The sequence below is a fragment of the Alligator mississippiensis genome, chromosome 6 (assembly GCF_030867095.1).
Source record: "Alligator mississippiensis isolate rAllMis1 chromosome 6, rAllMis1, whole genome shotgun sequence".
NCBI lineage: Eukaryota > Metazoa > Chordata > Crocodylia > Alligatoridae > Alligator > Alligator mississippiensis.
Window position 1 is genome coordinate 61,058,950 of NC_081829.1, and position 72,089 is coordinate 61,131,038.

At 43.6% G+C, this 72,089-nt stretch overlaps 1 long non-coding RNA gene across 1 annotated transcript; it reads right to left on the bottom strand.

The window, feature by feature from the left end:
• Positions 1-35,019: 35,019 nt before the first annotated feature.
• On the bottom strand, positions 35,020-41,317 carry LOC132251264 (uncharacterized). The gene is made up of 3 exons (XR_009463220.1): positions 41,227-41,317; positions 36,519-36,798; positions 35,020-36,147 (listed from the first exon to the last, which is right to left on the bottom strand). It is a non-coding gene; the product is annotated as an uncharacterized LOC132251264 (long non-coding RNA).
• Between the last annotated feature and the right edge of the window lie 30,772 nt (positions 41,318-72,089).

Below are 72,089 nucleotides of genomic sequence, written 5' to 3' on the forward strand. Positions count from 1 at the left end.
GCACGAGCAGAGGCGGTATATTCGTCTTTGGTGATCTCTCCCTGTTTCCACTTTTTATGTGCTCCCCTTTTCGCCCTTAGGCTGCCCTGGATTTCTGTGGTCAGCCAGGGAAGCCTCCTGGCCCCTTTCCCTCTTTTGCCTTGCTCGGGGATCGTCTTGCTTTGTTCCCGAAGGATCGTTTCCTTAAGGCACAGCCATCCTTCTTGGGCTCCCATCACTTCAAAACTCCTACTCTGCAGTGCATCCTTGACTAATCGCCTGAGTTCATTGAGATCAGCTTTCCTAAAGTCTAGCACTTTCACCCTACTAGTTACCTTGCCCACTCGACATCTTATGTTGAATTCTATTATTAGGTGATCACTGTCCCCCAGATGGCTACCGATCTGGAGGTTCCCTACCATGTCATCCCCCATTGCCAATACCAGATCCAGTATGGCATTCCCCCTAGTGGGACCGTGTACCTCCTGAGTCAGGTGGAGGTCCTGTACACAGGTTAGAAACCTGCGTGAGCGGTGGGACTTTGCTGTCTGTGACTCCCAGCAGATGTCTGGGTAGTTTAGGTCCCCCATGACTACCGCTTCTTTAGCTTTTATGGTCTCCGAGAGTTTCCTCAGGAGCCCCGAATCTCTTTCTTCCCCTTGATGTGGGGGTCTGTAGCAGTCCCCTACCACCAAATCCCTTTCTCCTTGCCCCCCATGTAGCCTAACCCACAATCCTTCTAGTTCCTCATCCTTGGATTCTGTCTTGATGAGGGTTTATGTATATTGCTCACTGACATAGAGTGCAACCCCTCCCCCTTTCTTCCCCACCCTGTCCTTTCTGTACAATCTATAGCCCTCAATATGTACTGCCCAGTCGTGGGATGAATCCCACCAGGTCTCTGTTAGCCCCACTAAGTCATAGGTGTTTAGTGCAAGTAGGAGCGCTAGTTCATCCTGCTTGTTTCCCATGCTCCTAGCATTAGTATATAGGCACTTGAGCCCTGCGACTGGTGCCTTTGCTGCCCCCCCGCTCCGAGTCCCAAGGGGCCCATTGTTTCTTACCTTCTCATTTCTTACCTGTGCCATAGTGCTGGCCTCCCCATGGCTTTCAGGTTCCCAATGCTCTCTTTCTTCAGGCTGGGCTGTCCTTTTGGGTGCCACATCGTTTGGTGGTCCACAGCTTCCCCCGCCCTCATATTCCCCTCCCCCCGACGAGCCTAGTTTAAAGTCCGCTGGAGGAGATCTGCCAACCTAGAAGAAAACACACACTTACCTTTGGGGGAGAGGTGAAGCCCATCTCAGCTGAGCATGTCCCTCGTTGTAATGTGCAGGTCGTTGTCCAGGAAGCCGAAGCCTGTCTCGAGACACCACTGCCGAAGCCGCCAGTTGGTTTCTCGGATGCAGTTGTCATGCCGTCTTCCGCGTCCGTTCACTGGTAGGATGGAAGAGAATATCACCTGTGCACCGAACTCCTTCAGCACGCCTCCCAGAGTACTGTAGTCCGCCATCAGGTGATCAGGGGTTCTCCTGGCCGCATCATTAGTACCCACATGGACTAGGATCGGTGGGCTTGATCCTGGCCTGGATTACCTCCATCACATCCCGAATCTTTGCTCCAGGGAGGCAGTATACCTCTCGTGCTGAGGGGTCCTGGCGACAGATGGGCCCTTCCGTACCTCTCAGGATGGAGTCGCCTATGACGAGCACTTGTCGCCTCCTCCTCTGGATCTGCGTGGATCTCTTGACCTTTCGGAGTGTGAAGAATGTGGTGTTTCTTCCTGCCCAAGGGTTTCCTCCTCCCCTTCCATCTCCTGCAGGGTCGCCAGGGCCTTGTACCTGTTCACCAGTCGGACTGGAGAACACTCACCTCAGACATCTGGAGCAGCCGGGGTGGAGATTACACATACCTCTCCCTCACAGGGCACTCGTACAACCAGTCAGGCCATTGGTGGACTCTCCTTCAAACGGAGGTGACGGATGAGTCCCACTCAGCAACTGAGATCATGGAGGCAATGAACCACTTGGTGCAAGAGTGGCTCACCTGGCCATGAGTTAAGTTCACCCATGGGTTCATGGTCACAAACAATGGGACCAATATGGTCAAGGCAGTCCATGATGCCAACTTTGTTGGCATCCTCTGTGTGGCAAACAAGTTCTGCTTTGTAGTCAGGGAGGGGGATAGGGCTGCTAGTGACAGCACCAGCAGCACCAGCAAGCTTATTTCTAAATGCAGGAAGGTAGCAGGCTACTTCCACTGGAGCATAAAACGGGGCAAGATGTATGGGACAAACAGGCAGAGCTGAACATCCTGCAGCACAAAATCATGCAGAATGTGGAGACTCAGTGGAACTCCACATACCTGATGCTTGAGAGGCTGGATGAGCATCAGAAGGCCATTCATGAAATGGTCTTGCTCAGGCAGATTGGGATCAGTGGTCCCCTTAATAGAGCTGAGTGGGATACCATCTCCCAGTTCTTGGTGGCCCTCAAGTCCTTCCTTAAGGCCACCAAGACCCTTAGCACTGGTGATGCCCTCCTTAGCCAGATGATCCCTGTAGTGAGGGAACTTCAGAGCCAAATGGAGAGCTTCCAGGGGATCAATATTCCTGGCTAGGGCAAGCTGCTGTCACCAGACATCCAGGAACTGGTGAGGTGGCTGAAGGAGGGCATCAGGAAGTGGCTTGATCCCTTGTGGTCCAGCATGGTCCATGTACTGGCCACCATGTATGACCCAAGGGTGAAGGGCAGCATATACAGCAGCCAAACCCTGGATCAGTGGATGGAGATGCTGGTGAAGAGAGAGTCAGAGATGAAGAATGGTGGAGGTGGGAGGATGTGAAAGAGGGGATCCATTATCCCATGCTCACACACCATCCACCAGCCAGTCTCCTTCTCTATCACAGGGGCTGCCAATGTGGGCCAAAGGCATGGTTTCCACTGTGGGGTCCAGAGGCACCAGGCTCCACTATCATGCTGGTAGCACTCAGGCCTTGGTGGCTGCCTATCTCACCGAGGATGTGCAGCTGGTTCTGTGTGACCCCTTGGCCCACTGGGCAAGCCACAGCCAGATGTGGCTGGATCTGGCCACGGTTGCCTGGGAACACCTGTCCTGTCTACTAACCAGTGCTCTGAGTGAGAGGTTGTTGATCATTGCTGGGGATATAGTGATACTAGCACCACACCTGCTTAGATCCTGGTTTGGTGGAGCAGCTGGTGTTCCTCAAGGTGAACCTCCCACTGCTGGGGTGCCCCAAACTCCAGGTGCAGATGGAGTGAATGCCAGCCTCCTCACTCCATCTGCACTTATTTCCTTTTTAAATTTTTTAAAAACCATTTAATATCCTGCTCTCAGAGCTGGAAGGGGCACTCACTGCATCACCAGCCAGCAGGGGAAGAACATGTCCCTGCTGAGCTTCTGTGCCAGGACAAACTTGGAAGTATGTGCTGGGGCTATGGGAAAGGAGGAGCCCCCAGGTCCTGAGCATGACCACTAAAACTGCATTCTGCCAGGGTCAGGAAGGCCTGGTAGAACTTCTGGTAGTGCAGCAGCCCCAGGAAGTGCCAAGACCAAGGATCCCCCTGGTGAAAGGTGGGTAGGAAGAGCCATAACCTTCAGCTACCACACATGCACAGAGTCCTGGCTGGGGAAAGCCCAGACCTGTCACATCTGTGACAGGCCTGAGGCTTGCTGGTTGCAGTAGAGTTGTGAGGCTCCAGGTGAGTTCAGCTTAGCTGCCTGAGTATGCTAGCTTTTGGGTTGAAAAACCCTTTGTCAGGCTGAGGAAGCACTTGCAGTTGGTGTGTGCTGTTCATAGGCCTACTTTTTAGAACTGGGCCTATGAACTTGACTTCATTAGCCTCCTAGGTACAGAAACTCATTGACTCAATATAGACATTGGAGTTATGACATACTACCACCTGCCGGAAATCTGACTCCCCAGGTACCTCTGCACTTTTACCTGCACTGCTACATCCCACTTCCCCCCCACAACCCCAGCCTGTCCCTCACCCCCTGATGCCTCCATTTCCATTTTTACTGACTAGCTTTCTTGCCTGCATTGCATGCCAGTCTCTGTCTTCTTTACTCTTCCTTCCATCCAGGAACATCACACACACCCCCCAACTGCAGGTGTTTCCTTAGCCTGATAAAGGGTTTTTCAACCCTTAAACTTGCTAAGATATATTTCTTTAACTATTCATTTGGTCTGCTAAAACATACCAGATTAGAGTGACCCATAGGAAAGAACCTTGTCTGCCAGTGCCATGTCCTTAGATCAATACTCCTAGCATCTGACCAGAAGGACGCAGGACCCTGGGCACATCTACGCCCCAAGGTTGGGGCTGGCAGGGAGTGTTCTCTTGTAGCTTCTGGAGAAGAAGCTCCTGCAGGAGAGGAAAGAAGGGCTCTGTCACAGTTTGGCTTCCTGAGATGCTGCTGGTGATACTGTGCTGCTTACCAAGTTATTTTATTACCTATTGCTGTTTAAAGTGGTGTAATGGACTGAGGCTCCTGGGGGAGGAGGAGACCTCATTGGGGCATACTACCATGTTGTATAGAGGTCCCAGTGTCAGTGAGGGCACGCCTTAACACACACACAGTATCACCCATGTCCCAAATTTTGCCTGTCAGCAGCTTGATGTGCAATTTCCCAGAAACCCCTATACCTGTCTCCTTGAAACAGGGCAGATGTCATGGACTCATAAGGGGCTATCATCCCTAAAATTTCCATCCAAATCAGGCAAGAAATGACACAGTTATAGGCCATTTCATGCTTCCCCATTATAGCCTATGGGCAAAACATTGAAACAGTGTCAAAACAGTGTAAGAGTTTCAATGAAATGGAACAGTGGTTTTGAAATGAAACAAAACTCAAAATGAAACACTGTCCCATCAAAACATAGAAACAGAACTCAAAATGGAATAATCAGTTTTGCACAGCCCTACTGTACGGGTAAATAAATTTCAACAGGTAAATGTCATTATAGATCTCATCAAAGCCCTTTTTTAGAGTCAAATTTGACATAGTTATCGATTGAGCAGAGCATTACTTGGGCTCCTTGGGAAGACAGATTCACTTAATGAAACTTCTCCCCCTCCCCCTACTGGGCCAGCTGAAGGCCTAAGTCTCACTTGGACATTCTAAAAGGTATTTAATTGCTGTCACTATCAGCCTCTGCACAGAGAAGATTTTCAAAGTATAAGGACTCAGAGCCAGGAGCACCAATATATTGATCTAAAAAGAATAAAATAATCAGATAGAGACAAGTGTGAAACTTGTTTGCTGCAAACTGACTGAACTGAAGAGAGACATTCTTAAAAATGTGCAACTGAAGTACAGGTAGGTGGGAAATGAATTTTCCATCCCATAAAAACTGGCAAGATGCAAAAGTTTCCCTGTTTGAGATTAGGGGAAAAAACAAGGCAGACAAGGTTCCTTGGGTGAATTTGATATCTTTTATTAGGCCAACCCAAATGGTTGGAGAATAGTTATTAAGCAAGCTTTCGGGTTCAAAAACCCTTTGTCAGGTTAAGGAAGCTTCAGCAGTTGGTGTGTGCTCTTCCTGGATGGAATGAAAAGTAAAGAAGCCAGAGGCTGGGCTGGGGAGTCAGTTGCCAGGCAGATTGTAATGTATCAAAAATCCAATGTCTGTGTTTAGTCCATGATCTCTAGTATCCAGCAGGTTGATGAAATGGAGCTCATAGGCTCGTCTCTGGGATGTGTTGTGTAAGTTTCCCTTGAGGATCAGGACTGAGAGACTGGAGAGAGAGTGGCCTTCCTGTGAGAAATGTGCCCCCACCAGTAATTGAGTGTTTCTGTCTTTGATGGATTTCCGGTGTGCGTTCATTCTGGTGCGCAGTTGTTGTCTGGTCTCTCCTACATATCTTCCATCAGGGCATTTGGTGCATTGGATGACATATATTACATTTCTGGAGGTGCAGCTGTAAGATCCTGGGATGCTGATCAGCCCAGAACAACCAAATTGTCAGAAGCCACAGAAGTAGGCAGACTAAATGTCCCTCAGCTAGCCCTGGTTACCTGAGCGGGCCTAGCTATCAGTGGTCTAACTGGCACCAGTTGCCTTTTGGCAGCACTTTCAGTACATAGCAGGCTACTCAACAGGAGAGATGTCTCTGTGTAGCCATGGATTTCTGACTCGGTGTTTTTAGTTTTCTGGTTCCTACCTTTGATTCCTATTTCCCAGTCCTTTGTTCCTGCCTTTTTGTTCCTGGGTTCTCTTCCTCTGGGCTGCACTTATTGCCTTCTTAGATTCATCTTTGTTTCTGCTCACTCCTTGTTCCACACTCCATCCTGGACCCCTTGTGTTCCAGATTCCAGTTCAGTCCTCTGCCATCTAACAGCCAGCTCCTGCGTCCTGCCTTAGCTTAGTGATCATTCACATTCCTGGTCCACACAGCTAGAGCTTCCTGCTCATGAACCTCTGGTTAGTGACTCCAGTCTGAATTCCTACCTCCTGTTCCTGACTCTCACATGTCTAAGGGGTCTACCCAGGGACATTGCCAGTATCCCAATACCTTACAGGTACTGGCCTTCTGATCTGCCTTCTGCTGATCCCTTGACCCTTGCTTCTCTGAACTTGTTTGTTCCTGATTCCCTGAGCTGTAGCCTCCAATGCCTTTGACATACCCCTGACATAAGCACCCCTATGATCTTATTTAAGGACAACCCCTATGATGTGGAAGACCTAGATTCAAGTTTCTGTTCTGCCTGAATCAAACTAAGGACTTGAAACTTCCTTCCCCAAACCACAAGCACTCTTACAGGGCTGACTTTCTTTGAGTCTGTTGAATGATTTTATGCCAATTCCACATTAGCAGGCACTTGAACCTTAGACCTCCTCATTCTATGCAAGTACCCTACACCAAATAGTAGATAGATCTATAAGTTTGTAATGGTCTCCGTTTTTTTTACCAGAAATGCTATTGTTGTTGAAACTGGTAAATACATTTCTGTGGAAACCCCTGGTGTTGATGAATTTGTATTTGCCAATGAGAAACTATTTTGTTAGAAAACTTCTTTAGTAAAGCTAGTTGGAAATTAAGGGAATATAAGAAAATTTACAATAATTTCTCCTTTTCTGTTTTAGATATACATCTGTTCCTGTCCATCCCAACATAGATCTTCCACATATGGCATATGTATCAACTTTAGGGCAATCTGAATTCCTGAATGTACAAATGTTTACAGGGCTTAGGTCCTTATCTAAGGTCAGTTCTCGTCAGATGAGAACTAACTTGAGATCTGCATGGGTGAACCTGACCCAATGAATGCTTGTGTATGTACTTGATAAAACCCCAGGGTTTGGACAGTCCAGCCACTCTCCACAGCCCAGGACTATGCTGTTCTTACTGCCTCCCAACTTTCACCATGCTATTTTTACTCCCATTCTGACTAGCCACCTCCTCATCCTGGATTCACCAGCCTGCCCTGCCCTCCCCCAACATACTTGCCTTCAGCTATCCACACCTCTCTCTGTTAAGTTGCAAATGTTTGCACATGGTGATCTCGATTCAGGTTGAGGTGGCTTAAACTAAGCTGCCTACACCTGAGCTGGGTCCTGTGTATGCTTGTTATTAGATGTAACTGTTTCTGGGTGCCTGTACATATGTGGGAATGCTTTCTGACATGCTGCAAATACAGCAAGATGGAACAGACTTGATTAAATCAAGTCTGCTAATTAGCACACTCCAGCAGTCTCCATGTCTCGTGTACTCAGTGTCCACATACTTCAAAATGTTGGCAGGGTCAGTTTAACTAAAGCTTGTTGAATGAGTGTTAGTTAAAATGTGACCCCACCATTATTTTGAAGCTTAGGACACTGAATACAGGAGATGCTATGGGCTCTTTAGTTAGAGAGGCTCTTGGGGATGCCCCCACCCCCAGAGCATGTGTAAAGGTACCCTGTATTCCTTTCTTTTCTGGATATTAATACCATATATACTATTCTGATATAATAGAAAGTTAGGGTTAGAAGGGACTTCAGGAGGTCATCTAGCCCAATCCCCTGCTCAAGGCAGGATCTTCCCCAAGTACATCATTGCAGACAGGGTTTTGTTGAGCTGGTCCTTAAAAACCTCCAAGGATGGAGATTCCACCACCTTTCTAGGTAACCTGGTCCAGTGCTTCATCACTGTCCTACTTAGAAACTTTTTCCTAGTATCCAACCTAAACCTCCCTTGCTGCAACTTAAGACCATTGCTCCTTCTTCTGCCATCTGCCACCACTGAGAACAGTATAGCTCATCCTCTTTGGAACCCTCCTTCAGGTAGTTAAAGGGTGCTATCAAATCCCCCCTCAGTCTTCTCTTCTGCAGACTAAATAAGCTCAGTTCCCTCAGCCTCTCCACAGAAGTCATGTGCCTTGGCTCCCTAACCATTTTTGTTGCCCTCTGCTGGAATCTCTCCAATTTGTCCTCATCCTTTATTAGTGGGGGGCCCAAAACTGGACACAGTACTCCAGATGTGGCCTTACCAGTGCAGAATAGATGGGCATAATTATGTCACTGTAACAGGCTGGCCTTTTAGGGTTGGGTCTCAGTGCCGGCTGGATGCCTGTTCAGAGTTAAACCTCTGCCTCCCTTTCCTGCCACGCCTTCATGAAAAATAAAGTGATTGCTATTTCTAAGGCAAGAGGCTGCCCATTGGTTGCCCTTCTGATGCCAAGGGCCTTGGTACATGCTGACCTCCCCTTACACATCCCATGCCTTGCAGATATTTCTGGCCTCCTTTCTTGTGTACACACTGGGCCTTCTGTATCTGGCCTAGCACCGGGCCTCCAACCTGGGGCACACACCAGCCCTTCACGTATGTGGCCTAGCATCCAGCCTCCAGTTAGGTGGCACCACTGGGCCTTCACCCCAGGCTGGAGTAAGTTTGCTTTGTCACATGCAGTAATCAAGCATTCTCTTATCCACTAATTCTGTTTCCTCATTTAGGTCCACTCATCTTTTCCACCCTCAACTGGGCCATTTACATATGAGCAACTTCACTGGGCTGCTCTACACACCTGGCCCCTCACTGGGCTTTCTGCCCCCTCCACTAGGGCTGCACTCAGCCCCACTCCTGGCTGTTTCACTATTGCTCAGCCCTCACTGGGCCTACTGCCTGCTTCCTTGGGCCACTTCTCTTGCTCATCCCCCTTCTTTGGGCTGCTGGGGTCTTTCACCCAGTGGGGCTCAGGTGGCTACCACCATGCCTGGCCCCCTTCACTGGGGTCTTTCACCCTATGGGCTCAGGTGGCTGCTGCCATGCCTGGCCTCTACACTCAGGCAGCTCCTTTACAACCTGGGCCTGCCTGGCCTACTCTTCTCTGGTGTAGGTAACCCATCCATTGGCAGGGGCTGGGGTTTTCAGGTTCCCTTCCTTGCCTTTCACCAGGGAAGGAACTGGCCTGGCATTTCTGGGGGACTGTTCTGCCACAAACAGTCCCACCAGGCCACCCATTCCCAGCAGGGTGCAGTTTTAGGTCATGCCTAGGACCAGGTACCTCCAAGCCATTCCCATACTCCTGCCCTTACCTCTAAGGTGTTCCAGGAGTGGCTCAGTCTGATGTTGCTTCCTTGCCTACTCAGCTCAGACTGCTGCTTCTCTCTCTGAGGGGATGGGTTCAAATGGAGGCTGCTCTGCCCCATTAGCCAATCCCATGGTCCTCCTAGGGCCATGTGCTAGCACCTGGCTAGAAGCTGGCTGCTTCACTGCCAACTTGAAACCTTAAAGTGGCAGGCACTGTTGGTGCCCTGACACAGTCCCTCAATCTGCTAGCAACACTTTTACTAATGGTGCCCAGTTTGTTTTTAGCCTTCTTGGCAACAAGGGCACACTGTTGACTCATATCCAGCTTATTGTCCACTATAGCCCCCAGGTCCTTTTTTGTAGAGATGCTGCTTAGTCAGTTGGTCCCAAGCCTGTAGCAGTGCCTGAGATTGTTCCATCCTAAGTGCAGGACTTTGCACTTGTCCTTGTTGAACCTCATGAGATTTCTTTTCATAGATTCATAGATGTTAGGGTCGGAAGGGACCTCAATAGATCATCAAGTCCGACCCCCTGCATAAGCAGGAACAGTCCTCCAATTTGTCTAGGACCTAGGTCACTCTGAAACCTAACTCTACCCTCCAGCATATCTAATACTCCCCTCCAGCATTGTGACATCTGTGAACTTGGTGAGGGTGCAATCCATCCCATCTTCCAGATTGCTAATGAAGATATTGAGCAAAACTGGCCCTGGGGACTAGGGCTGTGTGAGGCTTTGGACTGTGCTTTGGATCTGGAAAAGCTTCAGATACTTTGGCATCCAAAGCAGCATGTATGGATTGAAGCACTGGCTTTGTTAGGCTTTCTGAAGTGGTTCGGCGTTTTCGAACTGCTTCAGAAAAGCTTTGGAGCCGCTTAGGAGATCTGGCCATAGGATATAATGGGGAATCAATGAAATATCTATAACTTTGTTGTTTTTTGTCTGATTTGGATGAAATTTGTAGGGATGATAGCCTCTACTGAGCTCAAGAAATCTGCCAAATTTCAAGACGATTGGTGCAGGGGTTCGGGGGAAACTGCAACCCAAAAACTTGAAGCAAAACTCATGTCACGTCTATGTGTTACAACACAAGAAGTGTGAAAACTGCAGGAGCGGTAGCTCCTGGTGAGGCCACAATGCCTGCCAAGTTTCAAGAAAATTGGTGCAGGGGTTTGGGGGGGAACTGCACCTCAAGCTGCTGACAGGCAAAACTTGTGACATAGATGACACGGTGTGTGTTAAGGTGCAGCGGGTTGAAAACTGCAGGGGTGGTGGCCCCTGCTCAGGCCACAAAGCCTGCCAAGTTTCAAGGAGATAGGTGCAGAGGTTTGGGGGAAACTACACCATAAGCTGCAAACAAGCAAAACTCGTGACATGGATGACACTGTGCGTGTTAAGGCGCAGCAGGGTGAAAGCTTCAGGCCTGCTAGCCCCTGCTGAGGCCACAAAGCCTGCCAACTGTCAAGAAGATAGGTGCAGGGGGCTTCTGGGGCCCTGCACCCCTAGCTGCTAACAGACAAAACTCGTGGCATGGGTGCTTGTGCAACTGACTGGGTCTGTCTTGGGGCAGTTGATTGTCTGTATTGATTATTTCCTCTCCTTAGGCTGTGGTTTTGTAGGTGTTAATCCATGCTCCTTATGCAGTAGCTATTTACTGTGTATTGAGCTGGTCCCTGAGTGAATCATGATTAATTGGCAACCCAGCAGCCTAGCAGCCAGGCCTGCAGTAGTTCCCCCCTGCCCCACCTTCCCATGCCCCAAGACAGACACAGTTGCACAAGCACCCATGTCATGAGTTTTGCCTGTCAGCAGCTAGAGGTGCAGGGCCCCAGAACCCAGAAGCCCTGCACCTATCTCCTTGACAGCTGGCAGGCTTCATGGCCGCAGCAGGGGCTACCAACCCTGCAGCTTTCACCTTTCTGTGCCTTAACAAGCACAGTATCACCCATGTCACAAGTTTTGCCTGTCAGCAACTTGAGGTGCAGTTCCCCCCAAACGCCTACACCTATCATCTTGAAACTTAGCAGGCTTTGTGGCCTCATTAGAGGCCACCACCCCTGCAGTTTTCACCTGACTATGGCTTAACACATACATGTGACATGAGTTTTGCTTTCAAGAATCTGTAGTACAGTTCCCCCCAGACCCCTGCACTGATCTTCTTGAAATTTGGCAGACTTTATGATCTCAGCAAAGGCTACTACTCCTGCAGGTTTCATCTAAATCAGACAAAAAAGAACAAAGTTATAGATATTTCATTGATTCCCCATTATACCCTATGGCCAGATCTCTGAGGCTGCTCCGAAGCTTCAGAGCCACTTCGGCCGGATCAAAGTGGGAACTTGGTCCGGAGCTCTGGATCGGATCCCTGGCATCTGAAGCAGCCAGATCCGAAGCCAGATTGAATGGCTGCCTACTCCCACAGGCCTACTAGGCACTGCAGTTGATACTGGCTGCCAGCTGTGCCTCCAGCCACTGATCACTACATATTGAGCCCCATGATCCAGACAGCTTTCTATCTACCTTACAGTCTTATGCAGCCCATACTTCTTCAGCTTGCTGGCAAGAATGCTGTGGGAGACAGTATGAAAAGCCTTGCTAAAGTCAAGGTATATCATGTCCACTGCTTTCCATGCATCCACAGAGCCAGTTATCTTATTATAGAAGGCAATCAGGTTGGTCAGGTATGACTTGTGCTTGGTGACTCCATGCTGACTGCTACTGAAAACTCTTTTCCTCTAAGTGCTTAGAAATCATTCCAATCAAGAATGAAATCTGCATTCTGTGTTCAACTTGGTTTCATGCAAACTTATAAATATACCCAATACAGATTTGACATTGCTGATATATCATAATATGTAGGTGTGGCGCTTTAGGTTTTTGAGGAAGAAGAAAACCTAAATGAATATGAAGCAACACTTTTTTCTCTTTTGTGTTAGATTTCACAATAGTGATCGTTACTATGTTCTAAGCTACAATAAAATATTGCAAGGGTCTCAGTCAACAGCATTAAAGTACAAGATAAATTTATATCTTTTCAGCAGGGCTGAAGTTCTCAATTAATAATCTTTAAAACAGGCATTTTGATGTTTCCTTTGCATGAATATGCTACAATTAAAACACAGTAAATGCTCCAAGTAGCTCAGTTTACTTAATATATAAATTTATATTTAGCAGATGAAATAATAATCCAGTACCTTTTAAAAACAATACAGCTAATCCTTTTAGCACCGTAGATAACCCTAAATACATTTGTTCTGAGAATTCAGTTATTTTAATGATTCTTTGTTTTCCACTCACTGAAATACCAGCAGAAGTAACTGTGCTTACAGCTGGAAAACAACTGAAATAGTGAAACCATGTGCAGGTATGAATTAAAAGCATAGAAGTAAGCAGCAGTAACTAGATTCAGTAAGGAGACTGAAGGTAAAATGGTAAGCTTAACCCTCACCTGAGTATGAGGACAATCTCAGTTATCAACAAGAGTAATTTTTCAGCTGAATATATGTAAGGATTTGTACCACACTTATCACTCTTAATTGGAAGTTTGCATCCAGCTTCACGTACATCCCAGTGAAAAATGACTTGCTCTTTAATGTTGTTTTAACCCAATTTTCTTCCCATCTAATTAATTATTCTATATCAGCCTGGTTGCTTATCTTCAAATTTTATCACAGTCTGCTCTTAAAAGTTCATAAAAACTGAAAACATTTTCAAATTGTAGCTAACTTATTTTAATGGTGCAGATTTAATTATATCACTTTACAGGCATTAAAAAAATCTTATGCTAATTTTGGTGTTCATGAAAGAATTACAACATTGACATGAAGTTCCTCATAGTAGTGAAAATATATTTCAGTCTTGAACTCTATATGTTTACTATAACAGAAGTGGATTTCCTAGCAAGTGTTGCCAATTTTCTGTCAAATTGTTTTGTTTTGTGGTTATGTCATTAAAAGTGGCCATAAAACTTATTTTACTTGAGGTGCTAGTTCAGCTCAAAATAATGGGTCTATTTGGTTGATTACAATCTGTGAAATTAAATGTAATTTTCTAATTTTTAATTTTTTTTTAATGAAGATTCAATTGAGAGGGGATCTTTTTATGAGGAAAAAAATATATTTTCCTAATATAACCTTGAACATGAAGACAACTTGTGATAAGTATCAAATCCTGTTATGTTTTGGAGGTTCATGCTGTGTCATGGTTTTTTTTTTCTTGTGTTTTACTGTACTAATATGGCACGTGTGGTTTCATTGGAAAGCCAATGTTATCCTGTATCTATTCATGTTAGTACTCTCACAGTATAGATTATGTTGTGCTGTCTGTATAAGTTTTTATGGTTTTGGGTATAGTTTAGTCAAGGAAAGGGAGTGGGTAGATTGGTTAAATCTCTCTTGTTATTGTGACTCTAAAGCAAGAAGAATGCCACTTCTAGGTACAGAAAGAAAGGGCATCTGTAGCAAAGGCATCTGAGAGGAATCACCCATTCAGTGAAAGAAATGCTAGGTACCTCAGACAGACCAGAATTTTCTAGAGCAGGGGTGCTCAACCCCAAGCCCACAGATCCAGCCTGAAGCCCTGTGTCACCTGGTCTGAGGGGCTTCCAGAAATTTGGCAGGTGGAGAGTGATGGCATTGCTCCCCACCCCCACCACACGCACATTTTTGGACCCATGGGTACCCTGTGTGTTGGGATTGGATATCTGATCCCAGCATTCTGGGCTATGCGGGGGTGCTGCTAGGCCCCAGGGTCTAATCCCAGCAGGCAGGGGGCTGGGAGGGAGTGCTGGGCCCCTGGGGACCAATCATACCATGGACTGATCCTGTCCCACTCATTTGGCCTGCTGGGCCGAAAGGTTGAGCACCAGTGTTGTATAGAGGGCTGGTGATGGTTGAGAATACTGGTGATGGTCAGGGGCTGGTTGGAAGGAGTTTGGCAGTCACCAATGGGTCAGGAAGGGCCAGAGGGACCCCAGTGGTCAGGGCTGTCAGAAATCCGAAGGAAGGCTGTTTTCTCATAATGATGGGAAGGCTCTCAGGAAGGCTAAGATGAAGCTGGATGAGAAGGTAAGGAACTTTTCTTGTTTTGCTTTACAGTTCCTAAAGCTATAGTCTATTTTCATTGTGTTAACCTGTTAACCTGCTCATTACTGATCACCTGTGTAAAGGGTAATTTCCAGGCAAGTGATATTCTAGGCTGGCCCTTTCCACAGAATTCTTTAATAACTAAATGGGGCGGCTCCTGGTGTGGGCAGAAATTTCCTCACTACAGCTTCAGATCCAGTGTAATGGCAGTGGAGCTGAGGCTTGCTGGGGTAGGGGACTAGCCCAGTGACCTCAGTCTGTTCCTTCAAGCATGCAGCATCACAGTGGGGAGAAACTCAGGGATCTAGGGGTGTCCTGCAGTCATGTTTGTAGAAGATGAGAAAAAATACACTTGCTAAGTAATAATTTGCCCATGGGTAAACAAAGGTCATTGAAGCTGAAATATGAAAACAAAGATGAAAAGTAGACAACAAATTACTGATGGTTGGCAGAAGGGATCTATTTGCTTTTCATAGATTCACAGATTGTTAGGGGCTGGAAGGGACCTCGCAAGATCATCGGGTCCAACCCTCCTGCACTAGGCAGGAAAGACAACTGGGGGGGTCAGGTGACCCTGGCAAGGTGACTGTCTAGTCTCCTCCTGAAGATTTCCAGGGTAAGTGATTGCACCAACTCTTGAGGGAGCTTGTTCCACAATCTAGACACCCTGACTGTGGAGGAGTTTTCCCTAGAATTGAGCCTGAAGTGGTCTTCTAAGAGTTTGTATCCATTACACTTGGTCTTCCCCAAGGGTGCTCTGGTGAACAGTTGTTCACTCCATAGAAAGTAACTTGAGATTGAATGCAATATGAAGAATAAAATTCCTGTATTGAATAACATAATGATTCCAATCTTGCAGTGGATCTGTTAAAAGATACCACCCTCAAAAACCCTTGCCTCTTGCATAATGATACAAGTAACTTATTTGAGAGTAGTTCTGTCTAGTTGTTGATCCTTCAGAGGCATCAGTAAACAAACAAAACTGAAAGTCTACAAAGTCATTGTATTGCCAGTCCTGATGTATGCGTGCAAAACCTGGATGGTGTACATATACCATGTCATGAAGATTAATCACTTCCACATGGAGTATCTAAGGAAACTGATGAAGATAAGATGGCAAGACAAGGTCCAGACACTGAAGTTCTTACATGGACAGGCATTCCAAGCATCCATACTCTGTTGATGAAATCACAGAGGAGATGGGCAGTTCATGTAACCAGGATGTCAGATGAGCAACTGCCAAAGCGTTATGGTGAGCCAAAGGAGGGAAAGGCCAGAAGAAACATTTCAAGGACTCACTAAAGTCATCCTTGAAACATTTCAACCTTGAACTGAAGTCTTGGGAAGATCTCACTCATGATCATTCCACCTGGAGAGGCCTCATCCATACTGGAGCTGCAGTCTATGAGTGGAGGAGAACTGAGGCTGAGCAGAAGTGTAATCTGTGTAAATCTCACACCCAGTAGCACGTCTGCTGTTGAGCAAGCAACCCAAAGCAGCATCTCTTGCTCAGTATGCCACAGACAGCTCAAAGCATAAATTGGCCTTACCAGCTACTCACATGCTCACAGAGACCAAACCAACTAGTGACCAACCAGTCATGGTCATCTTCAAATTGGAAGGACAAACAACATGTATGAATAAGGATGTGTGAAACTAGATCAGGCTTTTTTCTGAGAAGAAAGATGATGAAGGAAGAAGCTGTGAATGAAGATCAGGTATGTCAGCATCATAAACAGTCTTAACTATGGTGTCACTTCTGTTTCCAGTACTATCAATAAAATAACTCCAACTGACTTAAATGGAATCTGATCAGCAGGGATCCTGGTTTTCCTTGATTTAAAAAAAAAATCCCCAATTTTCAGTTAAAAAAAAAGAAACCCTAAATTCACAGTTTTTGTGATTACAATGAAATGATGAAATATATACATCCATATATTAGTGGTCTTTCATTTAAATCACAGAAAAATGTGGATTTGGGGTTCCTTTTTTTAACAGCATATTGGGGATTTTTTAAATCAGAGAAAACCAGGATCCCTGCTGATCAGGCTGAAAGCATCTATCATTTTTTTTTTTTTAATGTTAACTTTTTCCTAACAAATTCAGGAAACAGACCTGTTTTCATGTAAGACTGTAGTAAGGATTTGTTGATAGAAAACTAACACTCAAGGGCTGGGGACAGAAGTTACACAAACTGGTTGAAGTGATCAGAAATTGGTTTAAACCTGTAACAGAACAGAGGTTCAATTCATATAAACCAGTTTTAAAATGAATGAACCTTGTTTAAGATAAACCTGGTTGAATGGAGTATCAGACTTAACTGATTGAGGTCAAACTGGTTTTTGGAACTTCTGTCCCAGACCCCTTCCTTGTTTAAGTTAAATCAGTCTCCAAGCATTCCAGCATACTTTGCAGCCCTGGGCTGGGCTGTCTGTCTTCTCCAGAGACCAGGGTTGGCACCACCCCTGTGCTTTCTAGCCAAAGCGCAGACAAGGGGGCGGGGGTAGAAAACCTGGCTGAGGACTGCAGCTGGGTCTGCTGGGAGGCAGGGGGGGCAAGCGGCAGACCTCGCCAGACCTTTCTCCCATGGAGTGGAGGGGGTGGGGGCATGGGGTGGGGGAGAGCAACAGCCTGAGAGGGACTGACCCCCAGGCAAACCTCTGTTGGGGTCTGGGGTCTTGAAGAGGCTTTAATTCCTCCCCCCCCCCTTCCCCAGCTTAGTGTGTTGCCCACAAGTCTGCTTTCTGCTTGAGCAGGGTGTGGGGTGCAGGCAGGCAACAGCCTATAAGGCAAAGCCTGGCTGGGGGCTGGGAGGGGCTTTAATCCCCCTTTCCCAGCTCAGTGTGTTGGTGCCAGACCCTGCAGTACCAGACTAAGAGGTGGCAGGTGTTGGAAAAGACATGACACAATCATCACATATATGTTCTGGAGATGGAGCTAAGGGAACAGGAGAGGGGCTGCTTGGGCTGCTGTGACCAAAGAAAGCAAAGAGCTGCATTTACAAATGGCAGGAGATCAGCAGACTCCACCCCCTCCCACCTCTGGCAGAGACTGAAGCAAGCAGTTGACGGGGAGGCTGTGTGATTCCCCTCAGCTCCCCCAGGCTGTTGGGGGGGGGGGGGGGAGGAGAGGCTGGGGAACTGGTCTGATCCCCTGCTACCTGTAAGCACGGAAGCAAACACTGCAGGACCAGACTGAGAGGTGGGAGATGTTGGTAAAGGCCTGGCACAGCCATCATGTGTATGTGCTAGAAATGCAGGAACAGGAGAGGGTCACAGACAGCTTAAGCTAGCATGTCCAAAGAAAGCAGAGACCTATATTTATAGTATAAAGCACAACCTGTGAAAGGAGGGAGGCTGGAATACCTAAGGAAAGAGTTTCTGAATATCTGGCTGTAAGGAGACACTCTGCCCTCAGGATTATGTTAGATTTATGCAAGGCTTTCTCCTTTTTGGTTTATTATATTCCATTTTAAGTTAGACTAAGCTGTGTGTGCTCTCACTATCTTTTACTGGGTTGCATCTTAGCTTAGGTAAAGGTTTATGGTTGTTCTGTTGTGTGCCTGAGGTTGCAAAGTGCTGTCTTCAATATATGCTTGCTTCAGAAAAAGGACTATTCTTGTTCAAGCCTTTATGATTTCAATGCCACTATCTTCCCCGCCCCAGTCTAGCAGCAGCTGCCCCCGCCCCTCAAGTGGGGAGTGGGGGGCAGGAGCCTGGCAGGCACTGCCTTCCACAGGCTATCCCCAGCTGGTGCCTGGCCACGGCCCCTCCTTTGGAGCATGGAGGTGGGGAAAGCCTTGGAATGCTTCTCTCTTCCTTTTAGCAGTTGCTGGCACATGTGCTGTAGTGCCTCCCAGCTTCCGGCTTGAGCCACTGCAGGCATGTGGCTGCATTTCCTGAATCCAAAATGAATGTCTTCATTTGCTTATCAATTCATCTTGCGCAGCCTAGACTAACCTGCAAAGACTAATCAGTTCAACCTCTGGCTTTTTGACTGTCTGTACTTAGCAAGAAGTTTTGAATGCAGTAACATAGTTCTGAAACCATGAGTAGAACAATTTTATGATTAGTTACATGAAATACACACTAGATAAAGCATAGTAGATCTGCAGAGAAAATATGAAGCAGTGTGTTATAATTTTCGATAAGGAATATATAAGCTTGCATAAGAGGTTACATTTAAATGTATTCTGTTTTTTGGGAGGAAAGGTGCATACTGTATATGAAAAAAAATATATAGTATTTCTTCTGTTTACCTTTTCTTGCTGGGGATTTGATGCATCTTTGGTTTTTGTGGCAATTTACATGGTTTTTTTCCTCCACTTTGGAAATTATTGGGTTATTGAAAAACTTCTGAACTCTTTACTCTCCAAGGTTAGGAATCCAGGCATGGGAGAAAGAGAAATTATTTGCCTGGAAGTTCTTTTTTTTTTTTTTTTTAAGGTGTCCTATGGCTGGCTCCCCTTATTTAGGAAGTTTAATTAATTTGGCTGGCTACATTTTTTGCCACAGATGAAAGTATAAATTCTAAAAATGCTCCAAGAGAAAGAGATGGTTTAAGGACCAGTGTCATGGAGCTCATTGGAAATTATTCTTCAGGAACTGGGGCTTGCTGGCTTACATGTTGATGGAAAGGATTGAAATGAAAATATATGTAACCACCTTCTACAATGTATTGACTAAATGAGAACAAACAAATAAAATCAATACTAGATTTGCAAAAGTGTTTCTGAAAGGCAGTCATTTAGATGGCAAATGGAAAGTATCTGTTTTGAAGTGCAGAAGAAAAGAAAAGGCACCAGAGGCTAAACTATTCAAATATAACAGATGACATCTGAGGAAAATTGAGGAAATAATAAAGATGAGTTGTGTCTTGAGGGGACAAAAAAGAAGAATGTGATAAAGAATCTAAGATCAAAGTAAGTGCATATATACTACTGGACAATATAAACATAAAGATGCAAGTGAGCAGCTGAAATGACAATACAGGACATCCACTGAAAGTATGACCTACCCAAAACATGATACAGACTGTATATGCCTTCTAGCTCGAGTGCCTGAAATAGAAAATAATTTTGTTCTGCTTGTTCATACAGTTCTAGTGTATGTGAACTACTGCTGAGCATATAATGATTTTTATGTTTACCTACAGTCACTGCCCTACTGGCATCTAACTCATTATCTTTTAAAGTGCTTTGGGATACCTTGGATTTTAAAGCCATAAAGCCAAATTCTATTCTTTTCTTCAAGCTCTTACTATATCTTTTCATGCAGGGAAACTGCATCATCAGGATGGAAAGGATATGCATCCATAAAATAAGGCATTTAGCAGACAAGAAGGAAAGGCAGAAAAATTCATTCTGCTTGTCCTTATAAACTCCAGATCAAGTAGTTATTTGAATTGACAGTGGTCACCAGATCTAAAAAGAACTATTCCTTTCAACACTTGAAATGTCACATTGAATAGTTTGCATCACATTGAAGACTAATTTTAAAGTATCTGGTGTTCACTTGCAACTTTCTTGCTAAGTTCTTTTGACCTTCATCTCATTTTGTGTTCAGTATACCAAAGCGGTACTCCTATTATGCCGAGGCTGCCAATAATTGCTTATTTTTTTATTCATGTATTTATTTTTGAATATATGTGTTTTGTGAGACAATGAATGAAAAGATTGTCACAAAATTGATTTATTCTTAAGATCAAGCCACTCGACTTGCAAAACATACCCAGCAACCTGGTTGATGTGGGGGCTGGGGGAAGGAGATCCTAAATTTTATTTCATATTAAAAATGTTATTGTCCATTGAAAAGCCAACAATGTGCTCTATAATGTTTTAACAAGCAGAATCCATTTTTTTCCAGGCATACTGGTCAAATTATAAAGAAATGAAGGGCAATAGAGAAGGTGGCTAATGGATAGTGGAAAACAACCACTCTAGAAACCATTATTCTACTTGCAGAAAACAGTGTACACCCCACCTCCCCTGACCACTGCTGTGCATTGACCAGTGTTAATGTAGCACACAGTGCAGACGTAGCAGGTGTTTCTACATAATTTGAGAGGGCTTGCCTTGTTAAGGGACTGCATTGAATTTACTGTATTTTTAGATGCATGATTCATGGAATGTAATCTCAGAAAAACTGAGGGTTCATTAATGCAGTAATAGTTATTTAAAATTATTTACTTGGGACGATTGTATTGATATCCTTAAAGAGATCTAACGATTGCAAAGACTGGGGGTATATGCAAAGGTTCCTTAGCAACCTAACTAAGGTTAATTTGATCTAAGTGCTGAAACACACATATGTTCAGGGGCAAAAATGGCTGGCCAATTCTAACTTAGTTCACCTGAGGAGGTACACTGTGTAGATCAGGCTAAATTATGCCTGATCTAACCAAATGTTTATACATTCAGAGTGCAGCCCTTGGGCAGGGAAAGCCCAGTCACTTGCTCCAGTCCTGTGGCTGTTTTTTCCTATCCTAGCCCCACCTGACAAGGCTATTTTTAGCCTTCTGACCACCCCGTGCCCCCAATCCAGCCAACACTCCTCCATGGACTCACTTGCCCCTCCTGATCCCTCCCACCCCTCCTCCCACCTCAATTTACTTAGGGTTCCTGGTACCAGAGAGCATGAGCACAAGTGGGACCTGAGCTATGATCACATGGCTTCAAGTAGGCTGCATGATTGTAGTTCAGGTCTCAGCAAGATCTGCATCCATCCTGGGAGTCTGTTTTAAAGACACATTTTATGACCAATTATCTGGATAATTATAAAACTGGAAGTGAGTTTAATTAGTAGTAAACATATATTCCTGATTTTGAAGAAAGTAAGGATTTATTTGGCTAATACATAGTATAACAAAAATATATTACGTAGGTAAGTACTAAAACATTATAGTAATTTCACAGCTGCAACTCGTGGCCTTAGAATGGCGGAGAAAGTAGAATGACACTGTTGTGCTGGAAACACAGAGAATACCAAGAGGGCTAGAGGTTTTAGGTATATTCTTCCTGGATTCTGTGGTGCTGGGTAGAAAGAGATGAAGTACGAATAAGATACTGCACAATGAATATGAACGAAGGCAGGTATTTGGTTTGTCTTCCTTTACTTTCACCTAATGATAATTCGCAACAATGCTAACCGTTAAGATGCTCCTTTTTTTTTTCCATTTTCAGTCATGGTTGCTGAAGGACAAAATTCCTATTGATATAAAAGCAAGTTCTGGATGAGTGCCCCAGAAAATTATTGTTGCCCAAACTATCACTTCTGAACAAATAATTTTGCTTCAAACCAAATAATTTTGGTTCAAACAAGAATTAACAGAAACAATAAGATCAGTAACCTTGAAGTAATGGAGTAAACTCAAATGCCTATCATATCTTATTAGTCTGACACACTACAGGAGATGAGCCAGAAACTACAAACCAGTTCTATTTTATTAAACAAAGCAAAACAAACAAAAAACAAAACAATCTCCCTTCCACAAAACTTGTTCCTTCCCCAGGAAAAAAAATAGCCTTACATCTTGAAAGTAGATAAGTAAGTTAAAGGTTTTCAGTTAGTGAGCCTACAAAGGCCTGTACCCTACCATAGCTTTAGTAATACAAAGTGCTGATTCAAAAGAGCTTAAAGAAGTTTGTCCAAGAAAGTCTATCCCTTGACAAGAAACCATAAAACAAATATAAGTGAATCAACTAAGTTCAGAGAGTGCTAAGCCATTACATTGGGCCACCCAAACTTAGACTGAACTGAGATGCATACTTTTTAGGAAGTCTATTCAGTTTTATAAATTGCTATCATGCAAGCTCTGAAAACAAAGGTCTTTCTTGTGTGACGGGCTAGCTGGCAGTGACCTAGCCCAGGGGTTTTGAAAGGGCAAAAGATGATTGGAGGACTTGGGATTCCTTTTCCTAACCAATCTGGTAATGATTTGGCCCATGGGTTTTGAAGGGGTAAAAGATGATTGGAGGACTTGGAATTCCCTTTCCTCACCAATCAGGCCACAGAGACTCACCCCTCATGTCCCCTGACTGGCTCCTTGGGTCACCTGGAGGGGGATAAAAGGGGCAGCGTGGCTGACTCAGGAGAGACCAGCGAGGGACCATGAGGAAGGAGCTTCAAAGAGCTGGCAAGAGTTGAGCCAGCGGGGTGGGAGCAGTTGCCCCAGAAGAGCCTGAAGGAGCAGGACCTGCAGGAAGCAGTTGGACCCTCAGCAGCACGGCATGTGGCCGGCAGGAGAGGCTTCCTGCTGGGATCCAGGATCCCCTACGAGAGGCTGTGGCCAGCAGGAGAGGCTTCCTGCTTCAACAAGGATCTGAGCAGTGATCTCAGGGGTTTCCAGCTCAGCTTCCAGCTCCTCCAATCAGAGACCAGGCAGCTCGACGTGAGGCTGGGGCTCCAGGAAGGTCAAGACCCCTAGCAGCTTGGGGTAGTATTAGCATTGGTGGCTGTGTGGCAGTATTTCTGCCTACCACATAGGAGAGCCAAGGTCAAGTCCCAGCTTTGGTGACTTGGGGTGAGTGAGCTAACAAGGAGAAATTTCTCTTGCAGTGGAAAGGGGCCATTGTGTTTTTCCCCTTTCTCCCCTTCAAAGGTACCTAGGCCCTATATTTCTTTGACATTTTGTATTTTGTGCCTTTTACATTTCCCCAACCAGTATTGTTTGCTGTGCTGTTTGTGTTTTATATTTTGTTAACCCTGTCTTTTGTCAATGATTGTAAGCGTCTAAACTTTGTTGAATCCTGCCCCTTGGGGCATTGTAGTGTCCCCTATATCCCCTGATTATGCCTGTTATGTTCCCAGTATTGTTCCCTCATTAAAAGGTATATGCTTAAGTCCCCAGTGGTGGTCGGGCTCTGCTCTATAGGGGGAGGAGAGTCCCTACACCTCCCACAACGCTTGTGCACCTGCTTTGATCCCTTCAATTGGAGAGGGGGTTCCTTTTGGAGTACCGCCCAGGTTACACTTGTTTGAGAGATGTTAAGCAATGATATGAATGACTGGTGCACCCTGAGACCAGGGGGGCACCATGGCGGTGAGCAGTAAGTGGGAATGCCTGCAGCCACCAGCGTTGGCGTTGGTGACAGCGAGCGGTGAGTGGGGACTGCCCACAGAAGCCAGCGGCAGCTTCAGTGGAAGCCACTGTCAGTGCAGAGCCCATGCCCACTGTGGCCGTGCTACCTATGGGTAGGGCAGTACATGTCAGTGGATGAAGCTTTTTGGCCAAGATATATTTGTGGTCTTTTTGTAATGTAACAATTTTATCTTTAGTACTCAGCAAGCTACAATATATTTATTCTAGGTCTTAATATTAAAAAATAGCCATGCTATTGTACTTAACCCTGCAATTGTGCGCAAGTATTCTTGGAGTTTGGTACTAAATGGTAACTAAATATTTATCTGTCCTTTGTCTGTTTTCCTGTATGCTTAATTGCTGTGTTGGTTTTTCTACAGCTACAGTCTCGCCTATCTTATGAAACTATCAGCTATGGGTATTTTTTTTGCCCAGTGTTTTAGCTTCTAATTTCCAGTAGAAAATCCTAGGAGGATTACTCAAAGATTCTTTTGATAGTAAATATCCAATAATTCATAATATAATATTGCAAATTCTCTGCTACTGTTCATTAATAGTAGACTCACACATAAAATACTCTCTTTTTCTATTTACATCCCATGCTATTTGCATGTATTTTGAGCCTCCATAATGTTAAGATACCACTAAATAATTATCCTTAAGAAATGCATTCCTTGTGTATTACAAATCATGGGTATGGGTCACTTTTTTCCTAAACCAAAGCTTAGTCCTCTAGGGAAATTATTCTACTCAGACTGTTTCTTTATCTAACACAGAGACTTTTCCTTTGTGAGGGAAATTAAAAGCAATAATGAATATTAGTTAAGATTTTTTTTGTTTTCTATTTGTCTGAAAGCCATTGGGCAATTTTTTATATGCAGCATGGATTTTTTTGGGGGGGGGGGTTGGATTTTTTTTTGTTTGTATTTTTTTTAAGAATGAGGAGGAGCAAAATAGCTAGCTTGAAGGTACTTGCATTATTGGAGAATGGGCAGAATGCCAAGTGTGATTTCTTAAAGCCTTGTTGCTAAACAACTGGCCCACCACAGATTTTTCAATGGCCCTCTAGACTTTAAGCATAACTCAGCAGTGTGGCTTGAAATTAAAGCCAAGATTTATTTGTAATGTACAAGATAGGTGCTTTTGTATCAAACTATCAAGCTAATCTGACAGTTAAAGGATTTTATCTTGGCACTATTCCAGGATGCAGAAGCTTCTGAACAAATAACCTTCAGAATCTTGTGTCAGAGGTTGAAATACAAACCAAAGTGCCAAAAATATTGGGGCTCTGGAAAATGATGTGCTTAAGTAATTGTAAGAGTTTTCTGAAATTCAGTTATGGTTTTGGGGAACCTGATATGCAAAATTCTGCTTCTTTGCAGAGGCATCAGAGTTTATATGCAGGAAGTGTACTACAGGGCATGTATAGAAATTACACTTAGAGCAATCAAAGTGAATATAGATCAATTTAAACTGTATCTGTAGGCACAGATCATCTGGTCTAAAAATGGTGTACAGAAGTTTAGTGCAGATAGGGTTTTTGCACCATTTTTAGACTGGTCTAAGATAGATCTGACGTGAGGTACACTCAATTGAGACAAATTTAGGTGAGACTGATGTACCAAACTTCTTTACTGCTCCCCCATCAATCAAGTTAGATCTCTGTCCACTGTCATGGTAGTCTGTTTGTGTCCTCCACTGTCCCATCCCTTGAAGGTTGGTGCGCTAGCTCTTGGCCTGTGCCTGGTTGCTCTGGCCAAGGGGCCATGCAACAGAAACCAGTGACCACTTCCTGAAGGTTAATGAGGTGGATGAAGGATGTTCTGGATGACCAGGCACACCTCCTGGATTGCCTTTCTGGCTGTGGAATTGCCTATGCTAAACTGGTTAGTGATGTAGCAGAGACTGCTGGGAGTGGCCAGTTTCGTGATGGTGATAGCCACCTGCTTCTCCAGAGTGAGTGGTGGTCACATGTTGATGTTCTGTCATGTGATGTTGGGGACCACCTGGGAGACAATGTTCATGAAAGTGGACCATGTATGTGGACATTCTGGATCCACTGTTTGTCATCCCAGGTGTCCAGGACAATCTGATTCCACCAGTTGCTGCTGGTGATGCAAGCCCAGAACTAGTGCTCAAAAGTGTGGAAATGGTGCCAGAGCACCCTGGTGTCCTGGGTGGCTTCATTCTCATTTGTCACTTGGAAGACATTGGCGCAGTCTAGGACACTTGGAAGGCACAGGCCATAGTAGGTGGCCCCACACAGGATGGGCGGCTGCTGGCTTGCAGGCAGAAAGGCTTGTTCTGTAGCAACCAGCAGCTTCATCATGTCTAGAAGGCCATACATGATGTCCTATAGTCTCCTTCAAGAGTTGCATGGGGTGACAAGCAAGACATGCTAAAGCTCCTGAGTCTGTGAGCTTGGGCATGGGTGTTGGGGCACCATGGTAGGGTGTGGGCAGGCATAGACATGGAGACATGGGCAGTTCACAGGGGAGGGCACTTGCTTTGTGGCTCTTTGGGAAGTGTCTGGGTAGGGCTTGGGGGAGAGGCCATGGTTAGGATTGGGGACATGGTTGCCCACACCTAGCAACCACAGGAGTGGCCTGGGTGTATGGTTGCAACAGCTTAGGGAACCCTCAGGACAGACTGGAAAGTGTTCAGGAGCAACCCTTCCTGTAGGCTTCAACCAGTGCAGGCAGCCTGCATGCATTTACCCTCCACTCCATCCCCCCACAAGGCTAAACATGTATACTATTTGCTACAGATCTTAATTAAGTCATGTAGAGAAAACAATGCAACTTAGATTTGATTCCTCCCCTGGATTTTTGAATGTCTATATGTGGCCAGAGGCCAAAGAAATAGGTAGGCTCTAGCACTAGGCCACGGGAGTTTTAAAAGCAAGTGGGGTATTTGTCACTTCTCAGTGAAAAATGCCTTATTGAAAAGTTCCTGATCATTTCTTTATAAAAATCTCACCATTTCCTGACCCATGATGTCAGCCTAGAAAGCTAGAGTAACTGGGGCAATAATCTTAAACAAGGTGTTGACACTGAAAATCAGCCCAGCATGTTCAATTGATGACTCATGACCTTCCAAAGACCTATGTTTTCATAACAGCTCAGTAAAAGATAAGCTATCAAATTGCAAATTCATTGTATTTTTTGCCTTGAAATCACACAGTAGTTCCACTGATATCAGCTGAGCCAACTTGGCTATGTACAAACAGTTAAAAAGCCTGAGGCTGAATTGATTCAGTCTTTGCAGGTTAGTCTATACTGCAAAGATTGAGCCAATAAGTAAATGAACATTCACTTTTGATTCAGGAGATGAAGCCATATGCTTGCAGTGGCTCAAGCCAGAAGGTGGGGAGCACTAGAACACAGTTCTCTGGCATATAGCCAGCATGGGCTGTATGTTCACTTACTTTTCCTGCTACCTCCAAGGTCTCTGCAATTTACAGGATACAATCACAACAGCAGGACTTTGCAGGATTGCTTATCACTTCCTCTTCCTGTTTCCAGGTGTCTCTGGGATTTGTAATCTACAACTGTAGCCAGCACTAATTAAGCAGAGCGGGGCAACTCTATACTTGGGGGAAGGGAAGTTTAACCCCCCTCTCTGGCCTCAGATCCCAGCCCTGGTTTGCCTGGGGAGGCTAGTGAGCCAGCCAATGAGGCCAGTGAGCTAGCCCTTACTGCTTCAGCTAGGGAGCAGAGAAGCGGGGCCAGCCCTGCTCTCTGAAGCAGACAGCACTGCCCAGCCCACCTCAGCTCAGCTCAGCTCAGCTCAGCTCAGCTCAGAGCAGCAAAATGCTGTGAAGCTGGGGGAATCTGATTTAACATGAACTAGGAAGGGGTCTGGGACAGAAGTTTCATAAACTGATTTCACCCAAATCAGTTAAGTCTGATATTAAATTCCAACAGGTTCATCTTAAACCAGTTTCAGCCATTTTGAAACAGGTTTATGTGCACTGAACTTTGGGGCTAGGGACAGAAGTTACACATAAACCAGTTTAAAATGATCAGAAACTGGTTTAAACCTGTAACAGAACAGAAGTTCAGTGCACATAAACCAGTTTCAAAATGGCTGAAACTGGTTTAAGATGAACCTGGTGGAATGTAGTATCAGACTTAACTGACTTAGGAAAAAAAATGGTTTATGAAAATTCTGCCCTAGATCACTTCCTGATTCAAGTTAAATCAAAGTCCCCCAGCATGCTTTCCAGCCCTGGGCTGGGTTGTGCCATCTGCTCCAGAGAGCAGGGCTAGCCCTGCCCCTCTGCTCCCTAGCTGGAGCAATGGGGGCTGGCTGACAACGGGGCAAACCCAGCTGGGGAATTCAGCCCCATCTATGGGGGGGTGCCCCCCCCAAGGCAAACCCCAGGTGGGGTTTGGGGCTAGGGATGAGGGTTAAACATCCTTTTCCCTGCTCAAAAAGCATGGATTACAAATCCCAGAGGCACCTGGAAGCAGGAACAGGATGTGATGAGCAGCAGCAGAACTCTGCAGGGTTTTAATTCTGGACTGCAAATCCCAGAGACCTCTGAGGCAGCAGGAAGTGGAAGTAAACACACAGCCAGAGAACCATGTTCTAGAACCCCCTAGCTTCTGGCTTGAGCCACTGTAGGCGTGTGGCTGCATTTCCTGAATCAAGGGTAAATGTCTGTTCACTTCTGTTTAATGCAACATAATCTGTGAAATTTAGACTAACCTGTAAAGACTTAACTGATTCAGTCTGGGGCTTTTTGAATGTCTGTACCTAGCACTATTCTGTTCTACAGGATTAAACCAGTTTTTGAACACTTAAACTAATTTATGTGTAACTTCTGTCCCTAGCCCTTGAGTCATTGAAGTTACAAAGCCATTGTTTTAACTTCAGCTATGCAAAGAAGAGTTTCTGTCAGTCTCCTTATAAATATTTGTGTATTTACATAGGCACAACAATGCACATATGCTAGTCCAGTGATATAAAGCTGGGACTTGGGGAGAATTCTTCAGTATTGCAGTTAGTATTTTAGTGTGTGGGACAGCATATGTAGGACATAGAATGTGTTCCTGTTGAAATTAAAAAAAAAAAAAAGTAATAATGAACAAGTAAAAGTTATTTGCAGGACATAAATTGTGAATCTGATAGAATTCACATAACTTCAGTAGATGGACCTCTGCTGCTGAGACACTTGATTTTCAAAAAAATTCAGTGGAACCAGGAGGGATGTCAGAATATTCTTCCGAGTCTAAGATAGAACTGTTTGCATTTATGGTCTCTCCCAGAATTCAGGCATTTTGTGATGTCCATTTTCATTATACCTCAGTGTACAAGACATCACTGAGAATCTACAAGAATAATAATTCAAGAAATGGACATATACAAGTGTAAAAATACTTGTGTGTTTTTGATATCTTCCTTGAGGTAAGGATTTTTGGGTTATACCTTTTATTAGATCAGATGTATGACTGAGATGGACTTAGACAAACTTTCCAATGCAATGAATTCTTCCTGGAAGATATTTATTAGATATCTAGGTTTTTTTTAGTTATTTATGTTTATTTCATTATCATTTGGCTTTTATTGGTTGACACAATGAAGTTATGGTTTTAAATTTCCTTCTTTATATGCTGCATAGTATAGCAGGACCAAGTGGCCATAACATCCTCTGGTGGCCTTATGACTTCTGCCTGGTTCTCTCTCTCCAGGCACCCTCCGTTCTTCTCCTTCATCTGCCATGCCCTGCTGTTAGTATTTCATTGGGAAAAAGGGAGGCTGCTCCCAAGGTCCCAGAGTAAGATTTTGTCTCTGCCTAATGTGTAGGTTCCTTCTGAACCCTGATGATCCCCGTTTTGCCTTCAGGCATCTGGCAGGGCCCTCCCAACCCGCCTATACTCTATTACACTGGTACTGGTCATCACTTAGGTGGAGACTTCTGACCTCAAGCCAACGCTAGGCCACATCAAGCCTTTACCCTCTTGTTGGGGCCTTGGCCTTCTCACCTCCCACCTTTGTGCTGTATCTGGCCCCTTTGTCTAGGCCCACTGCACTAGGCCTCAGCTTATGGGCACCAGCCCCAATTTTGCCCTCTTGGGATCTGGTTCCAATCTCTTGGGTATTACCCCTTATGGGCTTTGGACCCCTGGCCCTAGGTGTCCCACCTCTGGGGCTCTGGCTTTAGCTCTCTCCACTTTCAGCTGTCTCTATCTCCAGGCATTGGCCCTCCTGGCTGCCTGTGTGTGAGCCCAGCCCCTGGGAGAGCTCAAAACACTATGTGCCCCTCTGGCATTTTATGAACTCCTTCCTCCCCTGATGGTCACAAACTGATCCATTGGTATTAACTTCCAACCAAAATACAAGTCCCTTGGCTGTAACAGAACTTAAAGCCCACTGGCTGTATAATGAAATCCACATCCTAGGTCTCAACTCCCTGGAAGCCCTCAGTCCCTTACTTGCTGTCCCTAGGCATAGTAGGACCTAAAGCATTAGTTCAGCTACAGCCATTTTGCTACAGAGCTCTTCCCTTTGTGGGCTGCAGGGCCAGAATGCCTGCCCAGGCTCAGGCCCTGAGCATATATTCCTCCCAAACCATGGCCCTTTTGGTCAGATGGTTTTCTAGCACACACAGGGGTTTACAATTAGAACCTGATGGCTTGCTCCAGGACAGCTGACAACTGCTTCTCTGATGGATTTAGCAGCTCCCCTGATGTCCAAGCAGGGCTCTGCCCTACTGTCTTATTGCATGGCAGCTAGCACTGCAATAGGCACTCATAGACTCGGTCCCCTGGCTGCCTATTCACCTGCAGCCAGCCTATCACGGGCAGTGTTTCCTTCTACCTGGGGACTCTCTACTGATGCTTGCCCCTTAAAGTAACGGAGAGCCTCTGGCTCCCTGTTACACATAGTGACTTTCACATCCTAGGAGCATGATTTAAACTGTAGAGTGGTTGTTTGTTTGTTTGTTTTTGTTTTTTAGTTCACTGGCAGTTCAAGGTAAAATGTATGATAGGAAATGCATGGCAACAGTTAGAAATGTTATTACTATACAAATGCAAAATGATCTCCACATAGTTGATATGTTTGAGCTTTGAAACTATATGGTATTTTACTCAGAATATAGATTCTGATCCAAGTAATATAGAAGTCTGGAAGAAATACTATAGATTCACTAAAAGAGAGGAGGTAAATTTTTAATTTTCTGTTTTTATGGTTAGCAATTAATAAAACAAAAGTTTATTTTCTCCTGTGTACTAAAGAGCGTATTAATTAGACAGGTAGAAACTATTTATAATTTCAAGGAAAATGTCAATTCATATTTTAATTCAGGGGAATTCTATTATATTGATGAAATTACCATTATTTGATTTGTTGTAGCAAGGGAGTGTCAGAAAACACACATAATTTGGCTATTTTATTAAATAATTGTGTTCTCTCACTTGAGAGATTCTGCCTATCCAGATGACAAAATCAAAGTATTTATCATGCAGTCTTAGTTTCTGCAGTATTTAATAATGGTATGCATTGCTGACATTCCTATTCTGCAGCGCATTCCACATTAGTAATTTCTTCTTTTTTCCTTTTGTGAAGCCAATAATCAAGGCCTTAATTCTGACAAGAAAAAGGCAAGCATGTCTTTTTTTCCAGGTTGGCTAATCTCATACAGCGTGCTTTAAACTAGCTTCGTCAGGGGATGGGGCCACAGGGGGAAATGATGACACTTCCCAGCCAAGACAGGCAATGAGCACAAGAAGTACCCAAGGGTCCAGATAGTCCTGGGATCAGGGGGGTGATGCATACACCCACAGGAGGTCTTAAATGCCTCTACACTAATGCTCATAGTATGAGGAACAAGCAGGAGGAACTTGTCCTCCTGCTAGCTAACACAAACCTGGACATAGTGGGGCTCAGTGAAACATGGTGGGACTCAACCCATGACTAGGCAGTAAACAGCAAGGGCTACAGACTGTACTGGCGGGATAGAATGGGGAGGAAAAGTGGGGTTGTGGCGCTCTACAAAGAGCAATACATATCCTCAACAAACAGCACGGGGTCAGAGGAGGGGCAGACTGAAGTGCTCTGGGTTAGAATACAAGCAGGTCAGGGGGGACTTAACAGTTGGGGTCTACTAAAGACTATCCAACCAGGGGAAAGAGCTGGACTGGGAATTCTCAGGTTAGCTTGCAGAAGCAGTTAAGTCAAGGGATGCGGTCATCCTGGGTTACCTAAACTACCTAGACATCTGCTGGGAGGAGCAGTCAGCCAGGTCTGACCGCTTACGTAGGTTCCTAGCTGAGATACAGGACCTCCACCTAACCCAGGAGGTGCACAGTCCCACCAGGGGAAGTGCCTTGCTGGACCTGGTCCCGGCCCTAGGTGACAACCTGGTGAGGCGACTGTGGGTTCTCGACCACCTGGGTGAAAACGATGATCACTTACTGGAATTCACCATCCAGCACAGGGTGTCAAAGGCCTGCAGCAAAGCAGCAGTCCTTGACTTCAGGAGGGCTGACTTCAATGAGTTAAGGACATTAGTCAGGGAGGCACTGAGGTCCCAGAGGGGAGGGGAGTTGGGAATCCAAGATGAGTGGTTGTTCCTTAAGGAGATGAGTCTCTGAGCCCAAAGCGTGACCTTCCTGATGTGAATCAAAGGGGGCAAGAGTGCTCAAAAGCCCCCATGGCTCACCAAAGGCATTCAGGAATGTCTGAAAGCTACAAAGGAGGTGTACACCCAATGGAAGGGATGGGCCATCACCAAGGAGGATTATACCTCCATTGCTCAAGATTGTAGGGGGGCGGTTAGGAAGGATAAGGTGGAGACAGAGCTGGGACTAGAGACCTGGATCTAAGACAACAAGAAGTCCTTTCTTAAATACATAGGGAGTAAAAAGAAGGCATCGGGTAATGTGGGGCTCCTGCAGGACACACTTGGCAATCTGGTGGTTACACCAGATGATAAAGCTGACCTCTTAAACAAATTCTATGCCTCCATATTTCTGAGCAGGGACCAGTACATCCCTCCCACTGGGATCCTGGATGAACTCAGGAAAGGCACAGCCAGGCCCAGGGTCAGAGAGGACCTAGTCAGGGAACTTCTGGTGGGACTGAACATGTTCAGATCAGCAGGTTTAGATGATCTCCACCCAAGGGTGCTGAGGGAATTGGCAGATGCCATTGTGGGACCCCTGGCACAGCTCTATGAGCACTCATGGTGCTCTGTTGAGGTGCCAGAGGATTGGAAGAGGGCCAATGTGGTCCCCATTTTCAAAAGAAGGAGGAAGGAGGACCCAGGAAACTATAGGCCCATTAGTCTTACCTCGGTCCTGGGGAAGATCTTTGAGAAAATTATCCGAGAACACATCTGTGAGGGACCAGCAGGGGAGATTATGCTCAGGGGAAACCAACATGGGTTCATTAGAGGCAGGTCCTGAGACCAACTTGGTTGCCTTCTACAACCAGGTCACAAAAAACCTTGGATGCAGGGGTCTCAGTGGACATAATCTTTCTGGATTTTAGGAAGGCTATCGACACCGTCTCTCACCCCATTCTCATTAAAAAATTAGGTGACTGTGGCATCAATGCCTACCCAGTCAGATGGGTTCAAATTGGCTGGAGGGCCACACCCAGAGAGTGGTAGTGGACAGGTCATTTTTGACCTGGAGGGATGTGGGCACTGGGGACCCCAGTGCCCACATCCTCGGGCGTGCACTGTTCAATATCTTCATCAGCGACTTGGATGAGGGGGTAAAAAGCACCTTGTTCAAGTTCACAGATAACACTAAAATGTGGGGAGAAGTGGGAACGTTAGAAGGGAGGGACAGGTTACAACTAGATCTGGACAGGTTACAAGGATGGGCGGATGAGAATAGGGAGAAGGCTGAGAGGGGATCTGGTGGCCATCTATAAACTTACCAAGGGGGACCAGTGGGGAATGGGAGAGACCCTGTTCCCCCCGAGCACTACCAAGAGTAACTAGGAATAACGGCCATAGGTTGACTGAGAATATATTCATAGATGTTAGGGTCGGAAGGGATCTCAATAGATTGAGTCCGGCCCCCTGCATAGGCAGGAAAGAGTGCTGGGTTTAGATGACCCCAGCTAGATGCCTATCTAACCTCCTTTTGAAGACCCCCAGGGTAGGGGAGAGCACCACCTCCCTTGGGAGCCCATTCCAGACTTTGGCCACTCGAACTGTGAAGAAGTTCTTCCTAATGTTTAGTTTAAATCTGATCTCTGCTAGTTTATGGCCATTATTTCTTGTAACCCCCAGGGGTACCTTGGTGAATAAAACCTCACCAATTCCCTTCTGTGCCCCCGTGATGAATTTATAGGCAGCCACAAGGTCGCCTCTCAACCTTCTCTTGCGGAGGCAGAAGAGGTCCAGGTGCCCCAGTCTCTCCTCGTAGGGCCTGGCCTGCAAGCCCTTAATCATATGAGTGGCCCTTCTCTGGACCCTCTCCAGGTTATCCACATCCCTCTTGAAGTGTGGCGCCCAAAATTGCATGCAGTACTCCAACTGCGGTCTGACCAGCGCCCGATAGAGGGGAAGTATAACCTCCTCGGATCTGTTTGTCATGCATCTGCTGATGCACGATAAAGTGCCATTAGCTTTTCTGATGACTTCGTCACACTGCCGACTCATGCTCATCTTGGAGTCCACTAGGACTCCAAGATCCCTTTCCGCTTCCGTGCCACCGAGCAGGTCATTTCCTAGGCACTAGGTATGCTGGACATTTTTCCACCCTAGGTGTAGCACTTTGCATTTCTCCTTGTTGAATTGCATTCTGTTGTTTTCTGCCCATATGTCCAACCTGTCCAGGTCTGCTTGTAGTTGTTTCCTGCCCTCCAGTGTGTCCACTTCTCCCCACAGTTTTGTGTCATCCACAAACTTGGACAGAGTACACTTCACTCCCTCATCCAAGTCGCTGATGAAGACATTGGAGAGTATCGGTCAAAGGACCGAGCCCTGTGGGACCTAGTAGGTTCAGACTAGACATTCAGTCAGGGTGGCTGGGATCTGGAACCAACTTCCAAGGGAAGTGGTGCTTGCTCCTACCATGGGGGTCTTCAGAAGGAGGTGAGATAATCACCTTGCCAGGGTTGTTTGATCCCAGCATTCTTTCCAGCCCATGGCAGGGGGTTGGACTTCATGATCTCAAGGTCCCTTTCGACCCTACCAACTATGAAACCTTGAAACTATTTTGACTTGCAATTAATGTATATCCAATCACTTATTTCTGGAAAGGTTATTGTAATAAGATGATGGGAGAGTAAGTGGAAAACTTCTTAAATCTAAAGAATTTATTCACCCTTATCCTTCATACTATCAGTGTGATTATAAAGACTACACTGTATGGACTTGATTATAGTTGATGATTTCTTCCTAACAAATGTTGAATATAAAGTATCCATGAGGATTATGTTAAGAGTTGTTGATGAAACTGATCATGAGGTATTTAGGCTGTTACAGATCCTGACATCAGTGATTTGTGGCTGGGTCCCCTGTTCTTTCACCCTAATGGCATATTGAGGAGTAAAGACAGTTGAACAGTACAGATGTTTTGTGAGTATCAAATCAATTAACAATCCACTGGCAACGTTAGGGTGAAATTTAATCAAGGTTCTGATCATTTGGGATTACTAAAGATCCTAAGTACATCATTTGTGATAACATGGTGAGTATCCCTACAGTCCTGATTCATTTTAGTTTAGAGAGTTTATGAATTGATGTTGACCTAAAGGTATGTATGCAATTTCAATTTGATATGGTACCTTTTCATTTCCTTTCCTAATTTTTTGTGTATCATTGCCACTGGTTATTGATGTTGTGTATATTCCATTCTTGATAATGGAAACTGCTCTATAGGTGGGCAAAACAAGAGATTCAAGGACACCTTTGTCTAGTATGGATGCTATATGGCCATGGTCCCCAATGACCTGGCACCTTGTTGGGGTGAGCTGTGGGGAGATCTGTAAGGTTCTGTGAATACCTAGCCTGTGATGCCCTTCTCATGCATTCCACACCCTTTATGTTTCTGGTTACTGATTGGGAGGTGGAAGCAGGCTGAGTAATGACCTTCTTGGATTACCTAGATAAGTCTTCTTTTTGGGGCTCCTCCCCCCCCCTTACACACCAATTTTACCATGTCCCAACAGATGGAGATTCTCTGTGCCTTGAGGTCAGTGGGTATTGAGGTCAGTGGGTTGTTGGCCACCTCTAATGGTCTCAACTTAGCCCAGCTTCCCTTCAGTCTATAATTCAGGCAAGCCTGAACAGCAAACAGTTTATATTAGTCCCTTTGCAATACCCATGTCCCTTAATTTAAATCAATTCAGTCAAAGTCAAAACAGGGATGAATATAAATCAATTTTCCACTCAGATGCAAATAAATCAATTTAAATGAGTCCATCCTAAGTCTCAGAAAGAGGTAATCACCAATCAATTTGCCCTTCTACTTGGGACAATTCGTTTCCATCGAGAGATCCTCACTGAAAAGAAAAAAAAAAAAACCAAATCCAGTACTGGAACAAACTCAAATCAAATTCCTCCTTCATGGTAGTGTGTCAGTTCATAGCCATATCTTTTCACAGCCTGCAAAACATTAAACTACCACCCTTTCATCCCAGTGGTGACCCTGGGTCCAAACCCTGTATTGGGGTCAACGCCTTCTCTTAGGGAAAACTTTTACTTCAACCTCCTCCGCACTGGGACAGACAATCTCTCAACCCCTCCCTCACCCCTTGTAACACAGTCCAGGAAAAAAAAACAAACAAAAAAACATAAGAAGGAACCCCCCCCCCCCAAAAAAAAAACCCCCAACCCTATGCTTCAAGAGGGGAAGGGCCCCTTTAAGACTCACAGTCCCCAGGTGATAGTTGCTTTTCCCCTTTGGCTTTCTCCACCATCTCCAGCTTCTGTCTCACTGGCTCCTCTGGGTTGGTCAACTCCCTGTCAGGCTGCACCCCAGGCATGGATAGGGCTCTTCTGACTCCCTTTTGCTCCAGGAGCCCAGTCCCTTCTCCACTGTCCTCCACAGGGAATTGACAACTCCAGTCACTTCCAGTTCTGTTGCCATCATCCACTGCTGCTTCTCTCTCTGCCACTGTCCAGGGCCAGAACTGCCAACTCCAGTGCTCGTCCTGTCAATCAAGAAGGAGCATGTTCTACAAAACTTCAGCAACCAGTCCTCCCCACTGAGTCAGCTTCTTGCTGCACCAGATGTAAGCACCTCCCACTCCTGTCTCTCGGGGTTTTACTCATGTCTCCCTCTACTCCCTTCACAACATTGAAAGCCAGTCTGTAGAATTGCTGCTAGTAATGTTACTGCCAGTAATCACCCTTCCTGCCCCTGCAGAATTACCTAACAGTGAGAGTAACTCTGTTGTCTCTGCTGTTGTAGCTAGAAGCAGCTGCAGGCAATAAAGCATGATAGGATCTAATGAGCAATCCCACAATCATGCCTACTGCAGTGCACATTAGGCCTGTATGAATAGGCAACTATTTGATTCAGATTTGGATTCAGCAATTTGGATATACCTGATTCCATTTGGAGCTCTGAATCCCTTTATTTGATTCGACTGAATCAATTCGGAAAAGATTTGGCAACTCAGAGATTCTTCCATAGGGTATAATGGAGAGAAAAAAAAACAACAATGAAATATCTATAACTGTGTTGTTTTTTTGCTGATTCAGATGAAACTTTCAAGGATGGTAGACAATACTGAAGGCATGAAGCTTTCCATGTCTCAAGGTGATAGGTGCAGGGGTTTCTGAAAAACCACACCTCAAAGTTCTGAAAGCAAAAAACTCGGATCACGTGTGTGTGAAGCTACAGTGGGGTAAAAATTGCAGGGATGGTATCACTTGCTGAGGCCACAAAGCCTGCCAAGTTTCAAGGAGATAGGTGTAGGGGTTTCTGGAAAACTGTACCTCAAGCTGCTGACAAGCAAAACTCATGACATAGGTGACACTGTGTGTGTGTTAAGGCACAGGAGGATGAAAACTGAAGGGGGAGTGTGGGTTCTGGAGCCCTGCACCTCTGGCCACAGGCAGGCAAAAATCAGACATCTGACTCCCTAGGTACCAATGCACTTTTACCTGCACTGCTACGTCCCCCTCCACCCCAGCATATCCCTTCCCCCCGATGCCTCCATTTCCATTTTCACTGACTGGCTTTCTTGCCTGCATTGCCTTATAGGCCAGCCTCTGGATTCTTTACTATTCCTTCCATCCAGGACACACCAACTGCAGGTACTTCTTCAGCCTGACAAAGGGCTTTTCAACCCAAAAGCTTCCTAAGATATATTTTTCTAACTACTTAATTTTTTTCATAATAAACATAAAAACACAAGATAAGCCATCACACACCACGAGTAACATATATCCACCACAACATCTTTCTTTTTATAAAGGAATTGACAGCAAGAAGTAAAAGGCTCTGTGACAGTTCCGTCTGGGTACCTTTGATGCTGCTGGTGCTACTGGTGTTGAGTCAGCTAAGTTATTTTGACCTGCCGTCATTTATAATGGTGGACTGGACCAAGGCTGTAAGGGAGGAGGAAGCCTCACGGGGGCACGCTGCCATGTTGTGCAGAGTCCCCAGCACCAGGAAGGGCACACCTGAACACACACACAGTCCCACAAGCACCCGTGTCATGAATTTTGCCTGCCTGCGGCCAGAGGTGCAGGACCCCAGAACCCAGACTCCCCCTGACCTATCTCCATGACAACTGGCATGCTTTGTAGCTGCAGCAGGAGCTACCACCACTGCAGTTTTCACCCCTCTGTGCCTTAACACACACAAAGTGTCACCTATGTAATGAGTTTTGCTGGTGAGCAGCTTGAGGTGCAGTTTCCCAGAAACCCCTGCACTACCTCATTGAAACTTGGCAGACTTTGTAGCCTCATCAAGTGCTACCATCTCTGCAATGTTCACCCCATTGTGGCTTAACACACACATGTGACATAAGTTTTGGTTTCAGGATTTGAGGTACAGTTTCCCAGAAGTCCCTATACCTATCACCTTAAAACTTGGAAGACTTCATGCTCTCATCAGCAGCTACCATCTGTATGAAGTTCATTTAAATCAGCCAAAAAACAACAAAGTTATAGATATTTCATTGATTCCCCATTATACCCTATGGCCGAATCTCCGAATCTTTTCCAAATTGATTCAGAAGCTCTGAATCAATTTGGAAAGCCTAAAGCTTCTACTGATTTGATTTGGGTTCATAGATTTGGCCTCCAAATTATCTGAATAATCTATGAATCTGAATCACGATCCAAAGCTTTGCACAGCCCTAGTGTACATGTGGCATGGCAGGAGGCTGAATGTGTGGATCATACATTAGATCCAATCATGCCACCTGCCACCTGGATGTGTAGAGGGGCCCTCTGAAACAGAAGAGGGTAACCTCCAATATTCAGTCTTTATCAGCACATTTAGGTATTCTTAAAATGATCTCTCCAAATGATGTTATTTTTAAATTTATAATTAAACAATGCTATTGATATGCCTAGTTGATTCTAATCAATATTCATATAGTACATAATAGAAAATATCAACCTACCATCAAAGCCTATATTGATGGCTTCCTTGTAATTCAATATAATTTTGTGTTTAGAAATGATCAAATAATTGGTAGTACCTAAGGTCAGATTTTTTAGCTAATTAACCAACTATGTTAAGTCTTCTACAATTCATAATCTTTTTCAATTCTGGATTGATTATTGCTGTCATGTCCCTGAGTTTTATAGAATATTTGCATATAATGTCACAAGTAATCAAAAGAAAATACAAAAACAAAGTATTTTAAAAACTCTATATCTGGAAAGTAGGAAACCTTCAGAGTTTTTTTTTTAGTTGATATTTGATATACTATGGGGAAAAATGTGGATGGGTCCTATCACTTGCAATAAAAAAAATGATGCCTTTTAAATCGCCTACAAGAATCCTGCCAACTTCCAGCTCTTTAAGTTTGTTAGAAAGCAAGATCTTTCATTTCCTAGACAGAATTTAAACCATTCATAGCAGGTAATATGGTGCACTAATAAATTCATGTATATGATTTAGGATATCAACGCTTACTAATTTGTCAATCCAAAAGTATTACAGTCCTTGATTAATGATTGGGCATACTTTCATCTTGGAGATAACAAAAAAAAAAAAAAAAAGTGATGCAGCATGAGTTTGGGGGACTTGGATAGATCTTTCCCATCTTCTGGATCAAACCACCAAACAATAACCAGGTTCTTTTTTGTAGACAGACCTACAGAATGGAAACAGTGGCCCTTGCCATAAAGAGTTTTCATGCTCAAGTTTATCAATAGTGTTTAGATTCAATAGTGTTTAGGGAGGTTTTGGAGCCACGCATCTAACCTATAAGGCTTGGGGTGTCTTATGAAGCACCAACTTAAAGCTGGACCCAGTAGGGGGTCCAAGAACCTGCAGGATTTAGCGGGGTCCAGCAGGACTGTGACCAGTTAGAAACTCAAGGGCAGCCTCCCTAATTATTATGTATACCAACAAGATATGGCAGGTGAGAAAAGGAGGTGCTCATAGGGCAGAATTGACATGGTCATATAGCCTGAGGGGCATCACGGCTATTCCTGGGGACCCCAAGCTGTCACAGTCTAGAATAAGTAATCTTTTTATCTGTTAGGTAGGAGTGGTCTGAAGGTGCAAAAAGGGACAGTGAGAAATGCTCACTGAGTAAAGAACAGAGAGGAACAAGTCATTCTGCAAGCATTCAGGACAACATGCTGCTGGAGATGGCATTATTTAAAGAGAAATTAAAAAAAAAAAAAAATCAAACAAGCAATAGTTATGACAACTTGTAGCCACTGCTATGGCATGTTTTTTCACAGCGAGACTGTAATACTACCCTATTGGCTATTTTAATATTTATCTTAGTATCAGTGTTCCTTATTGTAGCAGGGGCCTACTCCGGGTCCATTTATTGACAGCCCCACCCACCTGTTCTGGGCCAACTGCCTGCCTTCTCTTCTGCCATGCCTTGTTGTTGATTAATTAATGATCTTAATTAGGTGGGAGGCTGCACATTTCTTGCTCCGATGCCAGGGGGCACTATCTACAGTTCTGCTCCTCCCCTACACTGCAGCCCAAGCCTCACAGATGGTATTTATAAATTCCTGTTTATGTGGGGTCTCAGTCACTGTGGGCTTACCCCTTCTCTCTCTAGCTGGGGCCTGTCAGTCAAAAACCCACTGGTCAGGGCTTGATTCTAAGGCTCTAGCTCTCAAATAAAAAAAACAAAAAACCCAACAACTCAGTTGGGCTCCTGCACCCTCTCTGGTGTTGGGGTCTGCTCACCCCCGAATACCACACCCTCTCTGGTGTTGGGGTCTGCTCACCCCCGAATACCACACCCTCTCTGGTGCTGGAGTCCCCACATTGCAGTGGGCCCCCCCAGTGAGGCCTCCTCCTTCCCCAAATAGCCTCAGCCTGATCCTCCAGTTATTAACATCCCATCCATAACATAGGCTTCTATGGCCATATAATGGAAAAATGATAATAAAAAAATAAGAGAGGCAACATGCCTACTTACTTTGGATGATCATGCTTCTGGCTTACAGTATGGCATATTCTTCTGAAAAAGACTGCAACCACAACACCATAGTCATTGAAAGTCCCCCTCTCTGCTGCCCCTCTGGCCTTCTCCACTTGCCATTTGTAGGATCCTGGCCTTCCTCTTCCTGTCACCTGACTGGCTGGCAGGCCTTGAGTCTTAACCCCTACTTGACCAGCCGGCCGTGACTGAAAGGTTCTGGATTTAAAAGGACCACCCTGTCTTTTAGTAACAGGGCTAGGGTTCCTTGTTAGACTTATATTATGGATGACTGGCCATAGAAATCTATAATTTTTCTCCTTCTAAAGCTGCTAAACCTTCCGACTGAGCAAAACCCATTCAGTTCCCTTATCCAGTTGTTTTGCCTTTTAAGAACCATATTATCATTCGATCCAGGTAAGTGTAATGTAGCTCATAAAGTTATGAGGAACTGTTCTCAATTTTCTCCCATCTTTATAATTAAATATACACTACACAATGTTTGCTTCAGATGCTCCTCATTTCAATTGGAAATGGAGCTGGATTATTTTAGGAAGGGATAATGGCTATTCTTAAGGCAGTGGAACAACCTCTATTCAGCAAGAGGGTATTATTTATCCTGAGCAAAAGCTATACTGAAAAACTATACTGCATTGCCATTTCTATCTAAAAAAGCCAGCACAAGAGCTCTTACTAGAAAGACAGATGAATTAAATTTGCTTGGCAGAGGTTTTAGGAAAGACCAATTGTAAACATGTTCAGTTTTGAAATTGGATGATGCTTGTAAACTTTTACATTAGAAGGATGGTACTTACATTACTTGTACCCTATTCAGAGTAATGCTCCTGATCTTATTATTACCACTGTAAATATTCCCAGAGTTTCAATGATTTTATTTTACTATTTATCATTCTCCTTTGAATCAGTTTCAACATATTCATGAAAGTTAGTTTCAATATCAATGGATATTTTGCAAAGAAGGAAGGTCACTGGTTGGAAAACATTTTAAGGAACTAGTCATACTGCATTGTAATAGTCTCTTCATTTTCAGTTTTTGTAAGTAACTATGTTTGTTAAAATGAAAGCATCTTACATTTTAAGGTAGTTGTTTATCAACTATTAGATGAGGCTTATTTATATATTTCAAAGCTTGTAGGATTTTGATAGCATCATTTTTGGGCTGAAGCAGAAAGGTTATAACCAACTATGTGAAGTGGAGCTTTATATAAATCAACTTAAAGTTTCTACAAATCATTATTTGAAAGAAAGATATAGTACTAATGCTTTTACCTTCTTGGTAAATAAACTATCTTATCCCTGGCACTACTCACTAAATTACAATGTGTGTACACACCCACAGAGATTGTAATTTAGTGCAATTTATATTGTAATTTTATATATATAAACTACACACAAAGCATATCTGCAGGGGTGGATCTAAGGGGTATACAGTGGTGCAGTTGTCTCCCCTTTGATTCCTCCTCTACACAAACCTCAGTGGCATTTCTCTTCTGGCAGAACTCAGGGAGTCAATTGATTTCATGGCTCATTATAATCTACCTGGTCCCTACTAATTTCTCTTCATTCCCATAGGCATTAATGACCCTCTCACCTTGTTAATGGTCTTAATGTTCCACTATTCAAATTATCCTTTCCTCTACAATTTTGCTGCCTGTTAGCCATTTCTGGTAATACCTTTCTTCTATTTTGCAGCCCTGCAGACTGCTTTTAGTTCAGGTTAAAAACCTTAACTCAGCAGTAGTAACATTAACTCAGGTATAGAAATGACTGATGGTGAAGCTAGACCAGAATAAGAAAATACCAGAATACCACCAAAGTATTTTTTCTGATTCTAACATCAGTGGCAGTAGAAAGTAACACATTTAATGAGTTCTTTTGTTTTTGTGATGGTTTCAGGCCAGTTTTGCAGACCCAAGACATTTAGCTAATATTGAAATCTCTGTAACCCAACACAGGTCATAGTATCAACTTTTGCATAACAGTAACCTAGTCCACATGTTATAGGAAATGACAAATGATCATTTTAATTATAAATGTATTATTGAGCAATTTTCTAATGCTAAATACTGCATGTTAGTCTATTTTTTCACTGGTTTAGCAGCTAGTTTAGCACTAATTTATAAGTTATTTATTTTAAAAATTAATTGTAATAAATTAATAAAGAGGGTCCTTAATATGCAAACCACAGGCAGCTCCTGCAGTTGAAAATCAAAAAAGAATTTGAGAAGACCAACCTGAAAAGATTCTCAAAATGAAGGGATATAAGAGAAACAGCAGTGAAGCTATGGTGATTTGCTACTTTGCAAGTGCAAGTTATGCTTTCTGACACAATGACTCTGAGTTTATAAATGATAAGACTTTTCTAGAAATGAACTGAAAAGAATTTTTACTATCTACAAGTAATACCTGCTCTCTGATGCCCAGTTATTTTGTGGGTAGCAGTGAGAGCAATGCCAATAAACAACATCAAGGTCTCCTCTCCAAATCTGAAATAATATTGTTCAAATAACAAGGTTTCTGTAGAAATAAAGACCCACAAACCTTGCAGCAGGTGTTACATAAAAAAGCATAGTTAGTTATCGCACCACCTGCTCTTATCTGCTTGAAGAAAAAGTAGGTAAAATATCTGAAAGATTTCTAAGACTTCCAAGGGGTGGGAGAGGAAATGAGAAATAGTCTTTGGTATGGAGATGGAGGAAGATGATTGCTTAGTGGTATTTTTTTGCCTCATCTTTTTTTATATTCCTCTAATAATGCTCTTTGACCTCCTTTTCAAATCTGTTGGCAACTGGGCCTTTGGAAAGTTGTGATAGAAAACAACTTTGGTGCCAGATGAATTCAGCTGTTTTTGAACCACATTCAATAAATACTGCTTTGTTTAGCGTGTAGCAGAGAAGTCTCTCTCAGACGCAAAGGAATTCCACATAATGATCTTGCAGTGACATTCATGTAGATGTCAGGTTCTGTCCCTTTGGTGTCATTGAAGAACTGGAGTCAAATATTGCATTTCTTCACAGAAATGATTACCAAATGGTCAAACAAATGATTGTACACATGTTTACATGTTATTTCTTAGACATATATTTAACATGTCAGTGGAATGTTAATTTGGAGTCCTTATTGATCATTTGGTTCTAGGAACGTGAGCTCAGAAAGATCAGGCTCTGTTATAAAGATCTTGCTGCAATAATGTGGCGTGTATGTGATGTACTAAACAAATATAATCTAGAATAAATCAGAGAGTACTAGAAGTGGGATATATGAACAGTGGTAACTTGTAGTATAAACATTATAAAGGTTGAAATCTATTTCAAGGAGAACATATTGTTTCTAGAAAGTGTCCCTTCTTTCCTCTCCACATTTATTCGGTTTGTATGAGTAGAGCTCAACTCCACTATAATGGCAAAAATGGGGGGAGAGGATTGATTGGAAAACAGCATGCAGCCATCTTTTTCATTCAAATCTTACTCTTTGTTCCTTTCTCTTATATTGTCTGAAAGTCTGGAGAAGCCTTTCAACCTCCAACAAACCTATTATTTAGCAACCTTTGCTTTTCCAAAATTTGTCTTTATAGGATGTCATTTCAGGAAATAATGTATTATAATTTGTGTTTGAGTCTGAGTCAAATGAGGCTAAACCATCTGAATTCCTGTTGTAACAGTAGTCTTTCATTTACAGGGTGAAATGTCTCTATGTACATTTAGGGACAATGAGAAGCAGGATAGAACCACCAAAAAGCAGCAGAGCTACCACTTCTGAAATTCTATGACCTTAGTCACTTATCAAAAAATAAAAACAATGAAACAAAACAACCCTACACAGACTCTAATTTTGTAAATACTCCAATACTGGTATAATTTTATTTACTATAAAGGTACTCAAATGAAGAACAATGCTTAACTGAGATGATTAGCTGCCAGACATACCCTGTGGAAGTGAATAATGGGAATGTCTTTAACATTTAGACTTAAATGTTTTAGAAGAATACATTTGTTTTTGTTGAGGCAGAAGAGAGATTTTCATTTGGCACCAAAGTTGCCAGTCAGAACTCCTCACTGTTATGCCTTAACTTTTCAGATAGTGCTCGTTTTATTTTTTTTTTAATTTATCTGGTAGAAGTATAACATGGTCTGGGGAAATATTTAATTTGCCACTCATACTTTTAGAAACATTGCTATCTAATTCAAATTGTCTTCATTTTAACTACTGCCACTCTGGGGCTTGCTGTATCTAGTGACAATGAAAAACTTCTAAGATCAGGTGACTCACCACCTGGATAAGAAAGAGGAGGTTGACATTATTGTGATGGATGTATGTGTTGTAGGGCTTGCTACCCCTGCCCTGAGCTCGTCTGACTACAGGCGGTGACAGGGTAGACCTTGGCTGTGAATCACCTGGTCTGCCAGGAATTTGGTCTTATGTTTTCTTTCCTGCCACGACTTTCATAGTTTCATAGTTGGTAGGGTTGGAAGGGACCTGAGCAGATCATCAAGTCTGACCCTCTGCCATGGCAGGAAAGAGTACTGGGGTCAAATGACCCCGGTCAGGTGTTCATCCAGCCTCCTTTTAAACCCTGCCAAGGTAGGAGCCAGCAGCACTTCTCTTGGAAGCTGGTTCCAGATCCTAGCCACCCTGACAGTGAAGTAGCGCCTCCTGGTATCTAGCCTGAATCTACCCTCCGCCAGCTTGTGACTGTTATTTCTTGTCACTCCTGGGAGTGCTCCAGGGAACAGGGACTCCCCTAATGCCTGCTGGTCCCCCCTGACTAGTTTGTAAATGGCCACTAGATCCCCCCTCAGCCTTCTCTTGTAGAGGCTAAACAGGTTCAGATCCCTTAGCCTCTCCTCATAGGGCCTGCCCTGCTGACCCCTGATCATGCAGGTGACCCTCCTCTGGACCCTCTCCATGCTGTCAACATCCCTCCTGAAATGCAGTACCCAGAACTGGATGCAGTACTCCAACTGCAACCTAACTAGTGTTGCATAGAGGGGGAGGATTACCTCCTTGGACCTGCTTGAGATGCACCTGTGGATGCATGACAAGGTATTGTTGGCCTTCCTGAATGCATCCCTACACTGTCAGCCCATGTTCATATTGGCCTCAATAATGACTCCAAGATCTTTCTCTGCGTCTACACTGATGAGAAGGGAGTTCCCCATTCTGTAGGTCTGCTGCTGGTTCTTCCTCCCCAGGTGCAGTACTCTGCACTTGTCAGTGTTGAAACCCATACTGTTCTCTTCTGCCCATCCCTGTAGCCTGTCCAGATCTAATTACATGAAATGTATTCCCAGGAGGCACTGCTCGTGGTGATCCTGCCTGGTTTTGTTCCCTGTTTCTTCTGTGGGACTCCAAACCTCCCCTTTACCCCAGCCTAGCCTCTCCAGATGGTACTCACAAAATTTTTCTGCAGCCGGGGTGCAGTGCTGCCTGTTATGGCCTTATTTGGCTCTCTACCCCAGGGTGACCTTTGGTCTCAATTAGGTACACCCTTCCAGGGATGGTATTGGATTGTGCTCAAATATCAAAAGAAAAGGCAAATAAACAACGAAAATCCCAGCTGCTCTCAGCCTCCTTGTTGGGCTCCATCCATGTCCCCTTTACCCGGAATTAGGTTCTCAAAATCCCAATCACAATGATCAAGAAAATCCCTTAGTTCAGTCTTTGTTATGTGCTGGCCTACCTTGCACCCCTATGAACATTCCCAGTCTCCTTGGGGTCTCCCCCATGTGCAGGAAGGCTCTACCTGTAACTGTAGTTTTTCCTCAGGCCCTCCTCCAGATCCTCTGTTGAAAATGCCACTCCATAGATTATCACAGGCCTTGTGGCCTCCCTCTCTCCAGATCCTCAGCTGCAGCTCCGCTCCAGAGATTACCACCAGCCACGTGTGTGCAGGGCTCCACCTGCCTCCTGCTCAGGGTCACTCCCACAGCATTCCTCTGCCAAGTTCTGCAGCCCTTGCCTTCCAGGACACTCAGCTGCTACTCTCTCCCTGTGGCCTGCAGGGGACTGACCCCTCTCTGCCCCTCTCCAGGGCCGGAAATACCTTTGGGCAGCCTCCCTCCTCCAATCCTGAGCAAGATGCTGCTCTGGAAGTAGAGTGGGTATTTTCCTTCCCTTCCAAACTCCAGCTGCAGCTCTGCAAGCCCTCCATGCTGTGAGTTTTGTCTCACTCCTTCACAATTATATACTTTGACTTCAAAAAAGCTTTTGATCTGGTATCCCATAATGTTGTCATGAGAAAATTGGAAGACTGTGGACTTAACTGTGAGGCAGTTGGGCGGGTAGGAAAGTGGCCATGGGGTAGGACCCAGAGAGTTCTAATGAACAGATCTGTGTCACCTTGGCAGGAAGTGGCCAGTGGTGTCCTGCAGGGGTCTGTGCTTGGTCCAGTGCTATTCAACATCTTTATCAATGATTTGGATGTAGGGGTGAAAAACTTACTGGTCAAGTTCATGGATGGCACCAAGTTATGAGGAAGTGTGGTCATGTTTGAAGATAGGCTGCAGATATAGGCAGAAATAGACAGGCTTGTAAGTTGAGCAGATGGGAACCAGATGAAGTTCAACATCATGAAATCTAAAGTGCTCCACCTGGGGATGAACAATCCCCTGCACACCTACAGGCTTGGCAATGGCAACCTGACCAGCACTATGAATGAAAGGGACTTGATGGTAATAATAGACCACAGTACGAACATGAGCTGGCAGTGCGAGACTGTAGCCAGCAGGGCTAACAATACCCTGGCATGCATCAATCAATGCATCTCCAGCAAAACCAAGGACGTGATTCTCCCACTCTACTCAGCATTGGTGAGACCACAGGTGGAGTACTGCATCCAGTTCTGGGAGCCACACTTTAACAAGGATGTGGTAAAACTTGAGAGAGTCCAGAGAAGGGCCACCCATATGATCAGAGACGGTTGAGGCAAGCCATACGAGGAGAGGCTCAGGGGATCTGAGACTCTTCTATCTCCAAAAAAGAAGGCTGAGAGGGGACTCAGTGTAGCAGCTTACTGCTATATTAAAGGCTTACATCAAGGGCTCAGTGAACAACTGTTCACCAGGGCACCCTTGGGGAAAACTGGGAGTAATGGCCACAAACTCCTGGAAGACAGTTCAGGCTCAACTTAGGAAAAACTACTTCACAACTAGGGTGTGCAGACTGTGGAATAAGCTCCCTTCAGAGGTGGTACAATCTCCTACCCTGGAAATCTTCAAAAGGAGACTGGATGGTCACTTTGCTGGGGTCACCTGACCCCAGTTGTCTTTCCTGCTTGTGCAGGGGGCTGGACCTGATGATCTTCCAAGGTCTCTTCTAGCCTTACAATCTATGAATCTATGAAAAGTAACAATTGCTTTAGTTCCTTTCCAAATAATATATATATATTATTTTTCCAAATTATATATATATGTGTGTGTGTGTGTGTGTGTGTGTATACCTATATATATATATATTATTTGAAAAGGAACTAAAGCAATTTATATATATGGAAAGATGGTAGAGGAAGTAGAAAAAGTTAAAGCAGATTATGTTCACCAGTAGTGATAGAAAACTTACTAGTTGCTTTGAATTTTTTTTTTAAATGCACTTCCATGTTTTACCTGGCAGGACATTAGAGTGAGATAAAACACATTCCAATTATCTGTAATGGGGAACTAAATTACATTCCCAAAGAAATCCTGATTATACACTAGATGAAGAAGAATGACAAATGATATAACATTACTAAATAATTCTTGTACAGTGACATAAACTCCATTGTTGTAGTTTGCTACTGGTGAGTCTCATAGGCCAAGTACAGACATTCAAAAAGCCTGATGCAGAATTGATCTAAGATATGAAGTTTTCTGTAAGTGGCGTAGTTTAGATGGGTAGTGAACAGAACACACATCCTCCCTTCGCGGAAGGAGGTGCAAATCTTAGACCTGGTTCTGCCATTTTTAAACCAGTCTGTGTGTGCTAAATTTCTATTCTGTTATGGGTATAAACCAGTGTTGTGTGCTGAACTTCTGTTCTGTTATGGTTCTACACTGGTTTTCAATCATTTATACTGGTAAAAGTGTAATGTCTGTACCTGGCCATAGTGACTGTGGCACTGCAGTCATATGGTTAATCTGCTTGACAAGTCATGGCCTTAATTTTAATGTATCATTGGTTCTCTTTTTGGTTTTCTGTTTATATAATTTTACTGGATGTAATTTTACCAGATAGATCATGTGTTGATCCTCATTGCTGATCTCCTTCCCCTCTGCAGCAAGGGAAAACATTGTTTGGTAGGGCACTTTTGGGTGCCTGCCACTTTAAGCCTGGGAGCAGGCAGATGGCAGGTGCAGGCCTGTCCTGATGAGGTGGCCATTTTAAGTCTAGGCCCACAGTGTAGAGGCATCAGTTTGCTGAAAGCAGCCAAGGAGACAACATCCAGCTAAGCTGCTGCTCAGGGACATCTTGGAGGCAAGGGCAGAAGCTATGGGGATGGCCAGAGGCTCCTGGCCCTGGGTCTGACTAGAAACTGCACCCTGCCAGGGATAGGTGGCCTGGTGGAACTCCCTATGGTGGGGGAGTTCCCGAGAAATGCCAGGCCAGTTACCTCCATAGGGAAAGGCAAGGAGGGGTGCCTTAAAACCCCAGCCCCCACATCCTGTTGGATCACCTGGACATAGGGACAGGCATGGAGGCCAGGCATGGCTATGGACACCTGAGTCCCACAGGGGTCTAAGAGGCCCTGGTGTGAGGGGGCAAGAGAGTAGCCCTGGTGTGAGAGAGTGGGAGAGTGGCCCCACAGTGGGGGGCAGAAGTGCATGTTGAGTCCACACAGAGTAGGGGGCATCATTATGACTTGAAAGACTGTGCGTGTAAACAAGGTGTAGAGTGGGATTGAAGACTGGTCTGAAGGGCTGCACTAGGGGGTATGTTGAGTAGGGCTGAAGGATGGCCTGAAGGGCAGCACATGGGCCAACCTCCCCAAGGAAAAACATCAGTGATATAGTGAAGGCCTTAGTGAGAGGGCATAGTTGAAAAGTCGCAGTTGTAGGGCACAAGGTGAAGCCCCAGGTAGCGGGTGGATAGGCCAAGGTAAGTCCATGGATGCCTGAGGCCATAGTTGGGCCAGGGGCTGAGTGTGTGGCTCAGCCAAGGAGCCAGGGTGAGTCACAACCCCAGTATGTCCTCAGATTGGGGCAGAGGGAGACCCCAGTAAGTCCTCAGAAGCTGAGAGACTGAGTTAGGTAAAAGTGTGAGAAATTGTTCGGAGGCTACCTGCAAGGCATGGGCCACAGTGTGGGTATGGTACAGAGCCATGGATAGCACCCCCTGGCATCGGGGCAATGTAATGTGCGGCCTCCCTTTTAGAACACCAGTTTATTAAACCAGCAAGTTGTGGCAGGGGAGACTGGGTGGACTGCCCCATGTAAACAGGTGGGCAGGTCGAAGTTGAGACCTGGCCCTGAGCCTGCCCCCTGTCACATATAGATTAGTCTGGAAGAGAACATCTTCCAGAGAAAAGCTGTTCTGTCTTGCAGCATTTTACTGTTCCTTATTGACCTATGCTAAAAATGATCCCTAGATCCATTCCGTGGCACGCCTATAAAGAATTTTCAGTCATGCTGTGTGCTCTCAAGGAGCTGTGTGCTGAAGCCCAGCCATCATCTACAGTATTTGTTCAAAAGACAATTATAGAAATATGGGATGAAGAAACAACATAAATAGAATTTATTTTAAAACAAAATGCTTAATGCATTAAAATATTAAATTAAAATATATTAAAATGTAAGTGAAAAATTAAATGTTAGTACATTTATGGAGGCAGGCAGGGAAATGAATATTGTAAACTAAAACATTTTAAAATTATTCTCTTATTATAATGATCTTAATTCCAATTTTTATAGTGGAAATTGACCCAAAAGCTGAAAAAAACCACCCTCGGAGCATGGTTCTTATTTTTATAACAGCAGGGGAAATACATCTTCATTGTAACCAAGAACTTGTAATCACAGAATTGCCTTTGGAATTTGCCATTTCAGGCAGCTGTTGCAAGCTCTTGTAGGTAACCCATTTTACTGAGTTTGATGTAATCAGGTACCATTTTGTGGTTTCTCTTAGATTATTTCTCTCTCATAATTACTGTTCCCATGGCTTTAATTGGATATAGGCCAGAGTTTCAGTCATTTATGGTGTGTACCAAAATGAAGGTTTCTGTAGTTAGATACAGCTGATCAGTAACTCTGTTTTTGAGGACCCAGAGAAGCTGAGTCCTTGGCAATTTTCAAACCAGAATATTTATTTTAGGGGCTTCTATGTGGATTTAGAAACCTAACTTTTATCCCTACTATTGAACATCTTGGCCATTCATTTTTCTTGTGTACTTCTCCTCATGGCGAAGAATTTTCCCTTTCTTGCTGAATTCAAAAGTGTTTTGCCAAGGAAGCAAGAGATGAAACATAATGTTCTTTGTTCCAGATAGCACAAGACCCCAATTATAATCATTACTCCTATATTTGACAGGATGTTGCTCATATTTGAAGTGATTGGGAGCTTTCTAGGATGAAAGCTGTTATTTTAAATTAATAGCTTATACAACAGTAGAGCCTTATAAGATATAGTGCTTCATTACGTTAATTTAAAAATATAATAATAATACTTATTATTCAAGATGCAATAGCAAAATTGACTAGATAACATTAGTTTAATTTTTGATGCTCACACTGTTTTTGCCAAACTTATGATGTTAGTTTATAATTGATATTATGGACATTCAAAGTGTATGAACAGTTGAATTCAATTGTTTGTTTCATATTATTTGTATAAGGTCAATTTAATAAATCATTCAAATTAAAGGATGAGGCAGATATCCTGGGCTATGACATTGATTTTAGAAGTGTTCATATGGTGATTTTTGATGATAAACCCTCTTTGGAATGGATGATGCATTTTACTAAACAACTTTTTGCATTGTGAAAGTGCACTGCAATTCCTTGTGCAACAATATGAATTGCCTACATGCCTATAACTAATTATTAATGCTCTTCTTTAAAGTAAGAGAAGCAGCTGATGTCATTCCACTGGCTCTTCATTTCCTTCTCCTTACTACCAATTGTGAAGATGAGTGTGCTTGTGTGTTTAGACAAAGTGCTTCAATTGCAAGAGCCTTTATAACAGCACAGGTTGACAGTTGAAGATGTACTAGAAGATGTGAAAATACTGGAATAATTTAGGAAATGCATGGTTGTGGGTGTATAACCCATTCTTGAGTGTGTTTGTCTGACTAGATGCATATTAGCATTTAAATTGCTCTGACTAGATTTTGAAGTAAACACTTCAGAGATAAGAGAGGCAGGAAAGCAGAGCTTATGTCTTTGCTGCTGCCACTCCTAGGCTGGGAGCCTTGGTAGTGTGGCAGCACCTGACTAATATCTATAGGAAAAGACATAGAAGAAGGGCATAAAGCTAAACATATTTTAAAATAAAAATGCAGATATTGAAAAACAAAGTAAAATATACAGATGCAGATTTTACTCAGTACTTTTTTGCAGGTTTGGTCTTCAATATATGGAAAGTGTCTTAATAGAGTGACTTTATACATACACTTGTGCATGTAGATGTGTTTATACAGGCACATATGCATGGATATCTTGGCAAGTGTGGATCCAGGATTTCCCAAAATGGGATTCAGGAGCAGCAAACCTCACTGCAGGGGTGGATGCACCCCTAACTCCTAGCCTCCTCCCTCTGCATGAATGCAGGCAGGAACCCCCTTGGGAGTCTCCAGGGGCCTAAATATTTAAGTTCCTAAAGCAGGTATAATATCCCCCTTCCCTTTCCCTCCTCTCTCCCCAGCCTGCTGCTGCTGTTTTCCCACAGGTTTGGGAGCAGGGGAAGCACCACAGTTGCTTCTGTTCACCCCAGTGATGCTGTGTGGGGAGTGGGTTCATCTGGGGATGGAGACAATGGCAACAGCAGGGCAGGAAAGTAGTTTCCCCCCTCCGTGCCCCATCACCCAGGAGCAGGTATGGGGAAGGGATCCCCCTGCCCATGTCCACTGCCACTTTTCCCTATCTGAGCCCATCCCACATGCAGCCTGGCTGGGGCAGATAGAAACAGCTGTGCAACAGAACAGGCATATGGGGGCAGCGAAAGAGGAGGGGAGGGGTGATTTTCACCTTTAGGGGCTTAAATGTCCTCGGAGGCTCATGCAGTGCAATCCAGTCCAAAAGTGGGGTAGAGATGTACCACTTTTGTAGAAATGGACCCGCCCCTCTATATTTCTAACTTCTAGGGCACATACCAGTCTTGTTCGTATTGGTTTTCAAAACATTGCTTTGTTGTTGAACCTCATTCTATTTCATTTCTGTATTATACTATTTAACAGGTATATTTTAATTTTATCTATACATTTGTAATTTCTCTGTGATAGACTATATATAGTACCTTGTCAGTGATTGGAGCATACATTGTGTTAATTTAATTTTCATCTAACCTAGGGCACATCTACATGTGATGCTATGTCACCATAGCAATATGCTACAGAAATGTACCTTGTTGCTACAGTGCTGTAACATTGGCAGGCACAAACCATGACACAGATGCTGTGTCATGATACTGATGAGCTACCTCACTGTAGCACATTCCTATGGCTTCATAGTTGCTAAAAATAAGCATGCACCTCTGACATGGTGCAATAATGGCTGTTACTGTGCCATCATTTACTACTTCCTAAAGCGAGTACTGTACTACATGACAGTGCAGTAACAACTGTGCTGTGGGGGGCACGTGTAGATGCTTCCAGTAAGAATTTTATGTTGTATTTTGTGTGTCTGGTCTCCTGAGGTGAAAATTGCAGAAGCCAGAGATGCTGCCTGTGCTTCGTCTTTGTTTGGTATTCAGGCTCTTCCTGTTGTGCTCTCTGTATACCTGCTGTGACCAGGAGTAGAGAAGATAATGGATGCGATAATATGTGTCTGTGTCAGATCTGAAATGTAATGTTTCAGTTTGGCCACAGAATTGGTGCTGCGTGTTACAGATAAACAGACTGTTTGCAGCTGCATATCTGATTGGTAAAACAAGTGTCTATTTCCAGCATGTCTTTTGTTTAGTCACAGAGATTGACCTTCCATGAAAAGTGTTTGGTAATTAAGAGATGCAGTGAGAAGACGAGTGAATCATAGCCTAATTTTTGGGGTGGTTGCCAATAAATCTGTTGACAAAACTCTCATGGTAGAAAGGAATGATGATTATGGGGGGCTGGAGAAAGTTTGTAAGTAGGAAACAGGAATAGAGTATTCTGTTTTGTCTTTGCCTAGTAGCTTGCTGATCAGAGTAGCAAACTAGCATGAAGTGGCACACCTTGGATGCTGAATAAGGTAGGAAGTTCAGGGTGTAGTTTGGTGTAATAATTTGCCAATCTTTCCAAATGCAGTTGAATACTAGGTAATAATTCCAGAGGGTCAATGTAGACAAAATACAATGTCAAAAAGTAGGTTGAATAAGGAGTTTGGAGAAATACAGTACATACAAATAAATCTTTCAGTCTGTCTCATTTTCTGTTGCACCAGTCATTGTCATACTTAAGTAAAGAAGGAAAAAGTTTCTTCTTAAAATTCATGAAACAAAACGTACAGGGAGCTATTTAATCACTATAGAATAAACACTTCACCAAGCTCCTTACTTGATATGATTTTTCTCCATTAGCTGCATCCAAAGCTTGCTTATACTACCAGGGAAGGGGGGAGGATAGGGGGAGGTGTTCTTGCTATGTGTTAAGTGAATCAAGTTAATGAGGTTACAAAAAGAATGTTGTATTCATGTTCACTCTGATACAGATGAATACATCTTTTAATGGCATTTTAACAAACATATTGAAGTTTCAATGTCAACATCCATGAAAAAATAGGCTAGTAAAATTTGCAGATTGAAAAATTCATGCCCACATGATCTGGCAGTCTGTTTTTATTTCTGGTGTGTAGGTGGACATACTACTTTATCATAATCAGATGAATTGAGGGAATATGACTTCAAGACAAATGGAGAAGTGAGCAAAAAATAAAACTTAGAAACAAACTTTCTTTGAGTAATTATTTTAAAGATGAAGCCAAAAAACTATACTTAGCCTTTATATTTTGTGATACAGAAATGTAGTTTAAAACCTCCTCACAAACATTTTCCCTGATTGTTTTATATTTGAAATGTTAAGTCCTCACTTAATATTCATAAATATTACTTAATATAAAGTCCTTACTCAATATTGAAATATTAAGTCCTTCTTGGCTGGAAAATGTCAACAAGATATTTAGAGAACTTGAATATAAAAGCTGTGCCTGTCACTTATCCTAAGCTGTGCCCAATGGTGTGAGGAGAACCTACTGATAGAGGATGCCATTAATTAATTACACTCTCCAAAGATCATCCAGAGAGGGATATTACTAATTTGTAAAACAAGGCAAGAAAAAACAAACAAACAACACATAAAAAAGAATTTGTTTTGAATCATCATAGAAAAGCAGTATGGACAAAGAAGAATGAATTTGTAAATGTGCTTTGTGATTATTATTTGACAGCTAATGGTCTATGTTTATTTTGATTCCATACTGTGAGAATTTTAACTTGTAAAAAATTTTCCAGTTCTGAGACACAAACTTGGAAAAGGGATCCCAAAGTAATTTCCTGCATTTTCAATGTTTTACTTAACAACATTAATTCTTTAAATCATCTTTGTATGAAAACTATTTATTTTAAGACAAATGCAGAAAGCAAAAACAATTCCTTCATTTTCACTTATGTGCTACACTGCAGTAGAACAGAACACCATTCTTTTTATCATGAGAATGTTGTGGAGAAGCCTGAGGAGGAAAAAAAAAGGATAAGATCATAAACTGGAGCCAGCCTTACTCTTTCTCCCCCACCCTTCCCCTTTCCATCTCACCTCAGGTTTGCTGCATCCTATTGGCAGGCCAAAGAAAAAAGTTTGTAGGAGATTATTAGAGGATAGGAGTTGCTGTGGGAGACAATTTAATGTTGATAATGATAATGATAATGACAATGACATGGACAGGAGTGCAATGAAGCTAATTACTGACACTGTCTCTGACTGTCCAGTTTTATAAAGGCTAAAATAGCCAACACAAATAAGTCAATGGAACTTTGGATTTTTGATTATGTACATCACGCATGGGGTTTTATAAACATATATCCAGGAACCCAGTAGATCAAGAAAAACCAATTTAAAATGCCTAATATTTGAATGGAAGAAAATAATTCACCACTATATTGTATTAAGTTTATTAAGTTTCAGTTTTATCTTTAAAATATGTTTCTCTCTGTGACAGGGTGCTTAGTGTGCCTGTCACTTCCCAGAGGAGAAGAGGCTGCATGAGAGGCAGCCTTCAGGTGTGGCAGGGGCCAGTTAGAAAATCACCAGGAATAGCCTGGGCTTGAAGCATATAAGCACAGGGCCTGAGCTGGTCAGGCAGTCTAGCCCTGAGAGCCATGGTGGGGAGGAGCTCCTGAACAGCAGGTCTCCTGGGTAACATCTGAGCTGGGGTAAGCAACTCTGGAGGTTTGTGGAAGGAACTAAGGGGTGGTAAGAAGGTCCCAGATGGCCCATAAGGGAGAGAATGACCAGAGGGCCAGAGATGTATAGCTCAGGAGGGGGTGAGTGTAAGCAGGGTCAGGGAGCCCAGAGGTCTGTAGCCCAGGAGGGGTAAGTGTCACTAGGGCCAGAGAGCCCAAAGGTCTTACTGGTCTAAGAGTTGAAGGCCAAGGAGGGCTGCAGTTGGAGACTGGCAGGGCCAGGGGAGCCCAGGAGTCTTGACTGGCCTAAGAACAGGGCCTGAGGTCAAAGACTGGGGTCACAGCCAGAGACCAAGGGGGCCAAGAATCCCATAGACCAAAAGGACTGGAGCTGGGAGCCTGTAGCCCAGGAGGGTCACATGTCAGCAAGAAAGAACATCATCTGCAAGTCATGGGTGTGAAGTAGGGGGTGGTAGGAGCCTGTAGAGAGCCCTTAAGGCAATAAGCAATAACATGAGTGTTCATGAGGAGATCCAACTTGGGAAGCCCTGGGGTGGCCTCCTTTTATTAAAAAAAAAAATTATTTAAGATATGGCAGGTGAGGAGAAGGAGCGAGTGCCCAAGGAGAGCCAGACTAGACAAGGGCTAGTAGACTCTGGGGGTATCATAGCCACCCCTGAACTTGAGTCCTGTTAACACTCTCTGATTTATTTTATTTTATTTTATTTATTTTTTTAACCTGTCTTTCATAAGCAGTTACATAGGTCCAGGAATATTTACTGCTTGGGGTAGCAGAAAATCAAGCAGAAGGGGAACTGGGTGGACTTGTCAACAGAATTGCCAGCCTCTAGAAGCAGATAGGAATGAAAGAAGAGTAACATAAGGGCCAGGTTATAGGCATTATACTTAGATCAGTCTAAATGATTAGAAATAAATCTAAAGCCACAACAGTACAGAAGTTTGGAGCACATAGATTGGTCTAAAAATGGTGGAACCCGGTCTAAGATAGACCCAATTTGAGTGCACATAGAACAAGGTCTATCTAGCTTAGACTGGTGAATCAAGCTTCTGTACCAGTTCCCCTCTTAATTCAAGGTATATTGATGTCCTTGAGCATCCCAGCTTCCTTTGAGACCTTCCTCTCCCCCCCAGCTACCTCTTCCTTGCAGGGAGGCATGCTAGGATTCAGTCCACACTCAGCTGAAGCAGGTGAGTCTCCGGAGGGGCCTGGCCTTGTGATCTCCCAGAGCCAAGCCAGCACAGGCCCTCTTCTCACCCCTGTCTCCTGCTTTTAGCTTTCTGTCAGTCACAGGCAGGCAGCAGGGGAGGGGGGAGGAAGGAAGGAGCGGGAAAGGGAGGCAAATGCATGAGCCCCAGGATCTGGACACCCTGGTCATAGATTCATAGATTCATAGATGTTAGGGTCGGAAGGGACCTCAATAGATCATCGAGTCCGACCCCCTGCACAAGCAGGAAAGAGTGCTGGGTCCAGATGACCCCAGCTAGATACCCATCCAACCTCCCCTTGAAGACCCCCAGGGCAGGGGAGAGCACCACCTCCCCTGGGAGCCCGCTCCAGACCTTGGCCACTCGAACTGTGAAGAAGTTCTTCCTAATGTCTAAATGTCCAGTGATCTCCCCCTGTACTCTGGTGCTCAGGGGTCCCTGGGCCATGCCTTAGCATTCCATCATGAAGCACCCCATGATGCACACAGATCTAACACTGAGCCCAGGAGGACCCCCGTTCTTGGCTACATTTCCACAGCCCCTGACTCTGGCTCCAGCATACCCAGCCATTGACCCCCATACCCAACCCCAATCACACAACTGGGACTATGGGGAGACGAGAGATTTCGTTGACATCTGGAATAAGGAGAAGATCCAGCATCAGCTCTAGAAAGGGTACAGGAAGAGGTATGTCTTCAAGTGCATTGCGCAGCAGATACAGGTATGGGACCACAAAAGGGATTGAGAGCAGTGTTGTGCCAAGACTAAGTGGATGAAGATCCAGTATAAGTGTGTGCATGAGGCTGACAAAAAGTCTGGGGCACAGAGGCAGACCATGTCCTTCTACAAGGAACTGTCCTGCTTCTTTACCAAGGACAGGGCCATGGAAACCCTGCATACCTAAAGCACAACTAGGGGATGGGAGGAGTCATTAGCAGGGACCACACCAGAGGAGGAGGCAAAGGGAGGCCCCAGCACAATGGGACAACCAAGTGCTCAGCAGCAGGTACCTGGGGGTCAATAGGCAAGAGGTCAGCCTCTGAAGCTGTCCCACAAGGAGTTCACCCCATTGGTGCTGGTCCCTACATTATCACAGGGGAACTATAATCAGCAAAGATCTTGTGAGGGAAAACATAGAGAGGCTGGATAGCTACAAATCATTGACTTGATGAACTACACCCTACAGGGCTGAAAGAACTGGCTTACACCATCACACAACCAATGGCAAAGCTGTTTGAGAACTCATGGTGCTTGGGTGAGGCCCCAGAAGACTGGTAGAGGGCCAATGTAGTGCCTATCTTCAAGGAAGGAAGGAAGGCGGACACAGGGAATTATAAACTGATCAGTCTGACCTCAATCCCTGGAAAAATCCTGGAAAAATGTATCAAAGAATCCATCATTGATATACTAACAGAAGGCAGTATTCTAAAAGAGAGCCTTGCAGGTGGGAGGAGGCTCCAATTCTCTCAAGAGCTGAGCATGGCCCTGAGAGATAGAGTAGGGATGTGTAAATGAGGTATATTTATGTTCCCATAGAATGGCAGATGTTCTGATAACCACTCAAGGCCAGGGGTCTTGGGTCCTGGTGCCTTGGCTATGGTACAGGATGGGAGGGGAGAGAAGGTGGGGACTGGTCTGCCCAGAGCTGAAAGACAGAAACCTCTCAAGCACTGAGCAGTCTGGGGTCCCACACTATGAGTGGTCAGGGAGAGGCAATTCACCCTCCTCCCATGCCCCTCTCTTCTGGACTTCTTAGCTTCAACAATCTGAGATTGGGCTGTGATTGTGGGAATGGTCTGTAGCAACGCAGACTTTCCCTGTTCCCCTTCTATCTCCCCTCCTTCTCTCCAGGGGGTCCACATTACCCCTGGTCCTCATCCAGCTACCGGGAGACCATCTCCTGCAGCAGGAGCATGGCATGTACAATTGAGCACACATACAATGATACATTTTATTACTATAAGTCACAACCAGATTTTACCAACCACCTAATGCAAGATTTGTGGTCTTGGTAGAGTCTATTTCCCCACATAATTTCAAGTTGCAACATTCTACTAGTATCATATGACAGCTGTTCAAGCTGAAGTTGTACTTCCAGTCACCTATCCTCTTTTTCTGTTCTTAAAAATGAGACAAACCAGTTTGCCAAATTTTCCAAAGATTTGCTAAAAGGAAGGCCCAGGGAGGAATAAGACCTCTACTAAATGGGCAGAAGCAATTGGTGATGGACAGGGGGGACAAAGCTGAACTCCTCAATGAGTTCTTTGCCTCTGTGTTCCTAAGAGAGGGGCAAGACAAGTCTCTCACTGGGGTTGTAGAGAGGCAGAAGCAAGGCGCCAGACTACCATGCGTAGACCCTGAGATGGTGCAGAGTCACTTGGAAGAACTGGATGCCTTTAAGTCGGCAGGCCCGGATGAGCTCCATCCGAGGGTACTGAAGGCACTGGCCGATGTCATTGCACAGCCACTGGCAGGAATATTTGAATGCTCGTGGCGCACGGGCCAAGTCCTGGAGGACTGGAAAAGGGCCAATGTGGTCCCCATTTTCAAGACGGAAAGGAAGGAGGACCCGGGCAACTATAGGCCAGTCAGTCTCACCTCCATCCTTGGCAAAGTCTTTGAAAAAATTATCAAGGCTCACATTTGCGAGAGCCCGGCAGGACAAATTATGCTGAGGGGAAACCAGCACGGGTTCGTAGCAGGCAGATCATGCCTGACTAATCTAGTCTCTTTTTATGACCAGGTTATGAAACACCTGGACACAGGAGGAGGGGTGGATGTCGTATACTTAGACTTCAGGAAGGCCTTCGATACGGTATCCCACCCCATACTGGTGAACAAGTTAAGAGGCTGTGACTTGGATGACTACACAGTCCGGTGGGTGGTGAATTGGCTAGAGGGTCGCAGCCAGAGAGTCGTGGTGGATGGGTCGGTTTTGACCTGGAAGGGTGTGGACAGTGGGGTCCCGCAGGGCTTGGTCCTTGGACCGATACTCTTTAATGTCTTCATCAGCGACTTGGACGAGGGAGTGAAGTGTACTCTGTCCAAGTTTGTGGATGACACAAAGCTATGGGGAGAAGTGGACCCGCCGGAGGGCAGGAAACAGCTGCAAGCAGACCTGGATAGGTTGGACAAGCGAGCAGAAAACAACAGAATGCAATTCAATAAGGAGAAATGCAAAGTGCTGCACCTAGGGAGGAAAAATGTCCTGCACACCTACTGCCCAGGCAATGACCTGCTGGGTGGCACGGAACTGGAAAGGGATCTTGGAGTCCTAGTGGGCTCTAAGATGAACATGAGTCGGCAGTGTGACGAAGCCATCAGAAAAGCTAATGGCACTTTATCGTGCATCAGCAGATGCATGACGAATAGTTCCAAAGAGGTGATACTTGCCCTCTATTGGGCGCTGATCAGACCGCAGTTGGAGTACTGTGTGCAATTCTGGGCACTGCACTTCAAGAAGGATGCGGATAACCTGGAGAGGGTCCAGAGAAGGGCCACTCGTATGGTTAAGGGCTTGCAGACCAAGCCCTACGAGGAGAGACTAGAGAACCTGGACCTTTTCAGCCTCCGCAAAAGAAGGTTGAGAGGCGACCTTGTGGCTGGCTATAAGTTCATCACGGGGGCACAGAAGGGAATTGGTGAGGTTTTATTCACCAAAGCACCCCCGGGGGTTACAAGAAATAATGGCCACAAGCTAGCAGAGAGCAGATTTAGACTAGACATTAGGAAGAACGTCTTCACAGTTAGAGTGGCCAAGGTCTGGAATGGGCTCCCAAGGGAGGTGGTGCTCTCCCCTACTCTGGGGGTCTTCAAGAGGAGGTTGGATATGCATGTAGCTGGGGTCATCTAGACCCAGCACTCTTTCCTGCCTATGCAGGGGGTCGGACTTGATGATCTATTGAGGTCCCTTCCGACCCTAACATCTATGAATCTATGAATCTATAATGCATTAGCCCTTGACAACAAACTTGAGAATTTCAGTAGGAAATGTTCCTTTAATCTGCAAAAATAAGAAGTTGACTGTGTATAAAGGCATTTCTTTATCAGAACAAAGATGTTAAGGCTTATTGGTGTATTGGTAAGTTTTTATGAAGTGTTCTTACTTTGAAATCTAATGCCTGTATGATACCATCCTACTTCAGGTTCTCAAGATTGTAGTTTGTTATGCTACTAAATGCACAAGTTTTGTTCAAGTGTCACAGCAAGTATAATTTAATCCTTGACCTTCTGTTTTCTACTATTAAAATTGATTTTTGTGCATAGTAATAACTTTAAATGTTTCACAGAGGGAATGAGGTTATTTCATCTTTATTTGTTAGTATTATGAAAAAGTAAATTTCACTGAGTTTACTCTGCACATAAAAGTATTCTCATCACTCTCTGAAAGCAGAGCCTAACAATACCTAGATGTATTAGTGTTTTTGAAATTCCAGAATACAGTATGTATTGTAAACAATTATTTTCTCTTCAAATGTAGCTGACTTACTGCACAAACAAGGAGCTAATGTTACCAGTGGCTATCAACATTCTATGTAAAGTAAATGTGAATCTTTTTATTGATTTCTCTGTTCTTTCTTTCAGTAGCATATAGAAAGAAATAATATAGTAGGTTATAGTAGAATATAGTAGGCTACTGAATATTGTAGCCTACTTTTCCAGTCTCCTCAACTGCTACCTGTTTTAATTTTTCTTTTGTAATAGATATAACTGCTATGTACTGAGGCTTGTTCAAGCAGCTTAGGCCTCAGTCCTAGAGCATTTTATTCATGTGAGTAGTCCTTTTGGAGACCAATATAAGGGGTCCTCCTCTTACTATAGGAGCTTCTTATTATAGGAGGAATTTTTTCCCCCTCATGATAGATAATGGTTTCTGGAGGTATATATATATTCTGTCTTCCTCTGAGGCATTGAGATGTTAGCCACAGCTAAGGCTGGTGGCAGGCAGGGATGGGGGTAACTGAGGGTACATGTAGGCATTCCTGGGACCCAATCTATGATCATACAGCTTACTTTAATCTGTGTGATTGTAGGTCAGGTCCCACTCGTGCACATGTTCACTGATGCTACGAGCCATGCCAGGAATGTGATCTAAGTAAGCTGGAGTAGGTTAGTGGGTCTTGGGGTGGGTGGGGTGGCAAGTCTGAGGGTGGGGCAGAGGCCTAAAAATATTCCAGTTATGGTGGAGGAGGGTAGGAAATATGTATCCCTGGGGGTAAGAGAAGCAGGTAGGCTTTCCCAGCCCTGGGGCTGTGCTTCAAATGTGTACAGATATTTTGTAGATCAGGCTAACTTGGGCCAATCTTGGTTAACCTTCTCAGGTGATCTAAGTTAGATAGGGCCAGCCATTTTTTTTTGCTTGATCTAACCTCCTAAAATGTACATACAGATTGTCACTTAGATCATTGGCCATCATTTAATTTGAGGATGATCTCTACCGTGACTCATTGATGGGTCTTGAGGTGATTTTTAAGAGTTCAGTCCTTGAGCCACAAACCTGTCCACAGAAGTTGCAGGTCCTTCAATGGGGACAGTAAGTTGCAGGCTGGGATTCTTCTTCTTTTTCTTCCTCCACTCTCTCTTCTCTGCTTTGATGGCAAGACGTTTTATTTTAAAGCAGCCTGCCACTTGATTGCAGTTGCAATGCCATTGGAGTCAGTTGACAGCCAGTTCCTCCCAGCTCTTGATATCAACATCCATTTTCTTGAAGTATGCCTTAAATGTGTCCATGTAGCATTTTTTCTGGACACCACAAGATCTCATGCCATTACTAAGCTGGGAGTAGAGCACTTGTTTTGAGAGTTGCGCATCTGCATGCAATGTCTGGTTTATTGAAGTTAGTGCTTGAGGAACAATGAGTCAATGTTGGTAACATTGGCTTTAGCAAGTAGCAATCTTCCCATTTTATGTGGGGGATTTTCTGGAGTCATCCAGGCTTTTGAGATGATGATGGTAGATTACCCACATTCCACATCTGTAGAGGAGAGTGGGGATGATGATTACATTTTAGATCTGGGTCTTGGTGTGTTTCCAGATACAGTGATGAATAAAGACATGCTGAAGTAATTTCCTAAAGGAGGCACTTGCACACCAGATCCCGGGGGTCGGACTTGATGATCTGCTCAGGTCCCCTCTCACCCTACATCTACGAATCCTATGCTGGATCTCCTCATCAATGTTAACTCTCTGAGTGAGGTGGCTACCAAGGTAGGGAAAATACTCAGTTACCTCCAGGGTCTTTCCCTCAATGGTAGTTTGGGGAGAGGGGGTTGCATTCATGGCCTGGGGCAGGGTGGTAGAGCACTTTGGTTAGTTAGAATGGTCTAACTTTAACATCTGCACGTACTCTTAGATATATTAATGTTCCTGGTTCTAGAAACCCAGAGTTTCCTGGCTAGAGGGCTTTTCGTTTGCAATCAAGATTATGGTAATCACCAAATTTGGGGACAGGAAGGCGTTATTCCTCTAAGCTGGAATGTCAAGAACAATTTTTTTTGGTTTGTTTGTCTTTTGCCTGTCTCTACTTTGAGTCTTTGTCCTTATCTTTGGAGCATATATTAACTGCCCATTTCCTCTCATTGCAGCTGCAAGGCACTGGCTTCATTAATCTCCCCTACCTGTGGTGAAATAAGTTCTTGATGTTTTTCACATTGTTCCTTATAGTTGTGAATGAGAGTTTGAAAGGGTGATTTCTTACACTAACTATTGCCTGCAAATGCAATGTATTGAATTTGATGCCCTGTGAGGCTCCTTCCATTCCTGTTTCCATATTCCCATGACTACTTGCAAAGTACAGCTTTGTAGAATCAGAGCCGTACTATATTATTTTTGGGTGGTGATATTATTATAAAAATATGAAAAAAATCAGAAGGAACTAGACAGAAAGTATGTATTAATGCAGCGGATGACATGTAAAAGTCTGTAGCTGTAGGTTGGCCAAACACTTACTAATATATTTACCTTTCTTGAAGGTTCTGCGAATATGTAATAGTCCACTTGCATATTTCATAAAACAGGATAAGAAGAGCATGCTTAGCTCTGAACAAAATATACAGATGCTATCAAATAGTTAACATAAAAGAAACGTACAGAGATTTTCAATTACATCAATTATATAATTACACATTTGTGTTTGTGAACATTCTTGAGTGCAGCCCTAGTGTGGCAGCACTAGCGATGATAATGGAAACCTTACTGAAATATATTCAATGTATTCTCCCTGCAGACAATTCCTTTTGACAGAGTTCCAGTTTTACGATTAAAAAGGAAAAGGAAATACTATGGCTAAGGAAACATGAATGTTTTACACTTACTGATAGATATTTGTCCTCTGGTGGAAGTCTTGTCCTGATAAGCTCAGTACTATGGTAAAAGATTGCTGTATAAGTAGCTAGCTAACTAGAGCTGCTGTTTGATTCCAAGGTGGTACAACTCCCTTCATCTCAATAACAGTCACCTACAAATGTGACATTGCATTTTATGTTTACAAGAAACACCTTTGATTTCTTCTATCTCAACTCCTTTTCAAAGATTTTGTATGCAAAATAATAGCTGTACTTGAACTCTTTTTATCTTACTGAATATAAGATAGGAGTGAAGCAGGGCTAACCAAAGGCACTTGATTTTTCAAAAGGTGTTGATCTTCTGTTCTTTGAAAATCAGGCTCATCTAAAGTTTGTTTGACCATTCATCATTTGAGGTATTCAGATTTAATGGTCTCTTGGAAATCCAGATTAAATTAGAAGAGAAAAGGAATGTAATAGTGCAAGAATGAGGGGTGCATCCGAGCGACATTTTAGAATGTGTTGCTCTTTTGAATTTTCTTAGTTTTGAAAAAAAATGCCAAAAGCCAATCAGTAGAGAACAATCTATATCTCAAAATGCCAACTGCTACCAAGAAGAGAGAAAAAAAGTAACGCTAATAGAGCAACTACCTCCACTATTTTTATACAATAAAAGTCAAAATAAATTACGTTAAAAAGGGAAACACAGAGACTTTGCAAGAAAAGAAAGATATTCACTGCTATGATGATGATTAATTCCATGCCAGATAAAACTGAAGACAACATACTTAAGAAATGAGCTCAAGTAGAGCTACTGACAAGAGACTAAGAAATTATGAACTGTGCAAGAGAGATAACAATAATCAGAAAACAGATGTGGGAAATGTTTTAAACATATATTTATTTTCAAGATATCAGGAAAGAGAAGAAAGTGGTAAAGAGGAGATTCAGGAGGGTAACTTTGAGATTAGAGTTACAGGTTTTCACACGCACTTACTTTCAGGGAAGCTATCCTTTTCTATATAATTTACTTCAGAAAGTCCATATCAAAATTGCATGGAAGCTGAACTCTGCACATTGTTATAGGGATGCCAGCATAAGAGGGAATTGGAAAGTATGTAACTCAACTCAGGGACCTGTGACTAGTAAATCTAGGGAAGAATTACCCTATGATCTGCAATTTAGATGGTAGGCTGGGAGAGCTATTTTTGAGAATAATCTCTGGTAGACCTGAATAATTTCACAAATCGTTGCTATTGCAAATATCAAATGCTGAATCCAGAATGGCTTGAAGAGTATCAGTTTAGGAGATAAGTAGTAATAGCTTTCAAAGCTAAATATTGCCCTTAGAGCTTGATATTTCTTCTTAATTGCTATTTGTGGGCAAATTAACTTAAGGTTCTTAAGTATGTTTTCCATGGGACAGTGACAAATGATTTAGAAAACTGTGAAAGAGAAACTCTGTAAAACTCATTTATGTTAATCTAATCTTTTCAACAAATGTTGTCAGCTAACCCCTGTAGTATCAGTTTGGAGAGGAATTCTGCATCAGGTTTATTGCACCTGAATAAATACTCCCTTTATGTGTAAGTGTCTTGTTTTAATTTTTTTCCATGAAACTTAACTGATCTTTGTTAAATGGCTGGAAAAAGGGGATTTTAGTATAAAGGTCAGTGCTCTCTCATGTATCATTTGCATCTGGGTGAATATTCATCAGTCTCCTTTTTCTGTCGTTTAGGCCTCTGGCACTTGTTAATTTAATGGCGCAATGGATCTGATCCCAACAGTTGTGCCTCCTGCCATACCACTTGTACATGGCAGAATGTGTGATTTTTGGGATCAGATTCCAATTGTGCCATTATTACTTGCCAGTGCAAGAGTAGCCTGGGATCATGATCCTGGGCTTCTCTTCCACCAGCAAATTGAAAGCCACTTGTCCACAGCTTGGCATGAACTTGTGTGGTCCCAGGGCTGATTATCAGTCCCAGCTGTGAAATTGCCCCTGGGGATGAAACAAGATGTTCGTGTGGTCCCAGGTTTGGGATAGACAATCAGAGTCTGTGTACCAGGATGTCAGAAAGCCTTGTGTGAAGCCCAGAGGCACAAGCGATTTTTAAAGTTTCAGCTATGTAGGGACCCCAGGTTCAGGAAACCTCTCCCTGATCTCAGAGTACCCATGCACCAGGGAAGTCAGAAAACCATGTGTGCAGCCTGGCTGTACATGCACTTTTTAAAGATCTCAACACACAGGGACCCCAGGACCAGGAAACCTCTTCCTGATCCCATGGTCTCTGTGCTGGGATGTGTCAAGTGCCTCGCTGCACATCTCCCTAGGAGCTGGTTGCATGGCTGCTCCATATGGCTGTCAGGCTGCCATCATTGGGGAGCTCCGAGCCCTGCCATGCACCCTGTCTCACGTTCAATTTAAGGCATCATGAAAACTTACCACAAAAATGTTACATACATTTTTGTCTCACCGTTAATTACCTGGAGGTGTGTCAGTGTTACTGTTTATGTGGCTATTAACAGGTTAATTGTGTTTTAAGGTCACTGTTTGCTGGGGGCCCTAGAGTAATATAACTACCTTGTATCTGTTGCCATTGTTCAATACAAATTCCTTAGTGATGGAATGTGTGAAGAGACACTTAGGCAAACGACTATGCTCTGTGAGTGATCATCCTGAAGTGAGTGGGACTTTGTAGGATTAGGACCTAACAGGCAACTAAATCTGAATTTTGCAGCCTTCTGGAAGCTTATACTTGATGAAACATTCCGTATCTTAGGTTAAATTGAGAAATGGCTGTTAATTGTTAAGGCTTCAGAGCAAATCCATTCTTTAATTGCATTTGTCATCATTTGTAGTATTAAAAGGCAGGAAACTGAGTAATATTGTTGTTTGACTACACTTTTCAGCATAAGATTTCTTGTGTTATTGTCTATGAGTATGTATGCACATTCTTCGACAGGAATGAATAATTTCACAACTACTTCATTTTTTGATACAAAGCCAACTTTTAGATTCTTATATACAAATTCCTCTTGCATTAGAAATAATTACTTAAAAGTTTTACTCCCTCAGATTGTGATTCTTGGCTTTCAGAAAACAGTTAGAATACTAACCCATCTTATAATGAATGCTAATCTTTGATTGTTGCATAAGACTTGGAGGCACAAGACAACCGTGAATTTTAAAATGAAGCTTCGTATTTCTGCAGTTGCTTGATAAGAAACTCAGCAACTAGGAACCTTGCTAAGGTTCATAAAATTTAAACACTAGAGAATGACAAATCCTTTAGTCCTCTACTACAACACTTTATTTCTGAGCAAAGGCTGTAGAGTACTTACATGATTACAAAAAGCAGAAGGTACCATTTATATTCTATGAAGATATTCATTGCTGACCAAATGTAATATTTATAAATCACTTTTTTGTGCATTGAATATATTAGGCCATTGCAGGATACTTTGTAGATAAACAATAATCCATACTTTGGTTATCCTGATGATTACCAGATCAAATGATGTGTTTTCATGAGTGGTCATGTAGAGATAGTAGAATCACCTCTGTGTGAAAAATTTTATGGGAGAAGTGGATTACTGGTAGCAAATTGATGCTTTTGATCTTTCTGGTGACTGAACCACTGATATCCCAAGACAGGAAAGGCTACTGCTTGTTTTTTTAAGTCCTTCATTTTTTTTCATATTAAAGCCATTTTTATAATCCCCAAACATTTTGGTCTGTGAACAAACACTTTGCTATGTAAATAATCCTGATAATGTAGCTCAGATGGTTGAACAATCTGTACCTCATTTTAATAGCAAATTTTTTTGAACATAAGAAGGGTTTGATTTAATATAGCATTTTTGATTCACTTGCTTGCATCGTCTGTTTGGCTTTAAAAAAAGGGTGGGGGAGTAAATTGTGATAATAGCGTTATGGAGCCAAATACTGTTGGGCTATTTGTGGAATAATAGCCATGTAGCATATGCAAATCATACTGATATAGTGGGTTTTTGTGCACATAATAAGGGATTATGTAATCCATGGACATTACGTACAGATTAACCTAAGAGAATAAGAAATTTAAAGTTGATCACTTCCATCAAAAACTCCTGAGTGTATGCTTCAGCTATATATGAACCAGGTCCTTACTGTTTAAGCATCTCCTTTAAATTAGATATTTTATATGATGTCAGTATTACTGCTATGAAAAACTGAAAATGGGTTTGTTACCTTATGTTTGATCTCAATAGAATATTAATTGATAATAGATGTACATTGACAAACCCTAGAACAAATACTGACTGTAAGTAAAACTAGCTCTTCACAATAAAAGCCCCTCTGTCTCAAAAGCCAAGAGAGAAAAGGAAGAAAAACAGTAGAAGAAATACTTGCTGTCATAATGTTATCTATAGATGTAAGTGGAAATCCTTCAGTGAAAATTGCTAGTGAGTTTTCTCTCTGGTAAATTAGTTGGGCTCACTTGAGAAAAAGATTGCTCATGTAAAAAGATTGTTTAAAAAAAAACAGTTGTTCATGTAATATATGAATATTTTAAACGTCAATTCCATCAGAAGCATATCATTATGACTCTATCTTCTTCACACTCATAAATATAAAAACATCTTTTATTTTTTTTAATGTCCTTCATTTTAAGACTAAAACAGGGGCAGATCTAGGGAGTGGTGCAGTTTCACTCCACTTTTGACTGTTGGTCCTCCCAAAGTTTAAAACAAATTGGGTGCCTCTACAAATTGAATTAATGCAACACAATCAACTCTGGTGCACATTGCACTGGAGTTTATTGCTCCTGGGTACCATGTTTACATGTACACCCAGGACCACAGCACGTTGATCCAGGTCAGAACATCCCTGGCTAGCAAGAGGCTCAGGAGGACAGCCAGGAGGCAGCCACTGCACTGAAGTACTTCATGCCCCAGCCAGCCCCATCAGTGTCTACATGTGTATTGCTGCCCACTAAACAATGCTGCTGTAGGATAGTACTTGTGGGCATTTATAGACATACCTTTTCATCCCACAATGCGTCAGAGATCCAGAAAGTTGGAGTAGATGCGATTAACTGAGTTTGCACTACACACAAGCTGATGGGCACTGCACTGCATCATGTACAGTTGTATAAGTGGAAAAATATGCATCAGCGCTGAGAAAATGGGGGTGGTGTGCTCTTGAACTAAAACAGCTCCGATGTGTTTTATTTCAAAATTGCACCTCCACCATTTTCTCAGTGCTAACATGCATTTTGCTGCCTATACAACTGTGGTGCAAGCATGTGTATAAATGCCCTGTGTTTACAATTATGAACCTACAGTGGAGTTATTTAGTTTACTGCTGCCTAATAGGGGTGCTAGTGTAGACACTGAGACTTTACCATAGAGTTAATTAGGAAGCTGTACAGTAAATGTCTTGTGCCCACTGTCTGGCTGTGGCAGCAGAATTACTATTCAGGCAGAAGTGATGGAGTGACTTGACCTCATGGCTCATTATAACCTACCTGATTTCTTCTAAACTCTTCATTCCACAGGTGTTAACAACCCTCTCTCCTTTTTTATGGTATTAATGTTCCACTAATCAAGTTATTCTTTATGCTCCAGTTCTGCTCTTAGTTCCTCCTAATAATGTAGCTCCTGCTCCACACCCCTTCAGACTGTTTTAACTCTAGCAAAAACATAAATTCAGGTGTAGAAACATGATCTCAGGAGAACATTAACTCAAGTGTGGGAATGATTTTCAGCAAAGCATTGGATGCACCATCAAGATGCTCAAGAAGGCTTGAATTTGTTTTAAAAATCAGAAAGAGATGTGCATTTAATTATGATGGCTGCAGCACTAATGAAAAAATGTTTTTGATTATTTTTGCCTAGTTTGCTCTTTTTTTTAATACAATCTTACCATATAACGAATTAATACCTATTCCAATTATGAACGATGTGTACCCCCAGTGGCTGGGGGTGGGGGGGGGTGGGGAGCACTGCAATGGCAGGAGTGTGGCAGCAGCATGGTGGCGGTAAGGAGGGGAGCTCCCGCAGACACTGCTGGTGCTGTTGGCGGTGGGAGAGGAGGGGCGGTGAGCACCAATCAGGGGTTGGCGACCACACACAGACGCCGCTGACACTGTGGGCAGTAGCCAGCGGGGATCACAAACTGAGCAATTACCCCCTTTTTGTAGGGGGTGCAGTGCCACATTCAGGGGGTGCATGTGCACCTATGTGCACCCCCTACGTATCACCCCTGATTCCAAGCAATTTATATTTGTTTTTTTCTGTGATCTTAAACTGAGTAATATAGCCCTAGGCCCCTAGCATGGTAGTCAAGTTTCTAGTATTTTTTACCTGGAGACAATTGTATGTTGTATTTTATGTGATTATGTACCCCATCATCTTCATCCCCCTTTTAAAAAAGCTAGATCCATCAAGGACTAAAATATGAAATTACATATTTTAAATATAAAAACATGATGATTATAAAAACAATGATTCACTGTAGAATACTGTATTGTTTCAATTATTCAATTTGTTCAACCCTGCATATAAGTTTATCCCACATTTTCTGGTTTAATTTGAGGAAAAATATTTTTCCCTAAATACAAGTTAATAATTACAGACAAGGACACTGACTTGTTTTTGCTATTCTTTGAAAGGAGAATCAAATAACTAAGGAGAGCACCCAAAGAATAAAATGCACTAAAAACATGGAGGAAAAACTGCACTGGAAAAAATTCTGACTTGGTACTATTATTGCATTCATTAAAAATGACATGCAAGTACAAAAGTGAGGACTATAGGGTAGGTTAAGCTTCAACTCTGCAAGTT